Source organism: Atractosteus spatula, chromosome 1, assembly GCF_055471065.1.
Source record: "Atractosteus spatula isolate fAtrSpa1 chromosome 1, fAtrSpa1.hap1, whole genome shotgun sequence".
Taxonomy (NCBI): domain Eukaryota; kingdom Metazoa; phylum Chordata; class Actinopteri; order Semionotiformes; family Lepisosteidae; genus Atractosteus; species Atractosteus spatula.
In genome coordinates, this window is record NC_142706.1 from 5,605,351 (window position 1) to 5,677,439 (window position 72,089).

The following is a 72,089-nucleotide window of genomic DNA, read 5'->3' on the forward strand; positions in this document are numbered from 1 at the left end:
CATTTTCCTAAATGAGCAATGAATGGGATTGCCTCAGTCTTTCACGCCATGATAAAAATACTTTAGAAAGGAAAGGAAAAAAAATGTGAGCACAGAAATCTTTAGCAATAAAATGCTCAACAGAATAAACAGTATTTATCAAAACAAGAACAGAAGTTGGTGAAAAGAATGTATTCAAATAAATTCAGTATTAATTAAATAAACAGGCGAGTCTTCATTTTTTTGACATATTAATAAATTTATTTTAGCACTATTAAATAAAACCATTTGAAAATATTGTACTATAAGCTAAAATCTTCTATATTGTATTTTTTCATGGGTGCCACATGCACTACTCACACTCCACTACCTGTTTTCTTGAACTTGGTTTAAAAAAAAAAGTCATCAATAGAGATGTGATGAAGAATTTTTCTTATCCTTGCAATCAATACTTGACAGATCCTCATTTGTTAATAACCTCTAAAAGATATATCCTCTACCTCAGTGTAAGTTGTTCTAGCTTCTTCTTAGAGAACCTCTAAAACGATAAAAGCTACTCCAGCTCCGATAGGTTTCATAGCTTTCTTCATTTTGTACCCCAAATTTACTGTCCAGTTTGGAAGAGCCATCTGGCATTAAGATTCAACTCCCTGTCAAGACGGCTTGAAATCTCCTGGTACAGTATATCACACAGACATCAATTCTAGTGAATAATTATGACCCCTACGAGTAACCCGACTGCTTCCCATTAGGGACCACATTCTACTTGATGTAAGCTCCAGTTCTGCACATACAAGACGAGAAAGGAATTTCCCAACAAACATCTGCACAAATGGGATCAGGCGGTGTGGCTGGACAAAACAAAAAGTTACAATTTTGGATGTGCAGACAAGCGAAATGTTTGCCTCCAAAACAAAGTGAAGTTGCACTCTGTAAAACCAAGGAAAGTCAAATCAAATTAGATCTGAGATCTACCAGTACTCTTTAGATAAGTACCAGGTCAATTAGGTTTACATTTTTTTTTCTATGCACTTGTATAAAAATGCTTTTCCTTAATTTTACTCCCTCTTATTGAGAAAGTCTCTGCCTTGACGGTGCATTTATAAGTCAGCACACAGAACCATACTGAACACAAGAGGGCGCCATAGGAACATGAAAGTGCCACTCTGGACGCCTATATAGTTCTCAATGTTAGAACTCAAGTAACATTTCAGGTCACCTTAAGTTTATTCCACCTGAGGCATATGCAGGCAGGCTATATATGATTCCATCTCGCCTAGATACCATTTCAAGTGATATGTATGCATTTTGGTTTTGTGCCACATACAGTTAAAATCTTTCAAAGGAGAAAAAGGAGAAAACCTGCAATTGATTTAAAGTTTAAAACCATTTCGAATTAATCATAAAATCTGGTTTATTTCTGTGAGGTAAAAAATGTTTACTTAAATACATCCAGCAGATTCAAAGAGGATTGTCTGTGGACTTCAACAGGGCTGCTGTTTCCTTCATCCTGAAATAAGGAGGGGAAATGGTCAATTATAAAGAGTACCACTGAGATTCAGCTAAGTACAAACTGCAGTACATTTCCCACATGTAATGCTTAGCAGTAAAGGCCAGCATTGCTTTTAGCAAATACCTAACACACAGTTAGAAGCCTTTACTCACATGATTGTTATTCGTTCCAGTCTTTCTTTCGTAGATGCCTGCAAAAAACAACAGTATGTTTATTACATGCATGAAGACCCAAGAAAACAACACATGGCTTGATTCTAAAATTATAAACACCACTGGCAAAACTTGAGTGAGATTAATTCATTTTGGAGCTTCTTTTCTTTCTGCTTCAGGCACTGAGATGCCTACACACATGGATAGCATTAGCAGAACTGAAGGCCAAAGCCACTCGATTGGTATAAAGGATGTTCTGGGACGGGGGACCCCTAGAACACTTTTTAAGGGTATTTGAGCTATTCAACTATTACTGTATTGTACTTTAATAGGTAGTTATTGATTGAACTGAAAATAATCCCCTCTCTCCCTTTTTGTTTTCAGCTAAGGTGATGTTGTTTCATTTTTAATGCCTGTGGTTCAAACTACCTTTCCAGAAGCTCAACAGCACAGCCATCCCCATTTTTAAAACGTATACAGTACCTGTGAACTTCACTGTACCTACGTTTCAAATAAGCAAAGGAACACATGAGGTAGATATGTTTGAGATCAGCAGCGTGGTTCGGACTTACTTTCTGAACCTGGCTAAAGCAAGACAGTGCTTGAACCACGAGGAAGAGACGTTGAAGAGCAAGTTGACTGAAAAGATTACCACTGTTGCTGTGAAAATAAAGTGGTCTGTACCGGCGATACACATCAACTAATGTCAGAAGGTATTACAGATTGGGTGTCACATGTCTGCAGCTCAAGCTGTGGAGCTGAAATGAAGAGGTTTTAAGCACAATCGAGTGCTGAACCCATTGAACTGATGTAGCTGCACTTAATGGATGACTAAGCACACTTTACCTGTCATTTGTAAAACAGACCAATCCCCACCAGACCCATCTGGATGCAAACATTGTGTAAACAAGTTCCTATTCATGGTACTATTTCCAATTATTTTACTCTGATTTTCGATACAACACTTAAACTATACTATTGTTAAATTCTACCAGTATTTCTTTGTGCATGTTCTAATATTAAGAAATGTAAACTATTAGTAGTATAAACATTAAGAGAATTAATAATAATTAATAATTTAATAAGTCAATCAAAAACTGGTTTATCCATATCCATGTTACAAAGCTACAATGCAAAGAAAGGAACAAAACTTTGGGACAATCTTAAGCCAGGCATTATTTAGGTTTTGTGAAGATGCTTGCAAAGTACGTTCCATAATTGTTTTGTACTTCCCAGCAGTGTATATCACCAGTAATGTCAGCCTGTTCTCTTGACCTCAGGGAGGAATGTAGTTAAGCCTCTGCCAGTTATACTCACCTTTGAAACTTCTGTCAAAACAAAAGAATTAATGTTAGTGGCGTTAGGAGATGTGTCTGAGGATAGGACTGAGCTATATCCAGACGAGTTATGATGAAGGCTCTCTGGCGTCTTAGATCTTGTCTCTGCATCGGAAGAGAAAAACGCAGAAAAAAAATAGCTATATTTATTAATCATGTTTTCTTTTCAAGAGCTGTTTTTTTTTTATTTGTTATACCCATGAAAAAGGTCAGCAGTTAAAATAGTACAAACAATTCTTTCAAAAGGTTTTAATTTATTGCACAATTAAAAGGCAAATCCATCATATTTTCCGAGTTCATCTGTTTCAGTTTTAAAAAAATAATCTAATTAAAGACAAGAGTTGAATTAATAATCTCAAAACCTATTTCAGCTTTGATCATATTTCAACTAAAATAAAAAAACAGTTAAACCAATGACAAGGCCCCCTCACCCTTATTTAATGTTAATTATAATGTTTTGCAGATACTATAAATGGAGGAACAGTTGTTTTGAGCTGCATTTTAATTTAACTAAATTGTTGTATAAAATAGCTGTTTGCAGATTAATTCATATTTTGGAAGATTAAAATATAATTACCAATTGAATGTGGATTTGTACATTTTGACTCATGACTACCCTTCTCATTGGATGCTGATGGTTCCTGAAAGAAGAAAACAAAGAATTAGAGAAATTACAGTAATGGATTTATCATTCAGGGTATGCTACAGAAACAAGTGGAAAGCATAAAGCTTGTGTACAATAAACCTTTTCTTACTGAATTACTACTTCTTGATTATTAGGCATCGCCTGATATTTAAGACTAAACATATTCATCACATTAAGCAGGGACTAAGGGATTCGGGGATTATCCAGTTTGTAAAAACATCATGAGGAGTTCAACAATGACTTTGTTTCACTCTTAAAATGTATAATATTCCTAACAACAACAATCATCATCATATACTGATGAAGTACTGTACTTTTTCCTTTGTCATCAGTATAAAGGAGCATACCTGCTGAGTCTAGAAATTCACCTGAAGTGTTACAGTTTAATAATCGTTTGGGTCATGGTTTCTCCATCCTCAGTACCTACCTACCTGTCTGGAACGCAAAACCATCTCAGTTTCCAGCAGGACAACTCTGCTGACGAGGTTGTCCCATTCCTTCCTGTCTATAATAACTTTTCCTGCCATCTCTCTTTCAAGGACTTTGAGTCTCTCCTCAAAAACTGAGAATCTCTCTAGTTTTTTCTGACATTCCATAAGCTGGGATTCCAGGCACTTCAATTTCCAGCTTTCAGCCGCCTCCTGCAACAGAGACGGAAGGATCATTCTAACTTCAACTCATTAACATAGGTAATTTATAAAACATCAAAAATGTATTTCAAATATTATAGTACAAATACCATAGTATATCAAATATTACAGTACAAGTCCGAATGCGTTGTAGATAAGACATGAACATGGGAATCTGTTATGAGCAATTAGTTATGGGCACCAATGCCTGTTTCATGCCAATTTCAATGTCATCCTCCACTGAAAAAAAATAAATGACAATATAGCCAACATGTTTCAATTTGTATTTTTCATGGTTCTAATATTCTAATACATGCTTCTCGGTTACCCTATACAGACTAACTTGGGACATACAATGTTATAATGACTTTTGAGAGATGAATCCATTTTATCCAATGGTACAGACAGTCCTTTCACAGTCTCCTCTTCAGACGCACAACTATGGCTGTCAAGCTCCTCTGCATCGGAGGCACTTGAGGAAGAACCTGAGCGACTCCTCGCCGTATTGCTCACATGTCTTTCTACGAAAGGCTTCTTCTGCAAACAAAACATCAAAGAAGAGAGAGCAATTGCTCTCAGCTTGCACAGAAAACGGAAAAAACAAAAAACAAAGCACAGAACATCTCCAGGAACTCCAAACTGAAATGCATAAATATGTAACATAATAAAATGTTATTGTAAATAAAGAAATCTTACAAATTCATAATTAGTATTTTTTATATTAATATAAATAACAAACAAGAAACATTAAGAAAACTTTTTAAAAACATAATTTTCTTTATACACATTAACTCATTCAATACAGACATAATATAAAAACCTTCTTTTACCTCCTTGATAATGAGAATTAAAAGTAGAAGAGGCTCATTCTAGTTGTATTATCTCTCCGCTATAAACTAAAGATGTCTTATCATATAGTGCACATCTTACCATATAGTGCACCGGCTGTGGCATGGGAGTTTCTGGAAGAATTTTCTCAGCTTTTAGTTGTGGCTCATTAGTGGGTGCTTTGTTCTTTGGCTGAAGTTTAGACTGGAAAGGATACTTAGTAAAGATTAATGTCCAAACCATAGCCACTGTATTAAAATTTGTATAATACACTCATATACTGTATTAAAACACCGTAAAGGTTATTTTAATAACTGATTTCCCCTCTGCAACACATTGTGGAGTCCCAAAACAGTTTCTTTACAAGATAACCTGACTTTTAAGGTTAAAGCTTCTCAGGCCTAAGGACTTTTTTCTGTCACGGTCAAAAAGGGACTAGACAACATGTTTAAAGTCAGGTTACTGGCAAGGACCAATACGCCAAACAATACGTTTACTCAAAAACAGGAAAATAACCTTGAAAAGCTTTCTTTTGGCAGAGTGATTACACATTGCACAACTATTCTCTGGTAAAACAGTTAAACTGGTTAGCCTGTCATACACAGAAACTAAAATGAAATTAAGTTCTTTCTGGCACAGTACTCATTTTATTTTAAAGAACAATCTAACAGGATGACATTTTCATATAGCCCAGAGACTAATGTAAACCCCCGTCTTCAAACATATACTGTAGGTTAAAGGTTTAATTCCCAAGCTAATGAGCAGTTTAATGTTATGTGTTGTTATCTATGTAGATAGGTTGTCTTCTTTATAGTCTGCCTCAGGCAATGGCAAGAAAAAAAATGTTTGAAAATGTGTACACAGGCATCTGTACAAGACTGATCTTATCAGTAATGACTGAGGGCAAAGAGAGCTAATCTCCAGCTCAAGATTGAGGAGCGAAAACGCCAAATAAAAAGAAAACCAAGAATATCAATATATGACTTCCTGGCAGACAGCAAAATCTTTACTTAAATTTAAGCCAACTTGATATTTTCAAGTTTTCATGTATTATACACAGTAACTATGTTGAATGTTATATATTGTTATCATATATAATAATACTTATTGTTAATATATCATTAGATTTTATTTTCACTACAACTTTTTTAAATTTTCTCATTCAATTTGTCAAAAGGGTTTTTTTATTGATCCTATCGGGCTGTACTGTATTAAAACCACATATTGTACTATATATTTTTGGGCAATGTCTCCTTAGGCATCTATTGCATTTCCAAATTCCTGTAGTGCACATTTCATGAAATACTCTACATAACTCACTTGTACTCATGCAAAAAATGTGAATCATTAAAAATTACAAAACAATTATATAACCAGGATTCTATGTACTGCAAAAATAAGGCTACTTTGCATGTTTCAAAAGTTTGAAAAAGTGAATCCATATGTAAAAATGAAACTTCTTTGGGCTGTTGAAACTAAAATTACAAACAGGGAGTACATGTTTAGTTGATTTAAAAATGATTTACAAAACAACATTTTGTTTCGATAAAGAAACCAAAGAAAGGCTGATACATTTTTAATGTTACATTTCTAATTAAAGTAGTAAAGTGTTATTACCTTGTGTGTGTTTGAAAGCTCTTTGTGTTTCTTTGTTACAAAGCTGATAATGTCACATAGAATGCTGATCTTTCTTTCTGCATATCCAAACTGAAGAAACTGCTGTTTTGTCAAAATTGGTTTATAGTGAAACAGGTCCCGCAGCACCTATATTAAGAAAAATAAATACATTCACCTGTGTCTAAATCTTACTAGAAAATTTTAAGATTCCATGAAACATCCTTAAAATCTGTAAGCAAACAAGTCAAACAGTAACTGTCAATATTGTGTGCCTTTCACCCACCAAATTTAGAAATATAATTTCTGTAAGGATTTAACAAAATGGTGTTTTTGAAAGTGTGCTATTGTCAACATGGAAGAAGGCCATTCTAAATGCAGTAAAATAAAAGCAGTAATTATATTAACGGTAATTAAATGCTGGAAATATTTCTCAAGAAATTATCTGCATTTCTGAAATAAACAATTTCGAGAACATACCTGTAGAAGTGATGGGTGATTACCCAATTATAATTTTATTAAGGTTAAAGGAACGATTCATGCATTTTGTATGAACATAAATTCAAACATAAAAGAATGACATTCTGTTATGCAATGTAACTTTTCAATGTGATCAGCCACCAGTTTCAGACAGGCAGCAGTGAGAGTGCGCTCCAGACACTAGACAAAACACTGAGCGCCTTGTCAAACCTATACCTGACTGAGTTAAGAGTTCCCACCTTTTAATGGTGACCGAATCTAATTCCTGCGAAGGAGCTCTGTAAATATAGAGTGTTGAGCATCAGTTTGCCAGCATACCTTTCAAAGGTGGAAGGCCAGCAAAGCAATGGCAAAGCTACAGTATAGGCAGCCTCAGCAAAAATAAAAAGCAACATTATTTACATCATCCACTCATCCTGTATCCATTTTTGAGTTGTGGGGGTGCTGGAGCCTATCCCAGCAATCAACAGACGCAAGGCAGGATACGCTCTGTGCAGGAAGCTAGTCCATTGCAGGGCACACACAGATACAAATGTACACACACACACTTACATTAGGGACAATTTTTCCCAGAAGCTACTTAACCTACCTACTTGGACTGTGGGAGGACACCAGAGCATCCAGAAGAAACCCACATGAATATAGGGAAATTATCCAAACTCCAGGAAGATAGTGCCCCAGGTCCCAAGACCCTAGAGCTGTGAGGCCACAGTGCTAACCACTGTACCACTGTTTCTATCATCCACTCAATCTAATCATGGTTAGATTTATTAATGGAATTACATTTATGGTATTTTTGTAAGCTTCCATGAATGTGCACCACTTTGCATCAGCTTGCAAATCCTGTATCACTGATTCAGGCCTACATACAGTACTCCAGTAAAATGTACTAGCTACTGTAATTGATTATAGAACTACATATGTATGTGCACCAATTAAGAGGTAAAAGCATACATTCTGATGCCTCATTAACCAGTTTTCTGCATAAAAACACAACACACTAAGACTTCAAATTAGATCAATAACAGAGGCCATAAAAAGATAACGGCAAAATCAGAGTAACATGAAATGGAGTCAATAAGAACAGCATCCACTTAGAGCTGAGGATGGTTTTTTTATACTCATCTTACATTTTCTGCATTCAGTGGCAAACAGAATTCTCCACTCTTTAATGTCCTCCCCAAGATTATTATTGAAAATAATCAATTCAGCCAGATGTTAAAGTTCATGAGACACTTCCAATATACCAAACAATTACATGCAGGATAAGAGGAAATACATTAACACTGTGACAAATCACTCTACATGCAAACATCTAAATGGAAAATTCTTGGTGAAGATCTAAGATGGGAACTTGGAAGCACATGAAGGGTTCCATTACTCGGCAGGAAATGTGAACCCCGATGTAATTATTCAAGGACTTCTTCACCAGCTGCCAATTCAACACAGGACATTTCAATGGGAAAAAAAGTTTGTTGAAATCTCCAGGACAGATGTACTGTATCATAGCTCTTCTCAGAAAATAATGAATTATTCAATATGATAAATTAAGGAAGGTAAGGTGATTTAAGGAGTAATGAAATCCTCAGAGATTATGTAAGCAGGGCAAACTGCAGGATGTGACTAGTCTCATTATTATTTCATTTAATATTAAATTGTTTGGCAGACAGTTTTGTCCAAAGGCTGAAGCTCCTTGCTCAAGAGTATAACAGTAGCCCCCCTTTCCAATCTTCCAATTAGGAGTCCAGAGCCCTACTACTACTCCACACACTAGCCACAACCATGTAAGCAATGAACTGTAAAACAAACTACTTGTTGAGTAAAGGCTCTATACAAAGAAGCTCAGGTGATAACATTTCAATGTACAGTAATGGTGAGCTGATTTCAAGTTAAAGTGTACATTAATTTATGGTTTACTAATTTAACTAAATACTTAGAGGAACATGATTGATCTGTAGTTATTTTGTAAATTGTGGAGATTTTAGATGAAGGTTCTTGAGGGACGACAGCAATCAAGGTTTCAATCACTTCTGATACTTGAGCTCAGAACTCTCCATGACATCACTTCCCAGAAACTTTAAATGCCAATAATGCCTCTCCTGCTTGCAATCACCTTTCTGACTCCCTCCTCCACCTGTGCAGCTTTTCCATCTTCGTAGGGAGGGTCCTAAACTTCCACGCCCAACACTTCAATAATCATTCCGAAACACACTTTTCTGGGTGATGATGTTCCTGGTGAAGCAGTCATAAACATAAAGCAACCCTGCCTGAGCAAAAGGTATTTTTATAATAATATGGTCTGAACCATGGCAAAGTGTATACCATGCAGCAGAAGGATTGTGTCACTATGTATCATTTTCAATTACATTTTCTAATTCAAATTTTGGACAACACTTTTGTACAATGAAGTTTATCATTTGGATTGACATCCGGATATTTTATGCAATAAGTTAGACATAAGTTGCTGACCAAGCTTGGTAAAAACACAGCAAGACTGTTTTTTGGTAACATAAAATAACTAATTTAGGCAGAATGTTACACAGCAAACAAAAATCCATGTAGACGATTATTTTTTGTTAATTACTTAACATAACACTAATTTAAAGTTTTGGAGTTTCTAAAACAAAGGTAACAATGGATAATAAGTCAATTTAACTACCTATCTATTGCTTTAAAATGTATTTATTCACCTAAGGGGGAGTTTTTTCAGTGATGCAAATCACTGAAACCATTACCACACTTGGTCAGTTCAATAAGAGGGAATTACGAGACAAACGAAGATTCACTGTTCAGCTTTCCTTCTTAACTTCTGTTGGAAGAAAGTGCAATAATGAATGTGTATGATAGTTCACACAAAGTTGTCTTTTGCAAGAACATTTTTACAGTGTTTGTCAGACTTATCAACATTACCTTGTGCTTCAACAAGTTGGAGCTAAGTGTAATATTAATTCAATGTCTTCTGCAGTTCCAACCCCAAATAAACAATACTTCTCAAGATGCCATCAGATACTGGATCGAGAGTGTCGTAGAGGTGAGCCTTCTCAATTTGCTCCCAACATTCTCCCTACTTATTATAACAGTGCAATCCCTTTCCTTATACACTGAACACACACCACAAGTGTTCTGAAATTAAAGAAAACACCTACTTTTGGGTCTTCAGTGCAGATGATAAATGTATCGATTTTTCAGTCGCTATGCAAAACAGATATATACAACAGGATTCCCGTTGTAATTTGTTTCCCTAATTATTTAAGTCATATCAGATTTTGATCAAATTCTGCTTCAACCTGGATTGCTTCCTCTGGGTTAAATTTTCTGTGGCATCTTCATAATTCCACAGAAATTAAATAAACAGTATTTAGTACTGCCTTTGAGTCATACACCAATTTTTTCTTGCTGATGAATCCCATCTTCTGATGGGAAATGCTCAAAATGCGGCATTTCCCCAAGTAATACGATACCATAATGCTTCATTGTCTGATTTCACAGAAATTTGTTTCTTATCTAAGTAGCTTATGTTTTACACACACTGAGACCGACAAAAACCATTAAAAACAGTATATATAAACATTACATAAAAGACATCAACCCATACACAGCCTTTACAAACCACTCCTACAGGACTCCCCACAGCTTACCAGAAGCTGTAAGTTTACTCCCCCCACAATCACCCTAAGCCCCTATAATTGCACAATCTGGAACACTGCAACTCTTCCAACACATGTGCCTGCTTTCTTTCAGAACTTACCACCAACAGCCCAATTAAATATACTTTAACTTTTTAACTGAACTGAATGAAGCACTCCTATGCAACACAGGAGTATAATTTTATACCTAATTATTAATGAATGCCATGCTAACCAATCATGCTGCTTAAGTGTTACATTTTGAGAAGCTGTGATATGCCCAGTAAGAAAGACCTTCAGGTTAGTGTGTACTGTATGTGCAAAGCTGATAGATCCATGCGTAGTAGGCACTCTGGTGGGCTTGCTGCAAACACACTTCCAGCATGGCAGCTCTATCAAAAATTGAAAGAGCCGAATCGGAGGAGCTAGTCTGGGTCCATCCGCTCACCAGCTGCTAGAACTCAGCGGCCGTGCAAACTGTCAGGAAGTACTGATGAAAGACACTGACACAGTCAACTGCATGTAACAACCCAACGACACGTTGATCAGATACAGGAGAACAACTTGAGGGGTTACTACCACACACCAGTAACAGGTTCCCATTGCAACTGGCAACCTTCTTATGGAGTCTGTCAGATCTAGTCAACACCGGCATTGACTTCTTTGTACTTTGGCAACAAACCTCAGAATGGATTGTAATCACCCGTGTATTCGCACAGACTGGTATTTACTGAATCTCAATTCTGTCTCTCATTCTGTGACAGCAGAATATGTGTGTATTAGGGAAAAACAACAAAAAGATCTGATGTCTATATTAGGGAATGCAATTGCAATATGTATAATCCCTTAATCTTAATCACACGGATCACACATGGTTTCAATGAGTTAATATGTTGAAATGTTTTACTACGTTACCAGATCTCAAACCAAATCAATGCTGAACACACTAATGATCTCTAAAATAGGAGTTGCCTGTTGAAAAAGCACCTTCTGAGTGAAACACCATGTGCCTTTTCAACATTTGCATGATTGTGTTTACAAATGATGAAACATCACAGCCTAAAAAGAAAAAAGACTATCCCACCCAAGGCTTATTCTGATTATTTGATAAATATTGTCACATTTTAGTTCTTAACCTACAGATGTGCACTAACAAAGATGGAAAAAGACTTCTGTTGTTACATGTTTATATTTGGTTGAGTATGACTGTCGTACTCAAGCTTTGTTTCTTTAAGGGATTTATAGTGCTGATTGGAGTCCATGTAGGGTGCTTTCAGACACTGGCTTGACAAGCAATTCTGAGAACCTTTTAACCAAGGCAATGTTGCTATATTCAGAAACAGACTGTGCAATCTCATTCCGAATACCAGGGTTGCACGTAAAATATAATCCCATAGTTTACAATGCTCACTTCATGACAGGACTTTTTGGATTGCCGCTAGCAATATCTCTTTTCTCATAGAGGGCATGCAATGTTTAGCCTTGAGTGGACGTTATTCTTTAGGATGTATTCTTTTGTCTTAGTTGTTCAAGTCAGAATATGGTATTTCCATGTTCTAACTAATTTCACATTTAGGCCCAGTTAGAAATATTTTAGTATTTTTTTTAATATAAATGGAGATTAATGGATTCTTATTACAGACAGTTTGGTTTGTGCGCATTTTTGGGCAGGTATAATTAGCAATTTGAGTCAATGCAAAAGAAAATTAGAGAAAACATATTCAGAAAGATAGAAACTCCTGAGAGACAACCTGATGATTTTTCATAAACTAAACACTGTCTTCTTCGAAATAAAAAAAGTGGCAAGAATATTTGTTTTGAGACGACTTTCACTGTCTTTTCATTTGAGTGAGCCTGTAATAATTAATAAAAATAGAGCGACGGTCAAAGAAAAGTCCCCACAGATACAAATGTTTGTGTTACATGCATATGTCAGAGTAGAAGCTTTTTCTTACAAAATATTAAAGAGTTTTCTCCGTCTATGAGATGGAAGAATGATTTTTAAATGTTGATTGTGTAGTCCTTGGTTATAGTGTGACTGATCAATTCCTGATGCTGCAGTATAATATAAATTAGCTCACCAAAGATAGAGTGATTATTTAAACTATTTACCTTATAGACGCTTTCAATGAAACGCAGGTCATTTTTTCCAGCAAGCTCCACTCCAAATCCTACGAGATGCTCAGCTAGATACGAAGAATAAGAAATGAAGGCGTGGCTCACAACTGGTAAAAAGGCAGATGGATCACCCTTCGCCAAACTGTAAGAAGACACAGCTACAATGTAAATTTCCCAAGCATAAACACTACTTATCTGCAGTAAAAAACACTGGTAGCAGAACTTAATACACTAAAAAGTATTAACAGCAATTATTATGTGGGAATTTTGGAAATTTAAGTAAAAAATTTAAAACAGTATGGTCATATATTTGAAAGCGTGTCCACAGCATCTATTTTTCTCACATCATAGCCATTCTTTAATAATTATAAGTTACTGAGATGAACAAAGTTCCATGATGTTCCATGGCTTATCTTTGACATGTCTATTTCAACCCAAAGTAGGCTTTCAGTCATTATTAATTTACAAGGTTGAAGAAAATGTTCTGCAATGAAGACAAGGCATTTGCAAGAAAAAACAATTTGCTTCCAAAATGGTAAATGTTGGGTCAGATTGGAATCGTGCTCAGCCACCACCCTTGTCTACAGCAAAGTACAATTATATGCAGGTACATTAAGGTAAAAATAAATGAATAAGCCTTGCAGACAAATCAAAAAGACACATGTTATTTATGTTGATAAGTTCTGCGGCTATATTTTAATGATGATCCTTTTGTTACCATTTCTATTACGGAACTGAGCTTTGATAGGAGGAAATGACACGTGAAATAATTGCCTTCTCTAACAGGGAGAAAGAATAAGAAAGTAGTTATACATACACATCGTTTTTAATTCAAGAACATATTTCTATATATACACAAATATTTTACAATATAAAGTGTGTTTTTTAAAGCCTAAAAAATAAGATATTTAAATAGACATTTAAAAACCCTCTCATTAAGGACACATTAAGTACAGTATATGAAAGTAGCATTTACAAGAAGATGGGTCTTTTTATCCTGTTATAAAACTGCATTGCCCATTTGTTTGGGAGACTTTACACATATCTATGGAAAATATTTTTCTTCTAACTGCAAACAGTCTGCACTTCAAACAGATATCAGTGCATCTGATCTTCAGCTCAGATCTGTTTTAGCTTGAAGAGCTGGTTAATGTAAATATAAGGGTGTTTACAAAACAGCTCACTTTTCTGCTGCCAGGTCTTGAACACAGATACAGAAAAAACTGTACTAAATGTTTATTGAAAACATACACTTTCCTTGCATTCATATGGGACATAATAATTGTCAATTAACTTTGTTCCGATTTCCCCAATACAGTATAATGAGAAATGTTGTAACTCTTAAAACGTCCAATTTTAAACATTCCTCTAAGGGGGAGGCAGGTTAACTGTCCTTCTTTAATCTATGTAGTTAACAGTCTCATAGTCATGACACACGGTGTTGAAAAACTGCATAGTTTTGGCCTATTTCTTGTTGAATTTATTGTGGCAAAAACAATGCACACAATATATTGATGCAATTCCTTACACACAACTCTTTGTAAGTCAAGACAGAAATTACTTTCATAATACCTGCTGTGTATGCGATTATGATGAAAACCATGCACATATTTTACCTCTTATTTCCATAAAGAGAAAGAATGTATACCATATGTATCAATACCACAGCACTTCTTAAAGCATTTCCTTAATTTTAATTTCTTTTAACTTTTTTTGAAACCGCAGACATAAGAAATTAATATGGTATTAATAAACCCTTAGGTAAAATAAGGTGATACAGCCAGGGTAATAAATCTAACAACAGGTCCCATTTTTTCAAGTTGCCTTTTTCCTTGACAGTTTACAAAATGGCATGGTAACAATAAACTGCAATAGCTGCCAGAATCTCTTCCTTTTAGAAAGCTGTGACCTTACAGCCTACAAAGGTTGAAACAGAAAGCATAACAAAAAATTACATCATAGGAAATTAAAGAAATGTGCTTATACCAGATGTTAATCTAACTATTAGTAAATAAAACCACATGTATGACATGAGATGTATAGAGGTTTTATAACAGGTCCTTAGAAGGAAGCAATGACTAAAGAATAAAGTAAAAATCTCCTGAGGGCTTCTTGTGCCCCTTAAACTGTAAGGAAAGCTCCATCAGACATGATGTCCATCACATTTGCATCTAAGCAATTATCTTCTTTTCTTTATAGTTACCACTACATCAACCACTACTTAATAATATAACTTAAAATCAAGACAATGGCTGTAATAATGCCATGCTTTAACTGTTTTTCTATTAGTCTGGACATCTTCACAATTTATATAGGAAACAATGTTGTCCTTTCGAGATTTCGTTTTCCAAACATAAAGTACCGTTTTAAAGGCAGTGGATTCAAGTAGAATGACTTCTAAATAGACCCCCTTCAGACTCTTGAATCATCATTTCTGCTTTAGGTCCTATTTTGTCTTGCTCAAGAGTTAGTTTTTTTCCAAGTCATCTTTAACAGCTGCTTTAAAGTGGACGGGCTGCACGTAACAGATTCTACACAAGTTTTTTAAAGCTCTGCTAGGTTGTGATTCACAGATAACCAACAGCATTCACCATGACTGGGGATTTAAAGCTTTTCAGGGCCTACACTAGCTCAGAGGGTACTGCTTTTAATTGAGTCGTACATTCTACACATATCCTTTATATGGCCTTATATACAGTATTTACACCAAAGTCGACAACTCTTTATCATTACAATGAATTGGCAAAGATGACAAGGCTGCATGGGCAGATGGCAGAAATGGAATACAAAAGACTTTCGTATAGCTGACAAACAATTATACAATCGCCCTTACCCAGTGTAATCCACTTCTCGGGGATAATTAAGCAATCGAAGATGTTGGTCGAGCTTTCTCAGACTGCCTTTCAGATCGCCCGTTGCCATTGTCACCGAAGATTTGTGTGTGTGTTTACCCGATGTTTCTGAACATGAAAAAAACAGTGGTCAATACGTGAAGCATTTTTCACTACCCGAATAAAGACGATAAATTACAAAATGCAGGACTCGATTAAATTTAAGAATATATTCTGAAAGGTACCAACTACCGTACATGTGGTTTATCTGACAGTTTGCCCATTTCTCTTGGGCTGTATCTGTAACGTGCTGTGCATTTATCTCGTTTCTTGTTATTGGTACGTACCTTGCTACCTACAGTAACTAAGCCAACAGCTTACTATTAATTTATCAAATCGGTACTACAGGTGTGAGGAAAAGGGTTCTGTTTGAGCTTATTCAGCTGCTTTCCCTGTTTCATTAAGTCGTTTCAGAAGCCAGGAAAATGCAGTGTTGCCACGATAACTCCGAGAACAAACAAGACCAAATGGATCGCCCACACCAGAACTGTAGCAACTGTTGTTTTAGATTTACTGTGATTTGTGCTGAAGAACTTGAGAAGACCACAATATGTAACCTTGAAAACGGTGCAACACGTAAACCGACAAATTAAGAGATGGTACCATTTAAACAAAAGATACAAAGTGCAAGTCAGATGATCACTCTCGACTTGTTAGAATAATGCAATTTGAGTTTCACTGCAAACTTTGTATATGCACCAGCGCTAGGATTTGAATTACCAATCATAAAATTTGAGCAATCGACAATTATTGCAAACTTGAAACTAACAGAACTTCGTAGGTCTTCTTTTAAAATGTTAAGTCCCGTTTTTCACTACATGCACTTTTCCTCTTTAAAAAGTTTTACTTACCAGTTTATTTACAGCTGTAGTAACTAAAACTCAACAGCAATACAGTAACAGCAGTGACGATTTATAGATCAGCTGCATCTGCAATTAAAATCTAAAACTGGTAAATGTTACACTCGGTTACTGTTATAAATCACTAATTTATTTTCCGCTGCGAAACCCTAATGTAAACTGTCTTACTAACTACCGTAAACACAATTCTCCTTTACAAAAAAAAAATCAGTTTGTTCCTTGCCGGGTTAATCATGGGAACTGCCGCCATTGGTTAACTACAAATAAGCATATAATTGTCTTTAAATTAGGAGACGCACATTCGATAACAATTAAAGTCAATCTGTTTGGCCCAGATGGTGAAAATATTTTTTTTTTACTGAATGTAACGAAATTTTACATTATTAGATAGCATGAATGTGTTATGTTAGTCTAGTCTGTTTTTTTTTAATAAAGGAAATTGATCCCAAGATAGATTTACTTATTGACTTTCTTACGTCATTTCCACCAACAACACGGGACGTCAAAAGTGACAGCAGCGGAGAGGCTGACGGAGCGAAGAAGCTCCGGCGGTCACGGATAGGAGGAGGAGGAGGAGGAGGAGGAGGAGGAGGAGGTGGTGGCAAGAGGCGCTACAGACGCAGGTTAGACGGTACTCGATCTTCCTGCAGAAAAGACTGGGCAGCTTTGGTCTCAGATGGGTCTGTTTGGGAACTGATCGCAGAGGAAAGGAGAAACATTCCTGCGAAAGTGGTTGTTAGTCTTCGCTGTTTCGTCGCGGCGGCGGTAGAATTCCTTAGTTTGAACAGGTAGGTGGCGTTTTCTTATGTTTTGTTTTCCCTTGTTGTTGTTGTTGTTGTTGTTGTAAATCAACCGAACTTAACAAAGAAGGGAAAACATTTGAGTGTCAGAAGGCCAGGCCAATCACAGCAGTGGCATATTTTTGTAGAAGCCATCTATGGTGGAGAACAGGCATGGACGTGCGCCTCAGTCAAGCTTGCTGAAGCGGCACTAGAATCGCTAGGACTTCGCGGGGAGCTTTTTGAACAAAGTCGTGAGCAGGACCTGTTGTTTTTGTCGGATAATGCAATAGGCACAGCTTCGTCACGCATGTGACATGCAGTCCTAACTCGCATGGTGACACAGCACTTGTCACAAGTTGGCGACGTTCAATTTTCCTGAGTATTTTGTTTATGATCAACACTTGTTTTCACAGCCAACGGGCGACTGAATTTTACGAGTAGCTTCACGCGAGTTGTTAGTGAACTCCTGCTGAAGTCACAGCCAAACACTAGTCGAGTAATGCTTTAATAGTTGCCGAAGATGTGCTGTTACATTGATTTTAATATCAAATACAATTATAAGAAATGTACCTAAATTCTACGAACTGTAAGTGTAGGCAAGTGGTGGGAAGCAGTAGTCGCTAATGACAAAATTCTTCATGAAAACATCAGATGCTGTTCTGTAATGCTTCAGGGTGGATAGCTGAACAGTAACACTTTCTTTGAATTACTACTGATATTTTTGGAGAGTTGGTTGTCATGCTTGTAGATTCTTGTCTAATGTAGCTATTAATGAAAGAATATTATCATCGTTATTTATCTGTGCCAGCAGCGTCTGCCCCTTTTGGCCTAAATCGGTCTCAGATCTCAGAAGCTTGAAGCGTTTGCCCGGTCAGAAACTTCTCCCTGGACCAGAATTTTCACATCAATACCCCAGTATGGTGACAGTGCAGAACTGCACTGTAGAATGAACCAGTCCTTTAACATCTGATGGCATTGTTAATGAGAGGAGTGCTTTTAACCCTGCTGTCCTATCTCTTTGGGATTGTGCATTCTGGCCTAAAAGGTTTCCCCCCAATTCAGCCATTAAATATATTTCTCACTTCTTCAACCTGCCTAACTTGTAATGGGGCTGCGGGTGCACAATTGCATCAGTCATGGGGGCTGCAGTTTATATCCTATGTAAGGACAGTAGTATTTGTAAATTGGAATTATTATCACAGTGGGCCTGCTTTATGAAATCTTGTACTATTCGGCAAGATGCATCACATTATATATGTGTAAACCCAAAGTAAGCACCTTACTTCAATTATTAACTTCTTTTTTTTCAGGCTCTGCAGGTTTAGGCCTTCTGAATCTCAGATGTTGACCCTGTTCTTGCTCTAGTCAGATCAACAAAACGGAGCTGCGTACTAATGTACAATGCAGTAGGCCTTTACAGTATGTGAAAAATACAGCAATCTCCTCACTGGAGGTTAGTGAGCATTTACATTTGAAAATGCCTTGAATCAGTCTTCTGTTTCTATATAAGCGTATTTGCTTCAGAAAGCATGCCTTAATCTACCCCCTTCATTAAATGTATTTTTTTTTCTTTAAGAGAATCTGTATTTGAATAGTAGAGAAGGCAGCAATCAAATTGAAGTGTAAAATAATGTATTATCACTGAACTGCATTTTTGTTTAGTAGGAACCACCACTGAGAATCAAGTACTTGATTGCCACCTAGCCTACTATATGTTCGGAGTCGAGTTGTATAAGGGTATCCTGCAGGATATCACGAGTTTTCCAAAAAACCTACTATGAATAAAATGCATCTACTGAAGCTACCTCTGTTTACTGTATAGTGGTTTCCAGTCTATGAGAAACACACATAACACCATAACAAACAAAAGGGCAGGAAATCCCATTCTGGGAGTAGTGTGTTATTGCAAGTTATTTTTGGTTTCAAGTGAAACCTGTAGGTTTCAGACATTTTACTGAAGAAAATCTGAAATGGCAATATTGAGAGAAGATGGCTGGCACACTGGCACAATGCTGCTTCTCCGCACTGAGGCCCTGGGTTCAATTGCTGGGGTGCTATCTGCATGGTGTTTGTTTGTTTGTAAATTGAAGCACCCAGAGAAAACCCGCATTTTCTCCAGGCGCTCTCTTACAGCTCAAAGACATATTGGTAGGTTAATTGGCTGCTTGGAAAAAGGTGTGAAAGTGTATGTGCTCTGTGAAGGACTAGCGTCCCATCCAGGGTGTGCCCTGCCTTGTGCCTGTTACCTGCCTGGGTAGGCTCCTCCTCTTCTGTGATCCTCTGTTGGATTAAGCAGTAAGAAAATGGATAAATAGACATCTGTTTGAAGAGAACAGCTTGCTGGATAGGCACTAATATTGAGTCCTGGTACAGTATATTCATTTAAGTGTCAAAAAAGTTTTGTTTCATAATTCTTCTTGACAAAAAAATTATGTTTCAAAGTTATTTAAAAACTTCAAACCAGATGTACCTGTACTTTTTTCATTTCAGCATGTAATTTAATTCTCCCCTTAATGTCAATGATTTCACTGCTGAAAACTAATGAACAGTGAACCTACGTTACAGCAGTCTCGTCTGTTTTTCCTGGAGGTATTTGTATGGATATAACTGTGTAAGCTTTTTTATTTGTTAGATGATTAGGTGTTTTATACAGTCTATTAAAGTGTTTGTGTGTATATCCGTGTCTGAATTTGTATGTGTTGGTATAGCAGTGTTTTATGTTTTTGACTGAGGGAGCTATACAGTTATTAACCCATCAAAACATTTGATAGTTAATGTTTGAAGATGGGTGGCACATCGGCACAATGATTACGATAAAGATGCACACCATTCAGTTTGTTGGGAAAAAATATTTTTAGACTTGTCGTTGTATTAATTTATCTACAGTATATCTAACCCATTTCGAAGTGTAGTTGGAATGGGAGGAATGTAGCCGATGGATTCACGTCACAAGCTCATCTTAATAGAGCAATTAACGCTTCCCTTTTCAACTTTTTCCCTGACGCAGAGATGAAAAAAGTAGAATATTGCAGAATTTACCATTAAATTTAACTTTCTCTCACTTGGTCATTTAAAAATATAAATGTCTATCTTTTGGTAATATTTTTCAACTGTGAAAATCAGATGGATGCCTTGGAAATAAACATATCTTTTGCAGAGCTATTGAATAATCCTTGATCACTCATATTTGAGTTTTCATGTTTTTTAAGGTTTTTGTACAAGATTCTGTACTGTGTGCATTCCCATTAATACAGAAGGTTTTCTGCTGCACCAGAAATAAACAGAAATCAATACTGTAGACATGATATCGGATAGGATTTGATGTTATGCGCACATCAGGCCTCTTAACTGGCATCCTCTCATTTATAGCTTTGTGCTTTTAGCCATGTTGTTTGAAATTTTGAAAATAATATGCATCACATTTATTTTATTTACTCTTACAAGGCGTTGCCCACTCCTTATCTTGTCTGTACACTCTATGCTAGAATGTTGAAAAGCAAGTTAAATTGTAGTGTCAGAATCCTAAAGCTGTCCTGCCCACATTACATTTGAAACAATTAGAAATATTTTAGGAATGCCTCTGTGGGCGATGATTCTGTTAGGTTGTGATCACAAAGCTGGTAACTTGCCAAAATAATTTTAAATCCCATTATAATTAAACAAATAACATCATAGATAAAGCAATGAGGGTGCTCTCATCCCAGACCAAACATGTAAAGATATGTTTACGACAGTTTAACCTTATCTTTGAACTTTCTAGCTTGACACTGCCACTAATAGTTAGAGAATTGCTACCTTTTTTAATACCAATAATTCATCAGTGGAATTAATACTTTAATACCTGTGATTTGAAGGTGTCCAAGGTCAACAGGCTGCCCAACCCCTCTGGGCATGCTAAAATTATACAATTCAGAAAAAAGTCCTCTTTCTTATGAACACATCTCATCATCACATCACCCACAGCAGATGATGAGAGCTGGAGCGAAACTGGGACGTAAATGTTCATTAGAAGTTTAACGCTGACAACAAAAAGTAAAATATTTTAATACTCTGGATTGGACAGAATAAGTACTTACTAAATAAGTCGCTGTTAAATTGACATTTTCTCATTGATCTGGTTCTGCCTAATGTTGACTATTAAACAATGGTCACATAAGTTTGATCATACACAATTAATATCCAGCCCAATTAAGAAACATGGAGACCCGTTCCCATAAATGATTTGTACTGGTCTGATAGCTTCTAGGGTTTTCGACGCGTCTCCTCTAACGCTGGCTTCGCCTTCCTGTTGCAGATCTGCAGATGGGTCAGGGGCTGTGGAGGGTTGCCAGAAACCAGCAGTTGCAGCAAGAATACAATGAACAGGGCTACCTTCCAAGGGAGCGTGGCAGGAGAGCAGCTGCTGCCGCTGAGAACCTGAACCACCGCAGGCAAGGCCAAGGCGGCATCGACATCTATCAGCTGCTGAAGGCTAGGAAATCCAAGGAGAAGCAAGGTTTCATTGACTTGGAAATGCTCCCGCCTGAGCTGAGCATTACTATCCTGTCGTACCTGAATGCTACTGACCTGTGTCTGGCTTCATGCGTCTGGCAGGGTTTAGGAAACGATGAATACCTCTGGCAAGGGTGAGTGAACGATACTGTACGTAGAAAAAATAAAACAGTAATCCGCAACGCTTTCAGCAGGGAGAAGAGTCTGCCTTGCGTTTTCTGAACTGGGTGAGTTCATAGGAATTGTAGCAGGGAAGAATTCACGCTAACGGTAGTTAGCGATTGCAGTGCCGGGTGACATGCAAATACTGCGGTCTTTACCGAGAAATTAAAAATGTTAATGGTTGATATCTGTTTGTAGAAATTGACAGTAAATTAAGTTTACCTTAACTGCAGTGTTTTAAAATGAATTAAATTAAGCTTTCAACCTCCTATGTTACATTTTTAAAGGCGTTTGAGGGGTTCAAAATTACATTTCCATCTATGCTATGACAGAAAAAAGCCTTGAGAAAGTAAGTGGCTTTGACAGAACTAGCTATGGTATACCTGGTGGCATACTCAATATTCCAAATAATTAAATGGGAGTCAAAAACTATTTCTTGTTGCTTGAATGTTGCTCGGATTCTGTTGTCTTGAGAAATCTTGAACAGTTATAGTGAACTGCACAAGATTGTGCGGCATTAAATAGATGTAATGCATGTTTTAAATGGATTTCAGTGTTGGTTGCATTTTCATTCAGTGTTATTCATTTAATGAATGAATTCCTTAATGAGTTCATAAAATTTACATTTTCTGCTTTAGGTTGTGCAAATCCACATGGGGTCACTGTTCCATATACAATAGGAGACATCCTCCAGGCTTCTCCTACAGGAAGCTGTACATGCAGTTAGATGAAGGCAGTCTAACCTTCAATGCTAACCCTCATGAGGTAAACAACTCGTGCATATTCTCATACTTGAGGAAAGTTATGTAATCTGTACGCTTTAACTTCAATGTCTTTATGTTTACAAATGTGCACACTGACATTGTCAAAAGGTGGCATCTGAGCCATGAAATAATGGTGTGAAACAATAGTAGCTTTTAAAGAAGAAAATATATAAAAAATATGTAAACAGTGATGACAAAATCAGTGTCTGGGGCAATACGTAACAGCATTTTTCTTAATTTTAACAAACAAATGATCCTCATGGCATGAGCCCTACAAGAGAGGTCAATCTATAACATGGGCTGCAGTAGAAACCGATGTAGTTCTGATATTTTCTGCAGTTGTAGGTTTGTTTTAATTTCTGTAAATGTCATTCTCTTTAGGGTATTAGCTACTTTATATCAAAAGGCATATTGAATGACCATCCAAAGGAAGTTGCCAAGTTCATATTTTACACAAGAACGCTACACTGGAAAATGCTGCGGATATATCTTGATGAAAGGTATTTCTTCACTGTATATATGGTACTGTATGCAAGTATATTTTCAAAAAAGTCAACGGGGTGTAGCTTAGAACTAATCTTTTATATTTCGTTTTAACGTACAGGAGAGATGTCTTGGATGATCTTGTTACTTTGCACAATTTCAGTAACCAGTTTTTGCCCAATGCACTGCGGGAGTTTTTCAGACATATCCATGCGCCAGAGGAACGTGGCGAGTATCTGGAGACTCTCATCACAAAGTTTTCACACAGGTTTTGTGCATGTAATCCTGGGTTGGTGAGGGAGCTTGGCTTAAGTCCAGGTAAGAGACAGAAGGCCCTTCTTTGAATTTAGTGCCACAGTTTTCCACCAGTCAGAACAGAAGGATTTCTATGCAGCTATCTCGCATTGTAGTAAATCATTATGTAGGGCAGAACTGGATTTGTGTCATAATGGGTGAAAGTGCTTTTGCATTTCCTAATTTTGCATCATGACTTCCAAACCAACTATTTTCCTGAAGTAAACTGTGGAGTTACTGCAAATCTTTTGTTGTTCTGTTTTTTTTATTTTGCAGTTATTTTCCTGCATTTCAGATATAGTAGAGTTACTATGTTTGTTGAGTTACAGTTAGCACATCTGCTTACTTATAATGCCTACACATGTTCTTGCTATAAATAAAAATGTATAAGAAACCTCACTTCTTAGACTGTTATTGAACACTAAAGCCATGGTAATCGTATAGGTTCAAAGGTTTAGTCGTTTAAAACACTTCCCTAGCCAGTCAAGATGGCTTTTTCTAATACCATCTGGTTCAGCTTGGCTATCTGTTATTATAGAGGTAAATGCAAATGATTTATTTTAAACTACCTGTTGCATGAAAAGTGGCCTCAGAGCTGAAAGTACTGTGTACATCAGATAACATACGTGTTTCTTTAGGTGCATTATCATTCTACATGTATTACATTTGGCTGCCACTACTAGTCAAAGCAACATTTGCTTTCATATACATACAGCTTGGTATTTTACCTGTACAGTTTGAGTGACTTACCTTATTCAGGGGGTCAACAACAGTGCCTCACCTGGGATCACTCACAACTTTCCAGCACTCTACTCACTGTTCTGCCCTGCTGCCTCTAAATAGTTTGCAATTGAAGACAGTGCTTTTGTGCCAAATATCACAACAGTATGAAAATATTAAAATCTGTACTATTTTTAATAGGGTTATCTTTTTTTTTTGCTCTTTCCAGATGCAGTCTATGTACTTTGCTACTCCTTGATTCTGCTGTCCATCGACCTGTCCAGCCCACATGTGAAAAATAAAATGTCAAAGAGGGAGTTCATTCGTAATACTCGACGTGCTGCTCAGAACATCAGTGAGGATTTTGTCGGCCACCTCTATGATAATATTTATCTTATCGGCCATGTGGCTGCTTAGTAGAACTAATTGTTGCACTTAACTCATGAGTAAATATCAATGACTGCACAAAAAAGAGTAATTCTACTTTAGAAGAGGGGTTGGATTAGTGCTGGTCATTCTAACCTCTGTTGTAACAACATAACTGATTGTATACTTTAATATTTCATATGATTTTCACCATCAGGTTATGCCTCTTGAAGATCCCACTGTGTGTAACATTTGAGGGCTTTCCAGTGAATCAATTTTGAAATTTGACTAAACTCTGAGAGTAAAATGTAATATCCAGTAAACAACCAATTTAGAAAATAACCTTATTTTTAATATGTATATAAGGTTTGCCTACAGTTGCCGTACCTTAAACTAGTCCTCACGTATGCACATTATGAAGTCCATTATCGAACAACGTAAATTGTGATAAAAATTAAAGTTCACACATGGTGTTGTTCCCCAGCTTGGCAATGGTCTCTCAGGTCTTGGACTTTGCTCTTAGACACCTTTTTCAACCACCTCCTCCTGCTTTTTTAACAATAAATATACTTTTTTTTTTTCCCGATATTACCACTGACAAAAAAAAAGTTGGTTTTATGTTAAGCTTTTTCAGAGTTTATTTTTGTTTGTTACTGACGAAATGCATATAGTTACAAAAAGAACTTGCCGAGCACAAGGATCCCTGGGCAGAATTCTGAATGTTTTTCTTTTTTGTTGTATGTAGCTCGGCAGGATTCATGGATTTTAACGTCTGTGTTTAATGTCTTGGACTAACAACAACATTTTTACATTACTTTGTACTGGACATCCTGTTTTTACTTAATGGCAGCTCATATGCTTCTTACACTTACACTTACCTTCAGTGCACTTCTATAGCAATTACATAGTTTGCCAAGCAGCTTGTCAGGTGAGGTGGGTGGGTATTGTGAGGTGTTGTAAAATCATGCTGTCCTATTCTAATGTGGGTGATACAGCCTACAATATATTTCTAAAGGACAAGCAGGTGGTGACTATTTTTACCAGATGAAGACTAGTGATATTCCTAGACCTGTTTTCCAGAAACAGTGTTAGGAAGTTAGAAATCACTGATAACAGGGGCATGCGAAACTGCTGGGTTTACTCAGATGTGTTTTAACCAAGTGTTAGAACCACTGAATAAAAATCAATTAATCAACCACTCTGTGTGATCACAGGAAAATGTAATTGCACTTTAACTGCTGTGTCATTGACTTTTATGGGAGGAACAGGCTTTTTTGTGAGTCTAAGATTCAGTAAATAGGCCTCTTTTAGTATAGAAAAGTATTTTAAAAAATACTTTTTTTAGTTCCTACAATGCTAGCTGTCTAATACATGAAGGATTTTGTGAAAATTATTGTTTCCATTCTGTTATGTCCTTTTTGATTTGCTGCACAAATAAGTGCCAATAGAAAAAATAGTACAACTGACAAGATAATTATTAATAAATAATATAGGTGAAGGGTTTGTTTACATTAACTTGCAGATTAAGCCCTGAATATTTTTTCTTTTTGAAATTGCATGTGATGTGTAAATATTTAACTTTAGAGATTTATAAACATTATTTTATTGTGAAGTATTTTAACTAAAGATTTTCTTTTCTCTGTAAGATTCTTCTTATATTGTGTTTCCAAAATACAACTCTTTTGAATTATTTGAGCACTGAAAAAATAACTCTTAATACATAAAATGTGAAAAGAACATTGTTCTGTTTTCTTTTTTTTTAAGTAAGATTTTGAAATGTATTCTTTTTGGTTGTCACAGTTTTGAATGAAAAGCTAAAATTAAGTAATTTGCTCTATGAAAGATAAAACATTTAAAAGAAATATTTCCTGTTTAATGTGCTCTAAATACAGTACATTACAGTGGATGACACTTCATGTGATAGATTTTTCTGGATGCTGTGCGGTCTACTAGAGAATTGGAGAAGTACAAACAGGCCATTGTGCAAGGCTGGGATCAGATTTTTTGCATTGAGATTAGGTTTGGAATCAAGCATTAGCCTATCAGTGGAAGTTTGTAAGTGGAACATTTCTGTCCTTTGTTTTACCATAGCAATATTCACTGTTCTCTGTAGCTGAAGACCAAAGGATTTGTTCTCCTACATAAGAGAAATGCATAGAGTATTCAAGGTTAAAATCACATTCATACATGATTTTAAAAAAATAGACAGCAAGAAAAATGTTTTGTAAGATACTGTAGTTTTTTAAATGCAGTTTTGTTAAACAATATCACAAATGGACATATATATATATTTTTAACTGAGATTGCACTTAGCATGTCTTCTTTTGGCTTTTGATGCTGAGTTGTGCTCTTTGCTTTTGTACGGTAGTTTAGGATAGGTAATACCAGTGATCCTTACTTCTGGTCCTGGAGAGTGACAGCTCTGCTGGTTTCCTAGTCACTGAGGAGTGGTCAAATAAAGACATGGAAAGAATTGTTATAGGCTGTTCATTCACTTACTGATTAAATGAAGTCATTAAGATCTCAGGTGCAATGAAAATCAGATGTGCATGTGTCACCAAAAGGATTAGAAGGCAGGATTGATCATTCGTCCTAGATAAATATTGCCCAAATCTTGACTGCATTCAAATTAGAATATAGTTGTGAGAACATATATCCATGCATGATGCTAATATCTGAAATGTAGTTTTTTTAAAAAAAGCTTTATATTATTCGATTTTAAAAAACAAATAACTTTAAATTCAGTTTTTACACTAAAATGAGAATTTCTTATTTGTCTACATGATTTTTAGTATTTGAAGTTCTTTCTTTGGTCATGGTCATTTACAAATAATTTCATTATTAGATTTGGCTCCCCATGCTTTTGACAAAATGTACTCATTTAACAATTTCAAATTTACAATTCTTTAAATTAATATAAAATCTGTTGAAGATTATAGTGTGTTCCAATCACGCACTAATGACTGGCAAATAAAATATTGTAAACAGCACCATTGTTTCATGGTCTTTAAACATGCTAATGAACAGAATAAAACACTGAACACTGAAAGTGCTATACTACCTAGTTAAGTCTACAGACTACAAGACTCACAAGTATCAAGAATCTTTGTTGACTAGTATTTTGTTTTCTTGAGTTGCATTCACTACTATTCCTTTAAATAAACTAACTTGTCTAAATTTCTCTAAAGTTAAAAGCTTAAATGACAATGATATATATAACACTACATGCTGCAGTTTTTACGTCTCACAGGAGGTGGACATTGAAAAGCTTTTCCAGACACAACATGACATTTGACCCAAGTGTGACATATGTTTTAAGTGCTATTAGTTAAATGGATACATTTTCTAAAGCAGACACCGAAAAGATAAAGACTAATCAAAACACCTACAAGAGCAGCAAGCTGATTTTAATTTTGAAAAACAACCTGACATGGAGGATCTAATTAAGTGTGCACAAGCCTAATGGCTTTATGTTCAGTGAAGCATATGAGTCATAACTAAAGACAATATTTATACATGAGAAATATTCTAGGAAAAGGCATACTACATGGGGGATGCTCTATGTGGGAAAGATACAGTGGATCTTTTAAAATCAAAATTGGTACAGTACCATCAAGGAGTATAAAGGGCTAAGAATATATACTTTAGTGCTGTTGTGGATAAAATACATTTATTTTTTGTAAGCAAAATCTTTCCACTGTATAAATCAGTTATTTGATTTAAATTGTGAAGGAATAAAGTTCCAAATTTAATATTATATGTGTGTTTATATATGTAAATATAAGTTTTAGATTTGTTTTTTGCAAATTAAGATTGACTGCCCACTGTATAACACATAATAATGTGATGATCTGTTATGTATGAATATGTAATCATGTACGATTATGTATTAATGTACAGATGATATACATTAAAGTATTTTTCATATTTAATATTACATGTACAAACTGTTTCTATGTAACATTTTACTCAAAGTTGTGTTTTAATCTTAATGTTTTAATATTAATATTCTGCTCTTAGTAATATGAGGCTGTTTTACAAGTGTTTCTGACCGCAAAACATTCAAAATTCAAATCAGTGATGTAATAAGTTACCTGAAATAAGCTATACTTATAAAAGTTCTGGAAACTATAGAAGACAGTAAATAGCATATTACAAAATGAAGAGAGGGTCTGCAAGTGCACACTGATTGAGTAAGTTGTGAAGAGGCTGTGGAATTTCTTAAGAGGAGGTATAGTCCTGATAATTGTAAGCACTAAACTTCTACCACGGAGGTCATAGGAGATTGTAGAGTAATGGAAGGCTCAATCAGTCACCCAGCAGAGAAGGAGAGAGGACACAGGCAGAGGCAAGACTGGAGGAAGGTGAAGAGACTGGCAATCCAGGAGCAGAGATTGCAGAAGCAGACGGAGCAGAATAGAAGAGGAATGTAAGAAACTACTCCAGGAAATTCCTGAATACATACAGTACATCTAACAAATGTTCATACAGCAGGTTGAATGGGACAATGCTACTGCATATACTGTATAAAAGGACATGTAAGATTTTGTAATATTTTTAAAAAATATTTTTTACATGGTTTGCAAATTGTCTCAAAAAATAAAAATGCCTACAACATCCATTAGGTTCTAGTTGTTTGAGAGACTACTTTTGAGGCAGTGTGTACCAATTTAAATGTTGAATGGTAATATTAACTTATCTTCCTTACATAGTGTTCCCTTCAAATTCCCTTGAATCTAGTTCTTGTCCTTCCCAACAGTTCTGCAGTTTCAGTTACTCTTCCAAATTGGCAGAGATTATGTCAATGTACACAATCTAAACATCACATGAGTAGCTTCTAGTTTTGTCTGTTAGTTGACTTACTGTAGATGGCATACTGTAGAGGTAGCATGTGCCAAACAGAGTAGGAAAATGTATTCACATAATAGAAAATAAAATACAAATCACAGATCAGAAGAGGGATTTTATGTGCATTAAACGTGGTTCAAGTTCTAAATAAAAATGAGAATTTATAAATGGACTCAATTATTTGTTTAAAACAACAACTTTCTACAGTAAAAACTGTAAATTGCATAAAGGTTTGCAATGTATATAATGTTCAGGAAAGCAGAAAGTAGTACATTTCAAATGACAAAACACGTTCTTAATCTGCTTGTGGGGAAGCATTACAGTACATCTGTTGAAACTGACACATTTTGATAATATACCCTTTACGGGTTGGTCTTCCAACCTAATTTGTTGTGAGAGCTCTTAAAAAATGCCAGTCTTTTTTTTCAGGATATGCTATTAAATTCTTAAAGCTGACTGATATGTACCGGCTCAAATCAGTGAAGGCCTTTAATAATAATCCCAGAGCCAAAGTTAAAAGCCTTTGGCTATCTCTGATAACTTTAATAGGTACACCTACTTTAGCTCCAGATTTGTACAGCTCATATTACATGAGCTGTTCTTCCATTCCCTCAGATATGGGGTAGGTTTCAATTTAAACTCCCTTGTAAGGTTTTATAAATAGTTAAACAGAATGCTTGATGATATAAACCTACCTCCTAAAACTTAGTACTGTATTTCAGACTTTAGTTCGAGAACAAACGGTGATCATTGAGGACAGCAGCGTTTTATTTTTTCTTAGTATCCTAAGTGTAAAAGCGTATGTGCGCCTTGAGTACATGATCCTTAAGATTGCGGTTTTTCAAGAAGAGGTCCTTTAGAGACCACCCGGGTGTTCCCAACAACGAATAACACCTTTTATATAGCAATAAGTGCGTTTAAAATCGTCATTCTTGCTCATTACACGGGTTTACTTTATTCATTAATCTGCTCTGATAAAGCTTGCGGAAAATCTATTGACCGGATGTTCTTCTTTTATGTTTTCAATCCGAAGTACTGTAATTCAGTGTTTTTTTCCTATTATAAATCGCAGGTTCTTTATTGAGAATAAACGCTTGAATTAGGGCTGGGAAAAAACTGAAAGTCTCAACTCAAAAGTTAATTTTGATTATAGTCACAAAACACATAATTCAACATTTTAACTCCATCTCCCAATGGAGAGTGACCTATCAATGCTCATGAAAAAAATCCCAACGATCTCTCTAGACTAGGCGGTTCAGTGATTTATCTGATACAGTTGACTGCTCCCCCTGCTGGTTTACCTATTGTAATTAATTTACGTATCACTTTTGGATATGGATGTCTTTTTTAGATTGGTGTAATGATGATCCACACTCTTTATTTGCTATCTGATTTGAGGTGAAAAACATAGTTAATATGGAACACTGAAGTCTTAAAATCGGTTTGTCAATAGTTCTCATACTACATAATTTGACACAAACACAGGTAGTTGATTGAATGTATCGTATTTACTGTTTATTATGTTTTGATAAATCATAATCCTATCTAAAGCAACTGAGCAAATAAATATAATACATGAATACCTGTAAATGGTAAATGGTATTCTTATTTTTCTGTTATTTGCTGTTAAACACATGTTTTGGTCTTACAATGTTAGATTGATAAATCATGAAAGCTACATGTTATATAAACACTTTTTAAATGATTGCAGCCAAGACCAGATTAAAGTTTTTCACACCACAAGCGTTTGCTGTCTGATTGTTGGACGTTTCTTGAGGTTGTAAAGCAGTTTAAAACAACTTGCTTTCTCGTTGCACCAAGATAGGGAGATCTTGTGATGCCTTTTCACTGTGCCAAGAAAGTTTTATAGCAACCTAGTATGGCTTATCTTAATTATTTGTCTTGGTAGATAAAATTAGATGTGCACTGTCAAAGTCTTTGATTTGGTCTAGGGTTAGACATTTGCCCAGATGGTGAGTTTTAAGAAGCAATGCTTAAATTGGTCATTACTGTCTTCTGTTTTTCGTTATTATAATAGACCATGGAATTTTTTATGGTTTTCTTTTGCTTTCTGTTTGGATTTTGTTTGTAGCATACTAATGAAGGATATCATAATAATAAAATAATACAGAACATTCTGGTTTCTTGAAAGATTGCTTTACTCTGTCTACAAGGAACTGCATTTCAATGCATGTGGTCCTGAGCAATATGCTGTAAGCACTGGCTTTGCAAATCATTCTTCTGATTACTCAAGTCCTTCTGGGTCAGTTTTTTCTGGAATTGTTTGCTTATAATTCCAGGTAATAACCCAGGTAAAAACGTCAACCAAAGATGACCCAGCAAAAGTCTGAAAAGCACTGATGGATTTAAAATAATGTAAAATCTTTATTAGTTACTAATGAAATGCAAAAAAACAAATACAAATCTTAAATTATTATAAAATTATTAACTGGCTGTCAAGCTAAAAGAACATACTCTTTATTTGTTCTGTAATAATAATAACCTTTGAAATGTGGCAATGAAAGGTGTCTGTACATAAAGCAATATCTATATGTATATTTGTGTAATTTTCAAATAGAAAAACTGGAAAAGACAGGAAATCTGTTAATATAGGTCATTTTTAAGCCGACAGCACTAAATTAGTTATAAATAGAAATACTGATTTTAAGGGTAATTAGAAAACCAACCTTTTTAAAATCCGTTTTTAGAATTTCCATTATTTCCTTTAACATGAAGGGGAGGCTATTATCAGCTGTTTGTTTGGAGGTAAAGGTAAATTCGGTTTATGAAGAAAGGGTTGACGGAAAGATTTAGCTTAATTTAACATGATTAATGAGTTTTTGTCTGACTCCTTGCATTCAGCATCACTGCAGTTTGTCAACACAATGACCTGGGGAAGAGAGACGCCACTCTGTCGCCTGGAAACGCCTAGCAAGGAAAAAAAAAAGTAGACTTGAGAGAATGGTGCCAGGTACATGTCAATGAGAACGTCCTCATGTTTCTGACAGCCTGATCACTTAATCTTCAATCAGGGAGGATTACTGATACATATCTAACACATTTATAGGAATCGCATCTAGGGCAGCATTGTCTTATTTAAAAAAAAAAGTAATATTCCGACCTAGATGAGGATGGATCTAGTAATATACTAGATTACAAATCCGTGCTGGTGTATTTTGCCTTTGAGACAGAAATGCAGCTCATTCAAATTACCCCCTTTCCTGATAAACGAATTCTTAGTCAATATACAGGATATATTTCAAGTATTGTATGCTGGATATATGGTCTAAATTATATATATATATATGTCACGAATGTTGAAGCTGTCTTAAAAAATAAATTATCTGCTACAATAAGTATTTAATTTTTGATTTATTTTAAATCAAGCAATTCATTTTGTCAAACTAAAATAGTATTAACATGGCATGCTATATATTGTTTTTGCTGCAAATTGCTCTTAGTTCAACAGTACTTTATAGATGGTTGTTTCTTACAATGACGTTCTTTCTGCAATTTCCCTCACGGGATCAATAAAGTATCTATCTTAAACTGTTTTGATTCTTTATAATTATACTTTAACCACATAACCGTTCATTAATCATTCATTTGGATTTTGCATATTTCTTCAATGTATAATATTTTGTATTTTAAAAATTAGAATTAATTTGGAATATTTGGATTTATATCAAATGATTTTTGAGTGTTTACAATCTTATAAATAAAGGTGTAAGAAAACTAACGTAAAGCATAGCCCATCGAATGAAAAAAAATAGTTTTTTGGAATACACCGGGTAAGCGGTAATATTTTCTTAACTTATTGGAAGAAAGAAGTTTAGAGAACCAAGTATGTAATAACTACTGGATGCTTCCTTCAAACGCAAAACGCCAATCCGCTTGAGGTCGAAAATCCAGTTAATCCAGTACCATTTCGTCATCCATGGGCTCTCCTGCGTTCAGTGGGGCAGGTGTTAGTGTTCACCGCTGTAATGTTTCAGTGGAACACAGAACACTGCCAGACACCCGCGTGTGGCAACACATTTTGGTAGGTATACATTTTATTTCTGACGTCAAAAAATCAAATAAGCAATCGTAAAATCCCATGCATTTTACGTTATCCGCAGGAGCTACTAGTATCATTTTTTTTTCCAAAAAGAAAATAAGTAACACATTGATGTGGAGGCTGGCTGAATCGGCACAAATAATAGATATGCGTGATTTGATGTTTAAATTACAGAAAACGGAACTAGGAATGTGTGATCAGCATATTCAGTATTTATCGTTTTTTAACAGTATTTAATGCGATGTCAATTGAACTTGGCAGTGCAGGCTCAGCTGCAGTTAGGTTCAAACAACGTTACGAGCGGTACATACTATCAAAGTCAAAAGTCAAAGTCAAAACCCTAGCTATTCCAAAAGTTCATTGATCAGGGTTCTTTTCGCTAAACACATCCCTATGCAAACTGCATCCTATTCCCAAATATTCAAAAATGTTTAGCCTCTTAATTCAAGATGAATTTGTCCATTCTGTTTTTTCTTCTTTTGATCTACCCATTTCATATTATTTATTAGCTTTAATAACATTGCATTATATTGCTGACATGTGACTGTTTTCTGACTGTTACTACGAATTGCCTACATTTCACCGCAAAAATAAACGCAACTCAATCAAAATGTTTGCGTCTTACTGTCACTGTATTTAAAATGTTTTATATCGATAACACCGTTCGAGTGAAAATGATTTCATTTAGTTTTATTTATTAGTTATTCGCTTTTTTCTTTTGCGAAATTGCAATATAGTTTATCAAACTTATTGTACGTTATAGTTTCGTCAAAGGCAATTGCATTTAATGTTTATTATTAATGAATTAAGTTACACATAAAGTAGTGTTTTAAACAGAGATAAATACCACTCATAGATGTTACCTTGATTGCACTGTGCTTTGTTCAGATAACGTAATGCCTTCAAAATGTAGATGAAATGAAAAGCGACATTTCTTATTGTAACGTGTTTAAATGAAGTAAAATTGAACGTGAATGATAACTGTTTTCCATACCATGAAGGGTTAAATAACATACCCATAATTTACTCACAATCGCCAGGAAATACAGCTTGCTTTTATGTAATCATTGCATGCAGTGCTATCTATTCTGATGACATCTCAATTGAAATAGAAAAGTCTTAACTGAAAAAAAATATTTGTACCGTTTTTCATTGTTTGGTGAGGAAACATCTTAATGGTTTAAGCCTACGATTTTAAAACCACTTTGGCTTACTCACTGGTGTTAGACTCACGCAACTCATCATACAACTGTCAAACAGATGGCACAGTTGAAGATAATAAAGAATTTAACCTCTTCTCAAATTCATAAGGAAAATGTCCTTTCTTTTTATATTCTTAAGATATTAATTTTTTAATTCTATTTACAGCTTACGTGGTAGACAGTTTACGCTTTGTACATTTACTTTGAAGTTTAAAAATACTCCTCCCTCGCCGACAGAAGAGAAAGAGGCGCTTCATGTGTCATCACTTCGGCTATTAATAAAACGTGTGATTTATTAAATGTTGCCTGGGCTGCGATCAAGACATTGCTGCCATTTTTAACAATTTTTATGTACATTATTCTTAACAAGATCATACTAGTCACAGATATTAGCGAGAAAGCGCACGTCGTGTACCGTAAAAACCAGAGGCGCATTACTTGAATGTATGAATTAAGCCATTTACCTTCATGCATTGCCTCCAATCAGAAAACACCCTCACACATGTGGAATATCCTGATTGAACTCCTTGAATAAAATAGTTAGTTTAGGCCCCGGGAGGAAATCAGAAAGTGATTTCAAATAACCAGTGCGTATTGTATAAAATCTTAATAGACAGGCGCTTGTAGTTATTATTTTCTCTATACTGATTACCATAATTAGAAGAGCTTTGTTAAGCACGGACTCGAATAAGAAGGCTAGTATTACTCCAACAAAGGCTTTCTATTTGGGGAAAAAAGGTTTGATGGGCTGTTTAGGCTGCCTTGTCACTCTTGGTGTCTTTATTCATAATCTCTATGTAATCCAGAAACGGTCAGTAAAAAGGGAGTGCCTCTGTTTGTTTAATTGTTTCCTGAACTCTCAACAACTACGGCCTGTACTTCACTGGCTCGTCTACCTTAAAGTAGGCCAACATTTCAAAGACTGTATAATTGTTTAGATTGGCTTACTTCCTCAGCTATATATCATTGCTATCAAAATTAAATGGTCCCAACATAACCCTATCTGCATTTGGAATTCCATTCAATTTGTACATGCTACTATATAACACTTTTTAAGAGGTGTACTTTTGCAATGTTCACTTATCTACTTTCTTTAAGATGAAATAGTGCCATTATCACATTCAATGACTATGTTCATCACATGAGGTCACAGTACAACACTGATTATATCCATAAATTAAAAAAAAACAACAAATAATTTGTGAAAGTGTAAAATAATTAAAAAAAACTAAATTCAGTAGAAAGAAAGCATCAGACAAGCACTGGATAGATCCCCTGAAATGGAGTGATAAATTATGTATTGGTTTAAATGTATTATTGTTGTGTTGTGAAAACTAAATAGTAAAGGAATTCTGGGTTCAATTCCAGACTGGGATGCCTTCTGTGAAGAGTCTGCATGTTCCCTCTGGGTGTGCATGAGTTTTTACTGGGTGCTCTGGTTTCCTCCCACTTCCAGTGCCATGCTGCCTAGATTAACCAGTGTCTCTGAATTGTTCCTGTCTTGCACCCTATGTTTCTGGGATAGACTACAAGCTGTTGTGACCTCTACCAGAAACAAGTGGATTTCTTTACAGGGACGGACAGACAAGTGTGGAAACATGGCGATAATGTATACCAAGAGATAATGAGAAGGGCCACAATAACTTGAGAAGACATGAAAAAGCGATTAAGTTTAATAACTAAACTGTGAGATGAAAAATAATATTTGGGTCACAGTGTAATGATATAGAATTACAAAACATTGTACCTTACGGATAGCCCAGGGAAAGCAAGCTACTGTATATGGGCAGTGTGAGTAGGGAGAAGTAGACGGTAAGTCTCACTTTTGCAATTTACCACAGTCAGGAGGAGATGCATCCAGGACTTCTTAAGTACTAGAAACAGTGCATGATGAGCACCAATAGGCAGTCACACTAATGGAAGAATGTGTAATAACCTGCCATAGGCTAAGAAAGGCAATCAGTTATGGTCCTTAGATAGTTACAGTACATGAAACTTGCATAGATCGTTACATCAAGATAAAGAGTACTGTAAGCAGGTTTTTTTACAATCATGTTTATCTTGTTTTGTGATCCAATGCCTTTTCTAATTGATTCAAAATCCTTTTTAGTTGGCGAGTTATCTGCCTTTCCCTCTTATTTACGTCTTACACAAGACTACTAGTTTCAATTCTGGGATCAACATAGTTACATATTTTATTTCAAACAGTCTTCAGCCATCCTTCAGCTTCACAGAAGTTAAAAATGACTTGAGCGACCACTCAAGTTCATGACTGATTTGCCTTTATACTAAGTAAACTTGTTCTTTTGATTTTGTTATCTTTTAGCTTGATGATTTTAATCCTTCAGTTTCATGCTTCAAGATGTATTTAATTCTAGTTCATATAAGACAGTGATTTTTATTTGAAAAGGTTTTTATTAAAGTCATATATAACTAAAATGTTTTAAAATCAAGTGTATTCTCCATAATTTTATAGAAAACTGAAGGTGCTCTTTTTATTTAATTGCAGGTGTATCAAGTTATAATTTGTTGTCTGTACTTTGTATTTTTAGATTAACTGTATATTTATTATGTATTAAATATTACAATGGTAGGATAACAAAGGAATTTGTAGTGCTTTTGATCAAAGGAGGGTAACATCAGATGTTATTTCCATACTGTAATTGCAAATTGGTTTTTTTTTGGGAAATTCAATGATCTTTTTAAGCATGATAAAAGAAGTTCTTCTTTAAAAAACTGAATACTAGAATTGCAGGACCAGTAGGCATCGTGTTAATTTAAAACAAGAAAGTGAAGTGCAAGGCATCATAACTTCAAGTGACTAGTATTGTCAGTTATAATAATTGAGTCCTTTAAATATAAAAATGTTATGTGTGATTCACATTACAATCCTTTGCCTAAATGTTAAAAATCTACTTGTTTTTGCTGTATTATTGAACAACTACAATATGGTTTTATTTATGCATTTATTAGTTACAAATCTGTTTATTATCATCATCAACAACATAATCACCATCATCATAATTATCATCCATCACAGGATGGAGGTTTTCTCGAGATTCTTTCTATATTCTTCCATCTTTGGCTATCCTACTTACCACAACCACTACTCTCCGCAAAATATATATTATATAAATGGATAGTGGTGTCATGAATTTCAAACATTTTTATTTAGGACCACAAATTATAGCATCAATCTATATAAATCTCAAAGATTAAACTTTATGAATACTGTAAGCTGTGTTATATTATACCAAATTATATACAATATTCTTAAAAGAGAAACAGAGAAGTCAACCCCCCAAATACTCTTTTCATATCATAAGCAGTCACCTGGAAAGAGGTTTTTGTTTCTGTGGATGTAGCAGCTCTTTACAGATGTACAGCAGCTGTTGGGATAAGTCTTTTTATGTGCACTGCAAGCTCATCAAAAGATGAAACCAAGGGTCAATTCTCAACCTGTCAAAGGTATTCCTTAATGGCTGGTTCTATATGCAATACATTTTTTTTATTTTTTGAGAGAGTTACCATATAATTAATGAACAAAAGCACAATCTGTTTTTAACCGTTTTTAAGAAATCTGTTTTTAACCATGTCGAGAATGCATCCTGCCAATCTTAATGCTTGCAAGACAACAAAATAGCTAAATACCTTCATACTGTAATTATTTATGGTGGTTCTGTCATTTTAAGTGGGTTTTATGAGGTAAGCATTGAAAGCATTTTTATGATGCATTTTGAACGAAACAACTTTACTTTGACATTTAATTAAAGATCCACTGAAGGATCATGGTACTTTTGAAGTTGTTTTATGGAAATAAGATTTTGTATGACAAGAGGGATTAAATGGGATCTTACCATGGCTATGTAAAAAACGGCACAGCATTCTTTTATAATCTGTGTTTTCAGACGGTTGCATTCTGCTAAATGACCTACTGTCAGAGATAATGCCATGAGGTGGGTGCAGTGTACAACATTCTCTCTGCCGAAAGAAGTAATAAAATCACTGCTCTCGTACTCTTCCAAATCTACCTCCATAGTAGGCTGTGTGCTTTTGAAAACTGCAGCCCCAGGAGATTAGGAGGAAATCTTTCTGACACCCAGAAAGACTTAAATTACCAAATGTTTTGTTTCCACTGCCTAAATTACCCACATAGGTATTACATTGTGTAAGCCATTGAATATAAATAGGCTTTATTCGGCTCTTTTCCAGCAGTAGTTATCGTCAGAAAGTACTTTGAAAACTAAGTAAATCCAAGCTCTCATGTAACCTCTTTTGCTGGTACATCATTTTCTATGTCAATGATGAATGTCAGAGAGGAGATTACCTCCATGCTAAATGAAGTATTGATACCGCTGAATGCGGGAGCATACTGTAGAGCAATGGTACAAAGCCCACCCCTGGGCAGCTGTTTTTATTCTCACCCCAGTTAGGTTGTTAATATTCAAGTTGCGCCTGTTTATCGAAAGTCAAAGCACCCTGAGACACAGCTGCCAGGGCGCCCTTGGAAGGATCCCTAGTGCAGAGCCTGGCCGACCCTCATGTCGAGAAGGACCCAGTTCCTCAGGCCCTCTGACTAAAATAATATCCAGTGGCTCCAGCACCAAGCCTGGTTAATGCATCTGTCCAAGGCACATAATTACTTGGTCATAACATTCCCCGGCCACCATCCAGCACACCAATCAGATTCCTCTTTCAACTGTGCAGATTTCTGCAGTGTCAAACCGTTTGATCTTTAGGGTAATATGGTTTTTAAAACATGAATAGAGTCGCCGTTGGAAGGTTTCCTTCTTTTTCTCTTCTTTTACTTTCTGTTCTGAGCATTTGGGTTTTTTTTTCTGTTGTGCAGAAAGAAGCCTTTCATTGTGCCTTTCCCTATGATATTTTAAAAGCCCGGTTGTTTTGTTTTTCAGCACAAAAGGTTACTGTGATTTCATTAAGGCGCAGCATTTACGTACAAATATGAATGCCGTTTGAATGTTATTGTGATCTGTTTTGTTTAAAAATAAAAAAAGCCTTTTTGTTCATTAGACTTTTCCGATTTCCAGAGCAATGGGTCTGTTTTACTATTGTATTCTTGAAATAGTTAAAGTAGCTCTACAGTTCTAGGGCAGTCTGTGAAATGTAAAGCTAATTCAATAAAAGCATGCTGATTTGTAGACATATACCTATACCCAGTTGTGTCTGATTTGCAGTTTACACAAATACTACTCTCAGTAGCAACATTGTATACAAAGCATTTTTTTGTTTTTTAATTAACAATTTAGTCAGAAGAAGTTGCAATGTTTAATGATATCTCATTTTCATTAAATTTCTACTGAAATAAATAATACAGATTTGATTAATTGTGCCATTATGGTGTAATTGACCTCTATTGATAGAAGTCTTGTAATGATTTGCTTTCTACATAATGGGAATTGGTCACAACTTAATTACACACATTACTACATTGTAAAAATGAAATGTGTGTTAATACTACCTCACCGGAGAATATTGTTAAGAGACATTTAAGTCAAGTGTGTTTATGTATTCCTTATTATTTTTTCATCAATTGTATTATAAAGTATTTCAATTCTGTTTTCTAATATGTTAAAATAAATACCTGATATATATCATTTCAAGACTACCCTGGGAAAACCCAAAGAAGTCACATAGTAAGACTTGAGGCTTTAACTACATTTACCTTTACTTTATGCTTTTGAATGCGTATGAAAACGAAGGTTTATTCCAGTCACTGTACTGTGATAACAGTTATTGTGTTTTATTGGAGAAAAAGCAGGACAAGATTCTGAATTTATTTCTAAACTTTATCATCACTCCTTTTAACTGTGTACCAGAGTTTATTTAACTCATCTTTATAAGAACACATTTTTTATGTATGTTTTTAAAATGTGCACCCATGTACAAATAAGTAAATAGTTAAGCACCTTACAGTAAAAAATAATATTCACTTATTAATTAAGCTTCCAGAGTAAACATGCCCATGATGTGTACATGAGGCACTATGAGAAATGAAAAACAATCAGAAAAACCTTAATAAATTTGCATTTACAACTGACCTGAGTTAAAGAACACGCAGACTGACAGACATCTTAAATACAACAAATGAGTATTTCGTGCCTCTCAGGATAGACAGCTTTATACATCTTTGTCTACTGAGAGGTTCATCAGTCCGCCAATGTTACAGTAGAGGTTTCGTTTTCTGGCAAAACTGGTCTAAAAGCCTTTCCAACATGCTATCAGTCTTTTTGAGATGATCGGTCAGTCTCAGTTTTTCCCACAGATCTGTCCTGGGCTGTCCCAAGCCTAGTGACAAAGTGCAGGTTCTGTATCTGCTCTCCTCTGAATAATTTACCCTTATTGGCTCCATCTTTGTAGAAGGTGAATTACAATGTCATGAGTGCCATGTCTAAAGCATTTATCAACAGCCAGAGAAAACTGAGCAGACTAATTCCAGCAGTGAATCTATCAGTACGTACTGTTTGAGATACTGCTGAATTACTTAAAAGTTAAGAAACTAATACAGATCATATTTCACTCTTGAAAATCTTGATTGCACCAACATTTTTCAGCAGCATTGTAGAGTGCATTTAAAAATTTACGATTTAATTTTACTTCGCACATCTACATACTCGTTCAGTTTTTTTTCAAAATGTAGTTCATAGGTACATGTGGCAGTTTCAAGAAATGCAGAAAAATTGTAATAATGAATGTTTGCTGCAGAAGCCAATTAATATAGTAGTCGTGTATCAACTGTAATACTACTGTACTTCATCATTTAGATTTATATAAAAATAGAATACAGTATTTTTAACCGTCACAAATTAAAATTTAAACATGTACTGCTTATGAAAATGAGAATATACAATGGATGATGTGTCATTTAATATGTTTTAAACATATTTTAAAATGTAAGGCTATCTTATTAATATTTGGTGATTTAATAGATTTGGAACAGCAAAGAAAGGAACCGTAGTTTGTATATTTTATGCTAAACATCGTTTATCCTTCATATCACCAAATGCAGAGAGAAGACCTCAAAGGGGAATATATTATTAAATCAAATCATATAATTTACATTTCCTGTGATGTATAAGGAATTATTGTGTTTTGTTGTCCCCTTCTAAAACTTCAATATTTATTATACAATTGGAAATATTATGAAGTATTCCATTAAACTGCATCATTATAGAGAATTACAATTATTAACTTTAAAGGGTTTAAATAGGTCAAAATCAATTTAAAGATTCAATGTCATAGAGTCTTATGTAATATTGTTTCTGAAAAAAGTACTTGTTTTTGTTACATATTATTCGTTAAATACAAATTAATCTAAACATAATTGTAAAAATTATGTTTAAATATATATATATAAGAAAAATATATTTATTCTCTCAACAAAGTTCGATTTTTCCCTTTACATATGCTCCCTGGAACTTTGTTGAGAGAATTTAATATTTTACGTATACAACTTAGGATATTATATTTTAAGAATAATTCATTATTATTATTATTATTATTATGGCCAGGCTGTATGAAATTGTTAACATCCACCATTGGTCTTTTTGAATCCTTTAAATTTTAAATTAGTTTTATACAGTTACATCAGGTGAATGCATTTTTCATTTACCAGAAATACCCCTATGCTGATTGAATTTTGGAATTGATTTTGAGGTACTGTGTGATGAGAATCATGGATGGTTATTCAAGAGTTACTGTAGATCTGTTCTCAACTCAAGCTGGAAATACAGTGAGGGCACATTGTGATATTGACATTATTTTGAGCATTGTTTTGTCCTTTGCAGTTGAGAGGCACGGTAGTATTTTTAGATAATTTAAATATTTGACTGTTTCATTATTTTGAAATGTTGTTTTATTTATTGTTTCCAAAACTACTGGAAATTTAACTTATATAACATAGGGTTGGATGGGTGCTGGTTTTGGAAATCATCAAAAACTTACTTTGTGCTACTTTTAATCAAGTGGAGTTAATGTTCTTATAATATTTTAGGCAAGAACAACTTTGTTTAAATCACTTTCCTGCAACAGTAGCACTTTCTTGAATGAGACGTATATGTCTAAATGTTAAATGCTGTGCTATATGACATTGAAAAAGGCCATGTTTCTGCAGCTGCATAAAATACGTTCTGTCATTCTTTAACCTTTTCCCATTAAGACTGGTCTCATCCAAATACTTACACTGGTAAAAGTAGCCCATTAGCAGTAATTATAAGAGACCAGAGTCCAGTTTTCTAATAATGTTGGCTGTCCTTACAGTCTAGTGAACTCAAACCACTTTAGAAAACTCAAGGATTCAAGACTCCCAGCGCCAGCTTCTGTTTTCAAGTTGTCTGACTGAAGCAAATGCCAGACATTGTTTATACAATGCTAATCAACGTGGTAAATTTAGAATATCCTAGAAGAAATTATGATAAATTTACTGCCTCAGGGATAAAGATAACACATTTGCTGGACAGAGGACAGGTCCCCCTCTAGGCCTGAAACAGAAACATGCACTGTATATAAACACAAGAAAATCGCTATTGATATGGTGCAGGTCCACAAAACATATAGCCATGAACGACAGATAGAAACACACCCAAGAAGGTTCAGATTTCAAAATTTACAATATTAATAATTGAAATAAAATATCAATGCGCAAAAGCGTTTTGCGTAAAAAAAACCCCAAAAGGAACCATTTAACAACCGTTATTGTAAAAACTGATTAAAAAAAAACTGAAGTATTGATTTTCTTTTCAAATAAAAAAGTAGAGACGACTTTGAAAATTGTCCAAACGCAATGGCGTCTTCGATTGACCTTTTCTTTCTTTTCTGCTCAAGCAAACCCAGCAATTCTAGAAAATCATGTAATAATCCTACGCCCTTGTAAATGTATTGATCCAGATTTTGTTCTTCGTTAATTATTTTGTTAACATTTTACACGACTCTATAACTGAAGCGAATGAAAGAATGAGATTTCTATGCTACGGCTCAGGTTTAAAGCGAATATGTCACATTTGCATATTAAGAGGTATTCATTTTATTAGCCAGAATCAACCGTTTAAGTATTTGCAGCATCACAACGGGCTAAAATGTTGCAGTTTAAAAAAAAAAAGTCGTGACAAAGAAGGACAAGAAACGAAGCATATATTGAAAATCAAACAAAACGTTCAGAAGTAATAATTATTAACACGGAATGTACTGCAATAAGAATACAATAAAGATTACACAAGAATATAATGTAATTAAGGGTTAAATTGAGAATACGCAATTCTAAGCTTAATTTAGAAATAGGATTTTTATATTTTATACAACTGAATGATGCTGTTTCTTCTCCCAGGGAATGAGTTCTCAGCCCAATAATGTCACGGACATAAATATGACATTTTGATATAAAGCAGTCAAGCAAGTCTGAAAGCACGGGCAGCTCAATTCATTCATGATCACATTTTGTCTGAAAACATTTAGGAAAAGATTTTCTCTGAGAAGGAATGGTGATTTTTTTTTTCACAGAAATACGGAGTATTTGATTCAAATTGATGCCAATGTCAATTCAAATAAAGGAACCAAAATATTGTTATAGCTAATACAAAGCATTTCATAATGATTTCACAATGTGTTACTAAAAAATGTAGATACAATAAATGGAGAAATTACAATTATCAGTTGTCTGATTCATTGTGTGTATTTCTTATTGATACTGTCAACGATGAACTAACTTTTCGTCGGTACAGTAATTCTTGACTGATAAAGCGTTACAGCCTCAGAACAGAAAAGGCAAACAACATGAAAGCAGTTATGTAGGTCTGTAAAAATATCACTGTACAAATCCTGTTGGCACTCCATAAATCATTAATGTGTAAAGTCATTTTTATGTACGATTTTGGAAATGACACCAGGAAACAGATAAAATCCTCTTCGACTTCACCTTAGAAAACAGCTTTGCCACAGACTGTGGCACTATTACTATAACCACTAGGTGGCACTATCAACTCCCCTTAAAATGACGGTAAAATAAACCAGTTTTTACCCGAGTTTTAAATAAGAACCAACAATAAAATAAACAAGTTGTCAAAAGTAAATAATAATAACAAAACATATATATTAACATACAAAATGTAGTACCAAGGATATTACGCTTTTTTTTCTCTTCTGTTTTCACCATTTAGTTACACTCTCTGAAGTTGAATATCCACGGATGAAGTTCAACTGGTAAGTCTCAGACACAGCTTAAACCTAAACAATTTCTGTTCACCTTCACTGTGTATGTTTTTTTTTAAAACCGGACACAGATGTGGCCAAACAGATTTAAGTTTTTGACTGACAATTATGACAGTCTTCCTAGTGGTAATCATGCTAGAAGACCTGTTTCCACACACTTTTGAAGGACCCCATCTCAAATATAGATTGACACCAGTACATACTGTACGTTTTTCCATATCATCCAATCGTTGGCAACATCAACGTCGGTGGTGCAGCTCTAACTTAAAACAGACAGGAGAAGTGGTGAAGATACAATGGCAGACGCAGACGACAGAAGAGGCAGGATTATCAATCGAATTGTTGACACAAGCACATAAGAAGTGGGGTTTCGAGCGAGGTTGGAGAGGAATGGAGACATGTTCAAGGACGAAAAGAATAACTGCACATTTGGTGAAGCAGGGAAGTGATGAAAAACGTCTTTATTTAAAAAAAACAGTTTGACTCTTATTTATTCTAAAGTACTGTTACTCAGTGATTCAAGATGAAGAGTTGAAATTGAAAACATTCTGGTGTCTAATGCTTACTTATTTTCAGGTGTTTTTAAGGCATATTGTGTTCAGTTGTAGTAGGACTCCTGTCATTAATTGATGAATATTCTCTTCTGCATCCAAAAAAAAACCTTTAGCTGATTGTCTAACTCTAGAGAGCACAGCTGGCCTTGTTGCTTTAACATTGTGTGTTGTATTATGTTATGAGTATGTTTACTGTACAGCATCTACCGCCTTCACCCACAAGAAGGGGGTTGTCACAACCATCTCAGTTAACATTGCTTTCATGCCTTCTTATCTTTGCAGAACTACAATTTACATACAGTACCCATCACAACATAATTACATATTCAATACTACCGTGGTTAAAAACAGCATACAATCACCCTTTCTAATTTACCAGCATCTTGTAAAATACAAATGAATTCTCTGTCCGCTGATGTCACAGTTCAGCCCACGTATGCTCAAGATGTGACAGCCCACTCTGAGGATGAGAATAGAGATATGTGGTTGCAGCAGATGTAAGGAGAACACTGCGCTTACAAGAGCAAGTGCTATACTTTGTGGCTGTGATCTGCTCATGCATTGGCCAGGAAAGACATGGGCACATTCTGTAAAGACTTAAACATGCACTCACTGCATGAGTTTGTGACCCTTGTATGGGTAGCTATTTAATATTCTTCTAATATGAAGGACTATCAGCTTGACATTTATACTTCCTGTCTTTCTGTGTGTGTGCAGTAATGATATTTCATCACCTTCCAATCAGCACAACTATAAGAATAATTTTCACTTGAAGGATATAGTACTGTATACACTATATAATTGAAAATGCCCTAACAATATAACACAATAGAAGATCCGACATACTGTAAGTATAGCTTATATAAGATTAGAACTATAGAATTAAAAGACCACATATTCTTGTAAATAAAGGATTTTATGAAACACCCACCTCAAGTACCAGAATTAAATGATTATACTGTATATGTTGTGTAGATACCATATGTACAATATGACATCCATGCTTGAAAGGATTAAAAAACATTTCTTTGAAGCAAAACCTTTCACTATGTAATAAGACATTAATCTGAATATGAAACGTAAATAAATAAGCACACAAGTTCATTTATTTTGTAATCTCAAGGCTACACAGGAACATCATAACAAGATCCATCTCAAATATATCTGTCATAAAGTAAAAAATAAATCTGGAAAATCTTTTGATGGCCACCAGAGCAATATTCACAAATTCAGTTTCTCACTTGGTCACTGAAATTTCTCATCTGTTCGACTATCACAATATACCTCACTCTTTGTATCTACATATGTTAAAATCATATTATATCATATAATGTTGAAGTTACTTCTGCAGGAATACAGTTTTAAAATGGGAAATGCCCATTTTTGGCATGAAAACACAAATCAAATGCATTTTAACGCATTGCATCTCTTTTAGGTAATTGTTACTTAAGTTTGCTAGAGCACGTCTGGACTTGGAGCAGAAAAAAACATCTCAGATTAATAATGCTCACTGTTACAAATACGCTTAAAGTGAAATTCACACCTCCATCTCAAAATCCTTTCTTGAGAATATCACATCATGAGCATAACAACAGACACAAGGACTGAAACAGAGACACAAGAAAGCCCATTCAGCTCAACACACACTGGAAAGGAAGGGCAGTGCAGTGTGTTCATTATGCATCTGCACAAAATATAAAACGTTTTGCAAATTTCTAAACATAAATACCTTTATTTATGGGACCAGTGACTCTACAGTTATACCCTAGAAATAATTTTGTGTATGTTTTTATTTTTTATTTTTATTAAACAGTTTGTGTTGTACAGAAGGAACAGGAAAATGGAAAATGAATGAATTCTGCAGACACAATCAAAGACGACCTTGAGGTTATTAGTGTGCTCAAGTGTGGTGTGTATTTCAATATAGAGCTGAGTTAGCTGAGTTCATGTATTTAGACCCCAAACAGAAGATTTGTTCTTAAACATCTACCTGAAAACGTATTATTATGTTTTGCTTTTACTGTGAGCACTTAGTATACAGTATATTATCAACATGACATCATTAAAAAAAATGAATATATCTTCTTAGGTATTGGTAATCCTTGTTTTTTTTATTCTTACAAAATTGATTTTCTTCTTTGCTGCGTATAATTTATGTATTATATTATGGACCTCGCAGTATGATGATTGAACTAATGGCAGAAAAAGTAATAAATCAAGTCATAACATGAGACTTAAAAGTGAATATTCCATTGTTTTCCATTTTCGGGAAATTTGTCATGTAATATCCACATTTTTTAAATACAAGATTAATGGTTGATTACAGACAAAGTGGAGACAGCAAATATTCTGTTGCCAAATTTAAAGATAATTGTACAAGTAAATATTTATATGTATATGCTCTGGAAAAAATCAAACATTCTTTGGGTATCTGTGAAGACATCTGGATATTTCTGGATGTGCCAATTGACCTCAGAAGTCTCATATTTGAAGTTCCAAAAAATGAAGAATGCATTATAAATTAATGTATTTTTGTGACAAGTGTGGAAAGATCTTGAAACCGTTAAAATTAATATCAAAGATGTTGCATGATAATATAGACAGATGAAAACAACAGAAATGTTTGGTCTTTCAATATGACTGATTTTTACTGGTTTGTACTTCCAGATCAATCTTGCAAAATAATTTGGCAAAAATAATGCACATAACTGGAAGCCTTTCACAGAATATATAACAATGAAAACAAACGAATTGCATTCGATATGAAATCAGTCATTCTCGAATTTCGGTAATCTTGAGTTTTACAGCTAGTCCAGAAGTAGGCTTTAAGAACTTAAAAGTAAATTCTGTACCTGGATTATACTCTTTTGAAGTTTTCTCCCCCTGGACGGCCCATCGGTAAAAAAATGTAATCAAAAAGACTTTTCCGTAGTTAAATGGCATTGCTTGAGAGAGACCACCAACAGACACATAGGGCTTTGGCATTTTTATGGAACTAGCTGGGGTAGCAAGTAGCTGGAAATACATTTTAGTATTGATTTCAGTGATACTGACTGTGCAATCACACAAGAGCGTGCAAAGGATATAAAGGACGTGATCTACTCAGCTGATACTCATACATGAATGCAATAAAATGTGGGGATTAAAAAAAAACACAAAAAATTCAATCATTCATTTCGAAAGCATAAATTCAAGCTTTCCAAAGACAAAAGGCATCAAGGCTGACAAAAATCTGGCAAAGAAAGTATTTTAATCTGTTTTGAAACAATTAGATTGTGTACAGCTGTCTGTATCAGAGTCAAAAAAGATGACTTAATGTAGATTAGTAGAGGGAGGCCTTTGAAGTTAGTGAGGCGAAAGCCCACAGTATATCTGCTGCGATCATTATCTGTCTCTCTCTAATGGGTGACTTGGTGCCAAAGTCTCTTTCCTCCAAGCTGGTTAAGGTAGATACAGGAGTTGAGGCCTTTGTAAGTTACAAAATGCCTTCCCATTCACAGGCCTCAGATGTCTCTTCCCTTTACTGATGTTAATATGTGAGAAAAAGCAGATGTAGACCTTTTTACTGGTTAACTATGGAAGGGGTAAGGCTTAGTGTTTCACTGCGCCCCATCATTATTTATTTAATACCAGAGACAATTGCCTTGAGGTAAAATAAAAGCTCTGTTCTATGCTATCTTTGATATTTATTAAGTTTATTTTTTAATTAAAACCATTTTTTTTTCGATGTGGTTGTGTTATATTGGAACTTGGGAAGTACTGAAAACAAGCCCTGATCTTAGGCCCAGACCCCACCAAACACCTCTTAGAAATCATCACAGAGCAGTCCATTGATTAGGAAGATATTACATACAGTAAGTAGTTGTTACGAGAAAGGCCAGTGTTAGTAATGAACTCTTTCACATTCAAATTTCAAAACAAAATATTGTCTTCGTTGCAGACAGCAGGTCTTTAAAGTAATCGTGAATAGATTGCATGTGCATATAGCTAAAACATCTTTAATACTAATACCTGGCCTTTTTCAAGCCATAAGAGCCTGACAAATGATAACTAAATCCATAGTTCAGAGGCGATGCCTACCACATCATGAAAACTGTTAATAATTTAAAACATAATCTTTGCATTAAAATGGTTTAAATCCATGTATTGCTCACATACAATGGAACATAGGAAACAATAAAACATCTGAAGAAAAAGAAAGCAATAATAATCCCAGGAAATACTTTTGAGATGACTAATCCACATCATTCTGCTTGTTTTAGGCATTTATAAGCAATTGTGACTCTTCATAGCATGTACTATGTACTAAGTCCTCAATAAATGCATCTGTGCTTTTCACAGGGACAAGGTTTCTTTTTTGCTTATGATTAACAGTTCTTTCTCATATTTTTGTTTCATTAAATCCATACAATACCATTGGTATCTCACCTACTTGCAGACTGCAACATGCAAAATTTCAACACTTACATCTCGGTGGAAAGGTGAAACAGCTGAAGACTACATTTCCCATGGGCCTTTGCAGAAGTACGTAGGCAAGCTGTTGAAAGCAGGGCACCAGACTCCAATGTTAAGCAGAACTCCAAGAAAGCATTTGCACCTGGGTGGCAAATCAACTTTCCCATGTCATAACCCTGCTTTCAAGATTTATGACACAACCTTTTCAGGCTTGTAAACTGCATACCATAGCGTTGTTGTGTTGTTGTTTTGGGATAGGTTTCAGCAAAATAATTATTTATTACATTTTCATGTGTGCATAAAACACAAAACAAAAGTGAAATTATATAGTTTTTACCATTTTCCTATTACAGTCACTAGCCTTTGTAAAAACAAAAACTTACTATGCTCTTTAACAAATGCCATTGTGCTTGCATTTAAAATATTTCCCAAAAATGATTCAGTATTATAAATATAAGGATTTTTTATTTTAATGGCCTGTCTGCCAGAAAGAATAATTATTATTTCCATGGGTGCAGCCCATCAGTGCTGATTTCTGTGCTCTCATTATGTCGTTGTAAGTTATTAAAGACTTCGCTGTGGTCTTAATGTTGAGCCTTTCAGAGTAATTACCTAGGATTAATGGCTGCACTGCTGGGGGGTACTTGTTTGTGAAAAATATCCTGAAACAAATTAGAGCCAGAGGCAACACTGCTCTTCATAAAAACTATAAATCCAAAGAGTTGAAAGGAGGTGAAGTTCGTAGGTGGTAGGTTTCTATGGTTCACATGCAAGATTCAAGGTGGGTTATTCTGTTTTGTCTTAGACAGCTTATGGAAAAATAATATCATAGTAGTGATACTATTACTATGATAATATTTACATCATTTATATCCTCTGGACAATGTGGGGAAGCAATAAAAAGACAAAATATTAATGTCTCTAGTCAAAAGTGTAGAATTCAAATCAAGAAATCGTTGTTAAAATTGCACAATACGCCACCAAGGATGAATCTGGAATATTGTGTACAATTGTGGACACCACTGATAGAAAAGATATTGCTGCTCTGGAATCAGTCCAGAGAAGAGTATCCAGAAGCATTCAGGAGCTTGAAAGAGTATCCTACACTGACAGACTGCAAGAGTCTTTTTAGTCTTGAACAGAAACTAGAGGATATTAAAGTGCACTTAAATTTAAGGGTGTGGGAGTGTATATATAACTGAGAACAGGAGGAAATTCTTTACCTGCAGGGTTGTGGGAGTGTGGAACAAGCTACCCTCCCACACTGAAATCAATACCCTGGCTACTTCAAGAAATAGTTTGTTGCTTGGATTAGCTAGCTACATGTACTAACTACCAAATGGGCTAGATGTGCTGAAATCCTGTTTGAATCTGTTCTTTTATCGTAATATATCAAGGTAAATGCATGATCTGGCTAGATGCATATACTGATGGTTTTTGTACAGGGACAGGAACTATCTTCCTTTTACTCCAATGGGTCAAGTGACATAATGTAATATTTATGGAGACTATCACACTATATCACAGAAGGTTGAGAGCTACTACCCTGCTACAGGTAAGGACATCAGTACATGGATTTACACTGGAGAAAGGTACTCTAGGGTAAGGACAACCATCTAGACACAACAGTCCTGTTATTGAGTATGTTGTTTAGGATTCAACTGAATTGTTAAAGAAAGAAAACTAGAAGACCCTCTCAGTTTCAAGTTAGATGGACAGAAAGCTCTCCTTTTTTAGTAGACATTCTTATTATGTTGTCTAGAAATCAGACTGGCTACCCTACTCCAAAATATTAAAATTTCAGCGGTGGCACACTCACTTCCTACTGTCTGAATATTTCAAGACTGTTACATCAATGTTACTTTTTGAGCTAAAACTTATACATTACAGTGTTCTTTAGTAAGTTAATATCCACTTGCTAAGTGCTTACTTATTCATGATTTATGCTTACTTATTTATATATATTTGCAATTTCTCTGAGGGAAGGGACAGTTTTATATACCAATTTGAAATGAAAAAATAATTCCTCTCTTTGTTCTTTGGCTTTTTTTTCTTTAGTGGTTTTAAAATCATTGTAATCACAATATACTGTAACTCTCCCATGTATGTTGCAGGATGTTAGCTTTTGGGATATGCATTATAAAAGGTATCTGGTTGACAAATTAAAAATGGCAACAGGTTCTAGTTTTAGAGCCAGCCGAGCTATTGTTTTTTTTGACATAAACAGTTTTGATAAAGAAGTTACCCATCAAATGTGGTTATTCTCACTTAGCATTTATGGGCTGTGCCACACACTCACTGACATACTTCACACCTCATTAGTTAACATAAAGTTCATTGAACCATTGAGTGGTTTTGTTAAGGCCATCTTTATCGTCTTTTGACAGAGAAAAAAAATACTAGAGACTTTTCTGTCTTAGAATTCTTATCACTTTTAGAAGTTAGTACAGTAATAAAATAAATTAATTATTTTACCAATTATTCCAACAAACAATAACAATAAACTGCATATTGTATACTTAATTTCAGTTGTGGCATAGCTTCATTTTTAAATCATTGTTTTTTCCTGAACTCTTACAAAAAATAAGAGTGTGCTTATGATCTTTGTCATTAACCAGTGTCATGCTATCATACCAGACTTGCACCTTGCTGTTGATTATTTTATGTTTTATTAAGGATTCCAGCTTTGCTTTTGGCTTCGCTTCCAGAATTTCTGTCTGCGGTCTAAGATTGTGGTCCTCTGTATAATACTGTGAACGATAAACAAAAACAAACAGTGAAAAATGTCTGAGAGTAATAAAATCTGTTTGAGAGAGTTCATTCTGTCATTCTGTTATAAAGTATACTTTATAAGGTATATCACTCTAATTAGTTATCAGGATAACGTGTTTTTTTATGGTTATAAGCATTGTTTGCTCTGTGTGTTCTATCTTCTATGTTATGTGTATAGACATTTCTAAGTCATCAATGTTTTCTTATCTTCAAAGCAAAAGTGTTAGATAAAATCTTCAGGAAAAATAAACACCACCATTTTTATAATATACTGTTTTTTGGTCATTAAATTCTTCTTAACATGCTTGATGGCATCTGTTTTAGGAAAGATACTCAGATGTGAATGTAGAATAGCTTTCATAAGAATGTGCAACAGGTCAAATTGAACTTCTGAAAGTTTGAAAAATAATTCACCAGGGTTCTACTGCGGGATCAATTATTTTTGTTTATCTTAATCTTGCAATACAGGTGGTGATCAGCTATCCTGTTCATCTTATTTAAGTGATATGATATCTTGTATTTGAAAAGCCCTTACTTGCCTTCTGTATACAGTAATATGACTTGCTGTTTAACTCTAAGAGTATTCAACAGGCACTTATTGAATTGAGAATTTCTAAATGCTAATTAAACTAAATGTATGCTGTTTGTAAACAAGCGCTAGTAGTTAATAATGACAAAAAAACTTTGTTCTATATTTGAATTGAGAAAAACCACAGTCTAGTAATATTTAAGTATTCATCTGCAGTATTTATTTAAGTAAAAGTATTTATCTGGTATTTAAAGCAATTACCATACCATATATACAACCCTGTTTAAATTACATTGACATTATTTACAGCGTGCCTCTAAATCTTCAATGAAGAAGCCAAATTCTTGTATATATATATCATTCCACAAGAATACAATATGTCACCAGGGTGCCCTACGGATTTCATTATCATTTCCTTCAGTCCATTTCTAAGGACATCCCTATAAATACAAAGTAAATGAAAACTGTCTGGGGTTATAAGAGCTCCCTGTTACAAGATTCAGTATCCTTGTTAAATTGGTTGCTCTCAGAGTTTTGCCAGTTTTCTAGTCAATGACTGGAAACAGAACCAAAAATTAAAATGAAATCAATACACGTCTTGAAGATGCATTCATTAATAGGATTTACTCTCTGCTTGATGATGTTTATGTCCGCCTGGATTAAATTGTCTTTTTTTTCCAATTTACGGTATACACACACACACAACATTTGTCTGAATTATCTTAATGTGTTTTTAATGTTTGAGGATTTCATTCCTCTTGCGGTGTGGTGGAGACCACTTGGTCTCATTGTTGGAATTATTTAGAAACTGAACCCTTTGGTTGAGTAAAAGGATAAGATGACTCACTGTACTCCCTTCACAGATATCTCACATGGATGTATAGATTACAGCTTGTCTTACTTGTTAAATCAAGTGACCAGGAAAAGAAAAAGAAGAAAGAAAGTTACAGATGATAAACTTGTGGATTTCCTGGAGTCTTTGTTGGTTCAGTGACCGCTAAATTGTGTTTTTAATACACTTCATCAACCTCCAGTTCCACCTGACTGCTTCTGTGGTTAGATAATTCTGCTTTGATTAGCGATATGACAGCATGTCTGTTTCTGAGAGTAATAGAATAAAATGTTTACGTAGCAGCCTGATGTTACTCGCCCTAAATCACGGAGAGCTGCCAGGTTTAGTAGCCCTAGCTGGCCAGCTGGCAGACACAGTGGGGCTGTTTTGCTTGATTGAGGTAATTAACAACCTAAACTGTCAGAAGGTGACAGCAGGCAAAGGAGGCCTGACCTTGGGGTCGCAGCTGGATCTGACCCACTGGCTTCTGACTCCAGCAACAGTTTAGCAGCGTCGGATGCGTTGCCGACGCTTCTGAAATGCACGCATGTGTACAGCATTCGTAGAACAGTGAGGAAACAGGCAAAAGTTGCGCTTGAGTAGATTGGAAATCATGTAAAATTTAAACAGGGTGTGGTTGCCGAGCGCGAGCGTCTCGGTGTTGTATCGTATCGTCGGAGGAGGCACCCAACCAAGCCCTCTCCGCTGAAACCAAAGTACCCAACTACGCCCCCTAGTGACAATCACGGCTACCGGGATCCGCCATGTAACTGCACCTACAGTATGTGTACTTCAGTATCAAATCCCCCAGCATCTCTCCTCATGAACAGGTTCTCTTCTCCAGGGGTCACAGCACCAGTGCACACCTGGTGATGTGGAATACAGCTCCCTCACCTTTTCATTACACGAACAGCAGTTTTCTCTGTAAAAACAGTTTGCTGTAACAAAAATTAAACAGGACGTGATTCTCAGACATATTTTTCTTGATTTCTCTTCATCACCAAAGCATTAGTTTGTACTGTCCTGGTGAGAGGTATCTTTTTTTCAGTCATGTCAAATTTTCATCTCTGGACTTGGCTTCTTTAAACAGTTCAGATCACGCCACATCGGTGAGAAAGGAGAAGGGCGATTGTTTGCCTCTTTCCATCCATTGTCATAGTGATGCTGGGATGTGAAAACCTGATGAAGAAGTGTTAAAATGTGTGCTTTCCTTTCGTTTGCTATTTGATATTTGAAATAAACCAATGAAACAACATGGATCTTGTCCTGTTTGTGTCACCAAGCTGTTATACTGTATGTCAATATACTGTACATATGAGAAAGTCTCCAATTTAATAAGATTAAGTTACTTCTCTTTGGGATAAATTGTACAAGTATGAATATTTCAATAGTCTTCACCAGATAACTAGAACAGCTTTTTAGTTATTGGTCTGGCGTCCTCTAACTATACTCCTATGTCATGATTAATTGATGCATCCTAAAGCTAACCTTTTAACAGCAGTTTGTGTAATCAGTTAAGTATCATACGTCATTATTGTCTTGAAGAATATGAAATTTCTGTATGCTTTGGGTTTGGGTGGAAAAGTGGGATCCAGTATTTTTGTACATTTGTAATCGGTATACAGTATGTTTTTTTCCTTGGTCCTGGTGCCAATGCAGTTGCATAGTGTGAGGTTCCTGTTGTATTTGGCATGTTCCTTCCAATTCCAGCTGGCTGCCAGCACCCTGCATGAATTGTTGCAGGATATATTTGAGTAGGAGTTTGTCTTTCCTCTGCAAATACATACTGTATCACTTTGAAAAATGATATATAAATGTAATCAGAAATAGAGATAGAAATGTAATCATACTGTAGCTCTGTGCCGCTTTTCTTATGCATAAGATATACAGCTAGACAAAATGCTCTACAAAATGAGCACATGGGAATGAGAGCTTTAAATTAGGCTAATTTTGACTTTTAAACCCTATACAGTAAAATGCATTTTACACTTGTGTACGTGTGAAACTATTAACCATTAAACAATGTTGGATCTATAGTTATACAATGGTCACAAACAGCCTGGAAAAAATTTGTCTCATAATGAGTACTACTCACATACCAGCCTTTTATGTTACTCTCTCTGAATGCGTGTGGTATAAATGAAAGGCCCCCTTTTATAATGCTTGTCTTTCTTTTCTTCGAAATAAATTATTTTCATGTATGCCAAGAGCATGCCTGACCCTTCTTCCAAACCTCTGTGAGTCCAGGGACTTTTGCCAGGGAGTTATTAGTGATTTCCTAATTGCTGGAGGAAGCATTCTGCATGTTTAAATAAATATGGTTAACAATGACCTGCTGGTTAGCCATAGCTGATAAGAGGATTGTTTGGCTAATATGAATCCCATACAGTATCTATGAGTACAGAGTAGCAGGAAAACAGGAAACAATAAATCAGAAATTGAACTACTGATTGCTGTGGCTAATTAAATCAGACTGCTGCTTAACTTCTCTGTCTGTCACTCTAACCTGATTTCCAGCCAACAGGCTTTGTAAATTACTTGCATCATGTACATGCAGAAAATAATAAACTTCAGCTATTATGACTAACAACAGAAAAGGGCAAAGCACATGCGTTAAAGCTGAACTCATGAGATGAGCCTGTGACACTCACCAGATACCTATCTGGATGCAAATTAATTCATTTACCTTGATCCCCAGTGTGATTTGCTTTGCCAGTGGCTATTGTTTTCTTGATTTAAAAAAAAAACTAACTGAATTTGCAACCTTCTTGTTCATGGCTATATGTAGCCGTACTCGGAAATGGAGATTTTGATCACGTATCAGGAAATGTAGTAATCTAGGGTAAACCTGTTCTTTAATTAATTATACTCTAAAGTACACACGCACTATTTTGTGTATAATGCTTTTATTGTCTGTTGATGTTCTAAACTAAAACTAATGGAAATTTCTTACAGCAAAAGGCATCATAACAATGTTATTGTTCATTTTGCGGACACGAAAATCTAAAACATTTCACAATTTGTGCCAAGACAACTCCATAATTGCTTTGTTGATTTACCACTATTCAATTTTGTGCTTTTTATTTCAGCATTGCTGTTTTTGCAACTTGACAAAATCCTGTCCTGAGGTGCATTAACAGTTTTCTGCTGCTCAGACTTCTTTGTTCTCAGCATATCTAGGAATCAAAGCTCTGGTATGATTGTAGATTTGGAAAGACACATTATTAATTATCAAAAATATGACATTGTAATTTAATCCAATCCATATTCAAGTGTAATTCAAAACTTATGAATTTAATGTTTTTTTAACATTCACTTTTTGCTAAAACATTCGACTAAATGTCATATTTAGTCATATGGTCACGTAGGTTATTCATACGGGGAAAATACCATTATTTCTTACTCACTGCTTGTATTCTGCTTTTTGTTTCTACAGGTGGAGAGAGAAGTCGATACTGGTGTTGGAAATGCAGGAAAAAGGGGAATATTGAAAACCTTATATAAAAAAGAAATCACAGTAGTTTTCCTGCTAAATTTTAAGCATGGGGTTTAAGAAATTAAATTAACACTTTGCTACCATTGTGGTGATTTACAGCTTTGTGTGAAAGCATATTAGTTGTCTTCACACAACGAAATCTTAATTTTCTACCAATACAGAGCACGTATTGAGGCCATTACAGTGCCACCAATGTCAATGAAGGGTTAAATTTCCTCCCTGGAACTGTTTGGTGGTTTAATGTTGTGCTCTGGATTTTTTTAATCAATCTTCTGTTGTTTTTCATATTTCATAATTGACCAGATTCCTTTGATGAAATATATCAAAGTGGGAGCCACTCATGATTATTAATAGCTCCAAAAAGAAATATCTAAGAACGGCCTGCTCTGTGTAGTGCCTGTCAATGCAGAGGGCCAGTAGAAAAAGCAAGAGGAAACTGCACTGGGAAAAGGGGAAGTGGTTCAGTTTCACCCACAAACAGACAAATCACTCATGTGAAAATGTGTCTTCTTTAATTTCTCTTCTCTCTTCAGTATTTTAAGACATATTGTAGCAACAAAATGCCATAAATGTAGGCTTCGTAGTATTAGGACTACACAAAGAAGAATGAGAGGGGAAGTGGCGAGCAGACAGAAATGGTTAAACCGGCGCAGGTGGTCAAAACAGAGAAGGGAGGTCCTACATGAGTGGGTGTACTCCGCATTTCAAGTAAACCCATCATCTGTTGGATTCAGTGTATGTGAGGCAGCTTCTGAATTTAATAAACATAAAACATAATGCCAACAAATAGGCAAAGCTAGAACACCCTGTCGTAGAATGTTGAAATACTTTAAAGAGTGACTTGTTACTTTTTAAAGTAATTAAAAACAAATGTAATAAAGGTAATTGTTGCTTTTTAAGTATCGGAGCTGTGATTTAAAATCTTGTGATTTACGAAACTGAAATTACCACACAAAGAGCTCTTCTTTCCTTAGTGTAGCTACAAAGCTGGGAAATGGGAAAAAAGTATTTACAAGTGCAGGTTTCGTGCACTGTTTGTGAGCTCTGTAAAGCAGGGCTTGAGACCTGTCGGCTTGAGAAAATGTGTTTGTGTTTGGATTTCTTCACTATATTAGTTGACTCAAATAGCCGCTGATACTGAGGTGATCCACAATGTTTTTTATTTTGAGAAATTGAACAGACATTTGTGAATACTGGTTTATTATTGTTGTTGTTGTTGGTGGTGTTGTTGTTGTGCGAATGAATTATTGTGTTTTCTCTTTTTAACAACTTAAATTACTAGTTCTTTTGTGCCTTTAATGAATGCTCTGTTGCCTTTTATTTTTCTCAGCTGGTTTTTTAATTATAAGTTTAAACACATTAAATATTTTGAAGACAATATAAATATGGAAAGATTCCCTGAACAACAGCAACTGATAACTAAGGAAATATTTGTACATGTAAAGCATTTATGTGTACTGGGACAAGTCTGCCAAAGTCAAACCATTTTCTTCACTACCAGGTGCTGGTATCCATTATTTCTTTAGCATACCTATGAGAACAAGATATATGATACATTCATATAATCAGTGATTTTAAATCCATAAACTAATTCCAACAGCCACAAACAGCAGTAATGTAGGGTAAAAATGAACATGCTTTAAAAACATGACCGGTGTTACTTTTATTTTATTTACAGACATTTTAGCTTGTTACCATAAATACATTTGCTCGATAAAACGTTTTATTTCATAATACTAGTAAAATAAAAGTTTTAAAATTACTGAAATGTTCCTGTTAAACCGTTTGTAGAAGTCATTTGCTAAGATTAGATTAGGAAACATGCCATTATATCATGGACAGAAGCAATATGTGTATTTTCTTGTTTTTCCTATGTTTTGCTTATCATATAATTTGTGTGGTGTTTAGACTGAAAAAAACTCATCATTAGCAATATTTAATATTTGCATTTCATGTGACATTGTTGTTTCTTTCTCACAATTTGAAAATTCTGAAAATTTCTTAAAATTGTTTCTGTGTAAACACCAGCTCATAATCAATATAACCACATGGGTATTTATATGACATATTACTGTAAGTAGTCTTTAGTACTGTATAACTACATGTTTCAGCACTTTGCATTTTGCTGATAGGCTCATTAGTGAGTATACTCAAGGTATGGTTAAAGTCTTGTCAAGTAATTAAGTTTTTGCTTGGTTTAATTTTAACTTGCACTCTTCAGAATAACATTTAACTTATCAGTTAACATTTAGCATTCATTCTCAGGGCAAGGAATATCCCAAAAAATCTATTAGAATAATTAGATGTTGTGTTACCACTTGACTGGCAATAGTGATTTTTAGTGTTCATTGCCTATGTACAGAATTTAGATGTTGTGTTCATGCATTTATAGAGTAAGATATTTAGGTTCATTACTTGAATCTGATTAATGGCTTATTTGTTTATTCCTTTCACAATTTTAAAAATAATATCCTTGAGAGTTTCTGTTCAAGTAAGGTGGAAAACCTAGGAAGCTCTTTGTGAGTTAATAAATCTCCAATGAACTATCATTGACACCTTGACACCTGAAGAAGGCTCCACGGCCGAAACGTTGTGTTCTCTTTCTTCTTTTTTTCAGCATGGAATAAACCTATTACTTGTTCCTAATGAACTATCATGCCCATCTGCTTTCAAGTGGAGTGAATAGAAGATTGAATGGCCTCCAAAACACTTATTCAACACAAAATCACTATCACACAAAAGTTCTATCTCTATTTCAATGAAGCCAAATTTCCAGGGAAGACAGAAAAGGAGAGAAATGTTGACCAAAGTTGTGCTCCTACTTCACAAAAGTCTACCTATCCATTGTTTAAGCCATCATGATTCATGATTTTGAAGAAATGATTCACATGTCCTACAGTTCTGACCAAGACCTGAGTGATCACTGTCCATTTTGAAATGAAGACAAACAATGCAAACCTGAAAATATCCATTGTGGCCTGGAGTACCATCCTCTCGAGTGAAGGTATTAGCAGCTTGAACAAGCAGGCCAAGCACACTGCACACGATGTGCACCCTTGGAAATTGAGACAACAGACTTGAGACTAGAAACATTTTTTGTTTTGAAGTCTTCTCAACCACTGGTCAACAAATCTGTTTTAATCAAAAAAGGTGGATGGAAGTGTTTGTAGATGTGTATGTGCAGCAATAAAGAAAAACAAAATAATTAAATTAATAAGTCAGAAACAAGTTTCAATAAAACAATAAGTTTCAATGATTGATTGGCGAAGTAAATACAAAGTTATGCACACTACGAGCTAGTGTGCCTGCAATGCAGTAATCACTTCACAACAATCTGTGTGACATGGACTGAAAAAACTTAAATAACACAACTCCAAGTCATGCTCTTTACTTGAAACCCATTTAACAGAAACTACATCCTTATACTCAATGGAAACCTGGAACTAATCCTCCATTAGTAATTTGAGAGTGGTGAACGTGATAACACTTTGGAAAATGTGGTCCTACAGCATGCTTCAAAGAGAATCTTTATGTTTCAGGGAAATGAGGTTTTGGATTTCGATAGGTAGTAACATACAGTTCTGAAATTAGAATGTAATAACATTAGAAATATTACAAATGAGAGAAGGCCATTCAGCAAAAGAGCTGCTTTTGGTTGCCAGTCACTAATTGTTCTGAGGTTCTTATCCAGATGTTTCTAAGAAGACACAGTTGGGTTGCTTGTTATAGACTCCCATGACTCTTTTTTCAAAAAAAACGTCTCCTGCTTTTAGTCTTAAATGTACTTCCATTTACTTTCTTTTGTTCTCTGCTTCATGTTCATGCTGATTCTGAAAATCTACTGGATTGATTTTGTCAATAACTTTGAGGATATTTGAATACTTTAGTTAGGTTCTAACTAACTTTAGTCATTTCTGTTAATGACTCAAAAGGAATTAGTTCTTTCAGTGTAAGATATTCCTTCAAACCTCAGAATGCATCTAGTTGCTTTTCTCCAGACTGATTTCAGAACCCCAATATCTCTTTGTATGTGGTCACTAAATTGTAAACATTATTCCAAATGAGAACTAACTTGAGCATTTTACAATTTTGAATTAACATCCTTTGATTTAAATTCTGCACTTTTAAGGATACATCCTTACATTTTGTTTGTCTTTTTAATAGGTTCCTCACATTGCCTAGAAGTTTTAAGTGATGTCGACTCTTTTTCCTAGGTACTAGATTCCTGAACCTCAGTGTTTCCTATTTGTATCTGTAGTCTATGTGTTTGGTGCCTGCACGTAATACTCTCTGTGATTGACAGTCAAGGATGTATCCCGTCTTGTGCCTGTTGCTTGCTGGGATAGGCTCTGGCTCCATCACAACCCTGAATTGGTTGAAGTAGTAATGAATAGATGGATATCGGGTGTAATACTCTGCACTTGTCTTCATTAACATTTGCTAGGCGTTTGATCGGTCTTGAATTTATTCCAATTAATTTACTTCTCAAATGTTATGGTGCTTCCAATTTTCACTGCAAATTTCATTTGTTTGCTAGCTATAACAGAAATAAGATTGCCACCATCAATTCAGAAGACCAATGGTCCTAATACTGATCCCAGTGGTACTCCACCAATTACTTCACCTGAGCTGGTGCAGGTACCTATTAACCAGTTCTCAGTCCAAATACACATTACCTTGATTGATTCAGCCTGCAATGTAGAATACCATAATCTCACAACAGATGCAAGACTTATTAATCTATGATTACTATCTATGATCTATGATCTATGATTGAAAGGGAAACATGTTACTAAAATAGTTTAAATATGGCTGTTAATGCGTTTTTTTCCCAAAAGCCAAAGCAAACTCTTCTGTACAGTATATCCCTTTAAATGAAGGGATGTTTAGTTATGCCTAATAATATTTTTCTCTCTTATCAAATTAATGGCAGTGTCCATTAGGCTGAAAATTCTTTAGGAATGATGTTGGGTATACAGTTTGCCCAAAGCCCAGTACGTGATAGTAGTATTCCACTGAGTGAGTGCAAAATGCTTAGAGGAAGCAGAAAGCTGCCATCATTTGACACATTTGGAATTTCCAATTGGCAGGTGATTTGAAGTTTTGATTTAATCCAGGCAGAAATCTTTTTTGCACTGTTTTTTGTAGATTGTCTCATTCCTTGCATTGACATAGGAAAGTTTTTTTTTTAATGGTGCTACATCAGGATAAGCCAATTTTTGATTAAGTCTTATTAGCGTGTTCATTTGCAGGTGTCTTAAACCTTAGATCTTACGTTCAGTAATATTGGATCACAATATACTTAAGCTAAATAATATATCCTCTTACATCAGAAATAAAATATATCTCTGTCTACCTACACAGAAGTCAGTTCTAAATCCCTCAGATCACAATATCACAAGACAACACATCTGAGTTCAAAGGTGGATGGACACCAGAAATGAGCTGTCAAAAGCAGACAGAGTTAACCCTTTTCATTTAGACTAAACATGTTCTTGGAGACTGTCTGTAAAGCTGTAATAGACCCTCAACATCAATCGAACATATTGGTATTGTATAAATCTGGGGTGTCACAATATATATGATCCTATTTAGCAAAGAGATGTAAATGTAATGATGTCATTATAATATGATTCTTTATCCTTGCAATTTACACAAGGAAAAGGTATCGAATATGGTTCCCATTTGTAATTTTTATTGGGGGGGGGGGGAGTTATTTGTGCCAAAAGATCAGGTGTGCCAGTTTAGAAAATGACTTTTGATGAAAGCTTGGCAATCTCTCAATATTCTGAAGCTTTTTATTGCTGCCTTTTAAGATTATTGTTCAGAAATACCTCGCCTAATTTTGAAATCAATTAACCGCTGGGACTGATGAGGTGCTGGCCTCTCTCAGGTTCACACCCGCTGTCCTTGCATTATTGTCAACTTTAGTGTGCTCTTTACATCCCCCTCCGCGTCTGGGCATCTGGCGTGCACATGTTTGATATCCCCCACTGTAAATTGCTGATACTTAAACACTGAAGTCCAAGTGGAAGAGAATTAATAATGCTGGTATTGTGACAAGACGGTATATATTTATAGATATTGATATGAATTACAGATACTGTACATGTTTATAAGCATATGCTGTGCGTTTGTCTTTTACAGCATCCCCATTTCCTGTTTCCATGTGTGGCAATACATTTTTCAGCAATATTAAAGCTGATTAAATTCCATACTTCAAAACCGGAAGAACATGCCTATACTTAGGAAGATTTTCTCAGAATGATACTGACTTTTTTCGCATATAAAATGGAAAGCAACAGCAGTACTACAGTATGTAAGCTTGTGCCTTGTGTAATGATGATGAAGCTGATACACTGTACCCTCTGTGAAAAAGACACATACATAATATATATTTGTAAAATGAGGCACGGGATTCTACTTTTATTTTCTTTTTACTTGTTATAAACTAATTTGTAAATAATAAAAGAAAAGAATTCTCACAGGCCTGAGGCTGTAACTCAGTTTAATTGTATTCTCCTTTTTTCAAGTTGCACAGTCGTTATCCTCCTCCATGGGTTCATAGGATCCCACAAGATAAGCCATAAATTATCTCGGTCTCTTTCCATAGTGAAGTCACTTATACAGCCAGCTAAGTCTCCGCAGTCTGGGTCCCTGGCTACCATGGCCTGGTGTTTGGAATAATTTAACCTCGGTGCCCCAGGTCCTCTCTGAATTGCTGAGACTGGTAGTAGATTAGAGCCGAGCTAGGTGCCAGTGTTATCTGTGTTAGTGCAGAAAAGGTTACACTACACTAACAAGAATGTCCCTGGTCATGCATGACAAAATCCAGCTGCTGCATCCAGTACCCTTGCTTATGGCAGAAGGTTCCACTTAATGCAGGGGAGGTGTCTCTGGAGATTAAATATTGTAACTAGCTGTTTCCACCTCTGTAGAAAATGGTTTGGCTCATCGTTTCACAACTGGCCTGAGCTGGTTGCCTCTTGCTAGCTGCTGCAGATGAAATCATTTACATTCATAACCTTTTGAACTGTATGGCAGTTTGTTATATGCTTTTTTTTCAGAAATGACGCTTAGAACTGTTCAATTTTGAAATGTACTGTTACACTGGTGGTAAAATATGCATTTACATAAACATACTGTACATAAACACATACACTCAGCCTGCAAGATATTAAGACCAAATATTAAGATTGATTAAATCTTTAATTCAGGTATTGTTTGTCAAATAAATTACAGGTGTTTTTGTTATTTTTAGAAGAATACAGACAGTAAATAATTCAAGCAGGATTAACGATTGAAAATGGTACAGAACTTTAAAAGCTCCATACCCTTTTGCATGTGTTCCAGTCATACCATGATATCTTGAAGAAGACATCAAGAAGAAGAAAAAAAACACTTAAAGCAAAATTTAGTTTCAGATTTCAAACAAAAAGCCAACATCATAAAGATTCCCTTTCACTTCAATCTAATACTTTTTTTTCTAACAAGAGTAAGCACAAAAAGCTGGCAAGAGCCTGTTAGAATGCCAAAATCTATATAAGAAGATTTAAGTTATAAGAAGAAGGTTTAAATGTTTAATTTGGATTATATACCACTAGAAGCTGTTTCTTGCTTTTTTAACAAAAAGGGAAAGATGTAAATGTATTATGAATATTCCCCAATGTGTTCATCTTCAGAATCAATGTTCTGACAATTGACAAAAAAGCATAATACCCACGATGGAGAGCTATATATACAGTACACTGCTGTGCAAACATCTTGCACTGATATGCTCTTTTCTGCTATTGTTTTTTGTTCCATATGCAGAAACACAACTCTATGTGTTTGGTGATCTACTGAAATTTTAATAGTCATAATTTTTAAAGATGATTTATACCTGACCGTGACACAATTAAACTTATTAGTAAAATATGATGGTTTTGAAAATGAAACGTTTCATGTTGGCTTTTTATGCATCCTTTGCATTGAGTTATTTGATGATTCTGGTCGATGTGAATCAAAGATTGATAAATGAGGAGCTTGGTTTCTGCGTACCCAAAATAAGCCATGACAAGGACAGTTAAAGAAAACACCAGTCAAATAGTACACAAGCTCTTAACATTCATTTTTGTTCCTGTTTGTGTCTGAGATGTCTTGCACTTGCAGTGTATTTTTGCCGCATGTTCATGTGTGCAATATTCTCTCTCCCCATCCTGTGTAGCACAAAGTGAAGTACAGGCCTACAGGCCACAATCCTCACAATTGTCAGTCCCCAGTGAGAATTTCTGCTGAACATGCTTGTTTGCTGTCTGTTTGTCAGAACATCAAAGCAGATTTTTCATAACTGCCGTGCAATTAAGACATGCACTTTGTCAGGAATAGTGCCTTTTACCCACATAAGTTAATCATAAAAAATAATTCCCCAAATAAAACCATGTACATATGGTTACTTACTTAATTTTGTTTACAGCCATTTATTTTGCCAATAACACTGGTATGAAGAACACTTCAGTGAATAATCAATTCAAGCAGTTCTTTATCTGAAACACCCTATCAAGTCACTCCTAAACAAGCCCTGCACAAGTAGGTTACCAGACTGCGCTGTATGATTTCCTTAAGGAGGGCCAGATCAATATAGAGGTTTATTACGCACTGCCTTAGCCTTTGTTAAAAACACAGCTGCAGTAGTTTGACCTCCTAATTTGATATAGACTTAGATCCCTGGATGTTAACATTTTTATGTGCTTGTTTGCCTTTTGTTAATCAAATTATCAGTACACAATAATCATTACCTTTGATGTTCTGAAACAAACACTTTGCTAACATGCTTAACTGATTTCTTACCCCAGCCCATTTTTAGGAACATGCTTACCTTTCGGGGATTTTATCCCAGGAGTGGAAAAACAGGTTTCATAAACCTTCAGGCACTGATATATGTTGTTTTAAAATAGATGGTTTTTCCTCATCTTCACATTGTGTTTTAGTTAAATCCTCGTGCTACTGGTACACCTTTTTAAAAGTGAACTCTAAAACGCTGGACTGCTTTTGATGCCAATTTCTTGTCTTAGGAAATTCAGTAAGAAAGAAACAATAGGAGAAAATGTAACTTTAAGTGATAAGTCGTATTCTTTTTCCAGTGTTCAATCCTTCATGTGACTTAGTTTGCGCTATTATGTTGTCAGACAGCTGATAATGGTGAAGATTGTTTGTTTAGACTGTGTAGTTCTTCAGTTTAATTCACTCTGGCTCCAGAATGACACCTTTAAATGGCTATCAACGGAAAATCCAAATTTTCCAGAAGGACTAAAAACAACAGCAGCCTTGGTGAACCGTTATTATCTCCTCTTTAGGCTAATTACCTCCAAGCATTTAATCTGTGATCTGGGCAAAATCCTTTCCATTTTGTTGCCATCAATGAGCTGACTACATGAGGACTTGAGCTGTTTACTCTATCAGACCAAGAATAAATGTAATGCATAACATTATTTAATATGTAGTTTTTCTATGAGGCAGTTTGGGTGTTTTTGTTTAAATATAGTATAAAATGTAAAACGCGAAAACGTCATGATTGTGAAATGTGAATTTCACTATGTGAAATAAATTCTATTATTATGCATACACGTATGTGTACAGAGATATCTTTCTAAACATTTCTTATCACTGTAACATTGCATGACTGCTACATTCAATGATATTTGGAAAACATATTTTTTTATATTTACATTTACATTTAAAATTTGAAAATAGTATTTGGCATGGGGTATTGGGTATGGTATTTGGCTATGTTATTTATTTCAGTGAATGTACAGTACAGCAGTTATGTGTCTTGTTCCTTAAAATGATTACACATTGAAAATCTTCAATGGTTTTCTGCACTATATTTCAAAAGCAGTGGTAAATAAAATGGATTATTAACCAGTAACTGGAATTTCAATACAGTGTTTCCCTTTGTCTGATCTCAGGGTCTGGCTTTTTTTCAAATGACTTTCAGAGTTCATCATTCCTTACTTATAAGGTCATCTTTGTGAAGATTGCATAAAAAAATACAATTTACGCTGTGTAGCATAAATCAGTGCAATTCAATAAAGTGGTTAAAACATAAATTGCTTTGATCTCAGTGAAACCATTGTACTTAAGAATTTTTTAAACAAAATTAATATGCACAACCAAGTATAAATCATAAGAAATTTGCATGAATCCCTTTTGAACATCTGATGTATCTGTAATTGCACAATGCAAACTGGTCACAGATATTTGTTTTCTTATCAAAACATGATTTTTGCACAAAGAATTTCAAACACAATTTAAGATGGGCTGAAAATCCATTATCTCCTAAATATTTAAGGATTTAATTTATTGGATATCTTCACAGGTGTGGTAAAAAATGCATATTAGTGGAAACTCTCAAACACTGTTGTAACACTACACTGTCTTTGGAGAGAATTTCATGGGAAGAAAGCTTGCAAAGTATATCTAAGTCTATTTTTTCAACCCATGAAAATTAATTGTCTTGGATATCTTGAAGCCCCTAGTTGCTTTGTCCATACAATACACTTCAGAACTAATCTTTATTTAATAAGAACCATTAATTACCACATTAAGGACTGTGTTCTTTGCAGACTGTAGATATTAAGCAATACAACATGATACTATAGTATATATGACATGGAGTTTTTGAAACCTGAAACCTCAGTTGAAACGTTGGGAGTACAAAACTTTTACTGATTGGCATTATACAGTATAAACAAATCGGACCCTGTTCATTTAATATTTAGAGTAATAAAGATATCTTGAAGATTATTCAACTATATAGTTTTAGATACTAAATGTGTTTCAAAATACAAGAAGTCAGCAATTAATGAAAATTTTATGGTGTTCATTTTATTAACTTTAGTTCTACATCATATTTGAATATCAGAAACAAAGATCTTAATAATATTTCCAATAATTTCAATGACAAAAATGAAGACAACAAATGTGATGCCCTATTTTTGCACATATGAGAGTGATCTATAAAATATATACAGTATATTTAAGAGGAAGCTATGGAATGCAATATAACACACCTTGAGTGATACAATTTTATACAGCATTGCTTTAAATGCCCCTGTTCTCATTGGAATTAGCTTGCACTTATCCTTCGTAAGCTCTAAGAAATGTCTATGAGACAAGAGATTGACTTCACACTTAAAGTTAATACCCTTTCCGGTGGAGCCTGTGCCTCTCAAAAAAAAAGGATTGCCTCTCCAGAGACAAACAAAGTCACCAAAAATAGAAAAAAAACGGGGGGAGGGGTGACAATTTTGGCAGTTTCCTACCCCTGGCTTTTTGAAGTGTGACAGATGTGGCAGGATTAATGTGTTTCTATTTTAACTGAAGAAAAAGAGAGCAATATTCAGTGCCATGCGTTTACTTTGGGAACCTTTTCAGGATAAGAAAAAAAAACCTCCCTTGAAACTAAGTATTTGTTCCAGAAACAAAAAAGTTCCAGGAACACAAGTGTTTGTTTTTTTATTTTATTTATCATTAAGGTTTATTCATACAAGCAGGACAACATTCCACCATTTCATGATTGATGGCTGACTCAAACTATATGTTAATCAAGAGCAGCCTATGCTGCATTTTGTGGTATTTCTTATATACCTAATAGTATGCATGTTGTTGATTGATGCTGAGCATCTACTGTAATTTATTCCCTTTTTAAGGATATGGAGGACAATAAAAAACATTGAAATGACCCTTGCTGAAAGTCTGTATTACTGTTAATTCCAAGGTTTTTAATGGTGGTTTCTGTAAATTTGTTTCCAAAGAGAGGTTAATTTGGGTCATGCCTGCATCATGAGTATAGTGCCTTAGTTTTTGTGTTGGTAATGTTGCTCAAACCTGACACTCTGCAGTTTTTGAGATAATTGGTGTGTGTCAACCAAAATGGGATTTGTAGATATTTATTATCATATTCCTCCTTGAATTGCTTGTTGAAAAGCATTTCCTTTGGCACAAGCCTTATTTTTAAAAATTATTTGAGTCAATTGAAGTATTGATTTATTCAGCAAAAAAAACAGCTGAAACACTGAAATACTTTACTCGGACGTAGAGCACCAACATCCTAGACTGAATCTGATCCCACAGGCCTCTGGTCCACAGTCCTCACCACCCAGCTGCTGAACAGTAACAAGCTTGTCTATGACACCAGCAGCATTTCTGTGGTGCCCCTTACCACATGGAAAAAGAAAACACAAGTAAGTGCATGTCTAATTTAAAGTCAAACTTTATCTTCCTGGAAATGTTTCAGCTGACACACTGAGATCATCTGGTCACCCTGAGTTTATGTTTGTCCACAATTATAACCAATTTTATTAATAGCAAACCATTTCAGCTAGCCACGACAAAACAGTGTTGTTATTAAAAGTGAAGCATTTTCCGAGTTCAAGGGGAATTAAGGGGGGCTTTGTATCCTAATTTACATCATAACTTAATTGTTTTATGAAGAAATAACTAGGTTATAACAACTCCTGAAAGATTAAAGAACAATAGATACCTTTGCCACCATGTGTAAAAAGTGCCAGTACTAATGAAACCTGTCGTTAGACAAAAAGCTCAACTTTGATCATACTGTAAGTTTAACGTTTGCATAAACATAATTCTAGACAAGATGATTTCACAAAATTAGTCACAACAAATTTATGTCAGATCTGAAGTATTTTCCCAAGGAGTGTAATATAGTTCTTTTCATTGTGACCTTTCTTGTGTAGTTAATACTTGACAACATAATACAGTGACAACTACGTTTTATTTGCTGGTCTGGAAATTTTCATTAAGAAAAATATACAGGTTTTCAGAGGAAATCGGTTCATCTTCCTGAAGTCCTTCCAAAGTTAGGTAAATAAAACTTAAAAACAAAATGAAATGGCCCAGATTTGTTTATGTCATCATATGCAGTACCCACCAATTTGGAATCAGCAGCAGTTTAAAATAGCTCATGTACAACATCCCTGCCTGTCAGAGTCATCACACTTTGACAGACTATAAGCTCCATGGTACCTTACAGGAGTGTTAGCTTCTAATGGAGGAGTGGCTCTGTTGTTGCTGATGCTACCACAAGCTGTACATGCAATGATGAGCCCCATTTTAGGAAATGTTGGTCAATCTGTTAGAGACGCAACAGAAGTTACAGTAGGTGACCTCTAGTGATTGAGCCACATTATGTCCAATTATTTAAAAAATACCATCTATTTAAGAAAGAAAAAAAATTATTGCATTATTTCTCCCATCAAATTACTGTCCCAAGCCCATATGGAATTTCTGCACCAAGGGAATGTGTCTTATTCTTATTACCCTGGCAAATGTAATGTTTTCTAAAATTTGAGAGGTCAGGAAAGACTGTCATTCCAATATCTGACAAGTTGGTTTCCAGAACAGTAGAACAGTAGGATTATAATGATTTTTTTTAATTTTGTTTTTTATTATAATGCTCTTGGTAATCAAATGTAAAACAACATTTTCTTTTCTATCTGAGGAATGGCAGAAGTTGCACTTCAGATTAGTGAAGAAATACTTAAGGCTTTCACAACCCCTAAATCAAGTGAGCTTCAAAGAAGAATGCAGTTACAAAGACGAAGAATGCAGCAGAAATCTACATGGCTAGTGTTGTCTTATCTCCTGGGATAATGCTGGTCATCTAACACCAACAGTTTTTTTTCTTTTGGTGCTGTATAATATTTTTCCCACGCTTGTTAAAAAGATTTTAAGGAAATGTACGTTTCCACACAACAGTTTCACTACAAATTAAGAAAGAATTATTTTCTTATCTTGGAATTATTCATTAATGTGTTAACCTCTTTGTAGGCTATTGTGGAACGGTAAATGGTTTCTGCTAGATAGACGGTATTGTGCAACATGTAAGAGGCTGTAAGACAATTTTAAAGCTTTAGCAAACTCCCACAGAGCTTCATGATCTTTGCTTTAATGTCACTAATGTGTCTAAGTAGTGATAATGTTAGTCTGACTGGCTGGAAACTAATTCTCACACCATTATCAAGCCTCCATTAAACCCTGAATGAACATTCAAAACGTGGAGACCACATAACTGACATCTAAGGAGAGTTTTTATAAAAAACTTTCATTTTAGGTGAAACTTTAGTCTATTAAATACAACACCTTTAAAATAAGATGGCCTTGAACAATGTGGATGTCTGCATTATTTTGTGCTTGAAATCTGATGAACTTGTCTTATTCTAGTCTTGTCATTTCCTCTGTATGGTACTTTTACATTTCCCAAAATAAAACACGGACTCCAATTGAAAGGAAGTAGATGACTTTTAGAAATGGAGATAGTGTGAAGGATCAATCTGGTGGAACGGAGGTACATTCAATGTGTTTCTGACAGCTCAGAGGACTGTA

General features: G+C 35.0%; 2 protein-coding genes across 3 annotated transcripts; one reads left to right on the top strand and one right to left on the bottom strand.

The window, feature by feature from the left end:
* Positions 1-217: 217 nt before the first annotated feature.
* cep44 (centrosomal protein 44) lies at positions 218-16,905 on the bottom strand. Its single transcript, XM_088917210.1, has 11 exons — positions 16,665-16,905; positions 15,756-15,882; positions 12,917-13,064; positions 6,702-6,848; positions 5,187-5,288; positions 4,611-4,793; positions 4,059-4,268; positions 3,559-3,622; positions 2,962-3,086; positions 1,645-1,682; positions 218-1,489 (listed from the first exon to the last, which is right to left on the bottom strand). The coding sequence occupies exons 2-11, from the start codon at positions 15,842-15,844 to the stop codon at positions 1,441-1,443; spliced, it is 1,155 nt and encodes a 384-aa protein (XP_088773336.1). The 5' UTR covers positions 15,845-15,882; positions 16,665-16,905; the 3' UTR covers positions 218-1,440.
* A 260-nt stretch (positions 16,906-17,165) lies between these two features.
* On the top strand, positions 17,166-28,664 carry fbxo8 (F-box protein 8). 2 transcript variants are annotated; one of them, XM_088916388.1, is made up of 7 exons: positions 17,182-17,461; positions 18,766-18,908; positions 21,750-22,080; positions 22,747-22,873; positions 23,254-23,372; positions 23,477-23,673; positions 24,599-28,664. In XM_088916388.1, the coding sequence occupies exons 3-7, from the start codon at positions 21,758-21,760 to the stop codon at positions 24,784-24,786; spliced, it is 954 nt and encodes a 317-aa protein (XP_088772514.1). In that variant the 5' UTR covers positions 17,182-17,461; positions 18,766-18,908; positions 21,750-21,757; the 3' UTR covers positions 24,787-28,664. The 2 variants fall into 2 exon arrangements, with proteins under 2 accessions (XP_088772504.1, XP_088772514.1); XM_088916378.1 differs by lacking the exon at positions 18,766-18,908 and having other exon boundaries at positions 17,166-17,461.
* Positions 28,665-72,089: the final 43,425 nt, after the last annotated feature.

Coding starts and splice junctions, on each gene's coding strand:
- cep44 (XM_088917210.1), bottom strand. CDS start 15,844: ATGGCAACGGGCGATCTGAAAGGCAGTCTGAGAAAGCTCGACCAACAT. Junction 4,269..4,610: donor TCAAAAGTCATTATAACATT/GTATGTCCCAAG, acceptor TCTCTGTTGCAG/GAGGCGGCTGAAAGCTGGAA. Junction 3,623..4,058: donor TGGTTTTGCGTTCCAGACAG/GTAGGTAGGTAC, acceptor TTCTTCTTTCAG/GAACCATCAGCATCCAATGA.
- fbxo8 (XM_088916378.1), top strand. CDS start 21,758: ATGGGTCAGGGGCTGTGGAGGGTTGCCAGAAACCAGCAGTTGCAGCAA. Junction 22,081..22,746: donor GATGAATACCTCTGGCAAGG/GTGAGTGAACGA, acceptor TTTCTGCTTTAG/GTTGTGCAAATCCACATGGG. Junction 22,874..23,253: donor TCAATGCTAACCCTCATGAG/GTAAACAACTCG, acceptor CATTCTCTTTAG/GGTATTAGCTACTTTATATC.